This window comes from Medicago sativa, chromosome 3, assembly GCF_051527215.1.
Source record: "Medicago sativa cultivar Bolivia chromosome 3, Bolivia_mono, whole genome shotgun sequence".
Taxonomy (NCBI): domain Eukaryota; kingdom Viridiplantae; phylum Streptophyta; class Magnoliopsida; order Fabales; family Fabaceae; genus Medicago; species Medicago sativa.
In genome coordinates, this window is record NC_140751.1 from 23,507,673 (window position 1) to 23,559,128 (window position 51,456).

The following is a 51,456-nucleotide window of genomic DNA, read 5'->3' on the forward strand; positions in this document are numbered from 1 at the left end:
GGTGTGAGAATAGAAATGGGTTAGGCCCATTAAGGTTTGAGAGATAAGCTCAATTGAATAGAGCACATATATAAACTCTAGTTGTTGGTGAAAATTAGGTTTCACAACATTATTCATTTCATTTCATTTGGGAAGAGAAGAGATAGAGACTAGAGACAACAACAAGAGCAAGGGCTAGAGCTAGAAGAGGGGATTCAACACTTAGGAACTTAGGTGAGGCTTGAATTAAAGATTCTTGGTGTTAGAGGTAAGGGGGTTAGTTTTTAATCATAATTTCATCATTTTTCATTTAAACCCATTTTTATGAAATTGATAAATTGAATCCAATTGCTCTGAATTCGTGCATAATTGTTGCTGTTATAATTGAGAACATGATTTGTATGATAATTGCATGTTAGTATGTGAATTAACATGTTGAAATGTGCATTTGTGGGTATATTGTGTTCTTGAGCAATTTTGATGAAAAATGAGGTTGTGATGTTGAATTGTGCATGAATTTGTGTTCATTAGTTGTTGTTGATGATTGTTGAACTGTTGGAATCAAAATTTTGTAACTGGAATCGTTGTTTGTGGATTCATGAGAAGATTTGTGGTTATGTTGGTGTTTTGAAAGAATTTGGTGAATTGGATGAAATGAGTTATGTTGTTGTTTTTAATGCTTAAATCAAGTTTGTTTAAGTGTATTGAACCTGTTTTGACCCATAAACACTTTCTGGAAGTTGATTTGGGAGTTGGGGGTTTGAAAATTGGGATTTTGGGCAAAAATGGTGTAAAAACCCGAAACTTCTGGGAAATTTCGCAAGAACGGCGCTAATAGCAAAACTGTCTGTACAAGTTTCGCTAATAGCGAAAATTTCGCTAATAGCGAAATTGTCTGGCAATTTCGCTAATAGCGCAGATTTCGCTAATAGCGAAATTGCCCAGAAACAGTTTTCTGTTTTGATTGTTTTGAGCTTTGGGGGACCAATCCAATACTTCTAAAATGTTTCTTTGGACTTAATTAATACCTGTTTACACCTTTAATCCTACTGGAACAAGATTTGAGTGGGTTTGGACTTGAATTTATGAAAATCGTCTAATTTTGTGAAAACGGTCCAAACGTCAATTTTTCCAAGAACTCGTTTTCTCCGGAAATTGAAGTGGGATTAGAGTTGTACGTTGTTTATATGATTTTTAAAAATGGATGTGATTGGTTCTATCAAGTTTGAACTTGCTTTGCTTTGAAAATGAAAGATTTTGTGAAAAGTGAAAAAGTGAGACGAACTTTGAGTTTTTCTTGAATTAGTCGTTTTGGCCGATGAAATGATTATGTATCCTCTACTGCACCCATAAGTGACTTGTGAGAATACATGGCATAGGCAATTGAGCTTGTAGGGTTGGTTTTGATTCATAACTTCTATTATTTTTAAATGGTGACTTTGGAGAACGGACTTAGTAGAAATGAAGCTTGATGAGCTAAAGTCTTATGAATCTTTTGTGAATGGTCACATATGATTAAATAACTGTGTTGAATGATTATGGAAGGTTGAGAATGATGTTCATCGTAAATTGTTGTGCTATTCCATTTTACTTGATTTATGTGATGTAAATGGAAATGAATTATGAATCGATGTTGATGAATGTTGATGAATTTTATGTGAGGTGTAATTGTTGAATGTATGGGCATGATTCTTGATAATGCAATGTTGTTGAGTTGTTGAAATGTAAAGGGAGGTGTACTTTTACATTGTTGTTGATAGTTGTTGGAGTTGTGCATTATCAAGTCATTGCTATATGTCCATGCATCATACCATGTTGTTGTTGTTGTTGAAATGTAAAAGGAGGTGTACTTTTACATAGTAAGAGGAGGTGTACTCTTACTTAGATGTTTTTGTGGCATCTATTGTTGTTGATCTGGTACCACATGCATATATGTGTCAAGTCTAGGCGCATTGCATAAATTGAATTGTCAGATGGTTGTGTTTGAGATTGTTACTGATGGGTGGTAAGTGTGGACTTGTATTGCTTGTATGATTGAATGATTGATGTTGAACATGCATGCAAATACTTATGAATTCTTTATAATTATATCTGATTATGATTAATGTAATACTTACCCCCAGTGGCTTCGACCGCCTACCTATCTGTATGGATGGGTAGACGTTGTGCAGGACTAGATGCTTGGTGAGTTTGCTTGTTGGATGTTTGGACGCCGGGAGTTTTCTCCGTTGTCGTGTCAGTGTTGTAGTATCTAGGCTCTGATTAGGATTAGCGTCTGGTTATTATTTTGGATTTTTTGGCTATGTTGTTGCTATTGCCCACTTGTCGGACTTGGAGTATTTTCATTTGAGGATTTATTGACCATGGCATGTATATGTTGAAGTTATGATTTGAATTCCGCTGTGACCGTTCAAATATTATATATATGCATGATATTATTTGGTTTGTTTTGAGACGTAGCATCTATTTCTAGAATATTTCTGATGTATTCGCGCGTTTTACCGCTTAATAGAAATAGGGTGTTACAAGTTGGTATCAGAGCCGTGGTCAGTCTTGTCTAGACTAGTAGATTAGTGTTTGTTGATTGACCCCGTTAGTATGTGAATGGTAATAAGTTACCTTCGATACTTGTTCTTGTGTTGTTGTGCTGTTGTTCTTATCTGTTGGTTGGTTTTGTGTAGAAGTGAGATGGTTGGTGGTAGAGATGATGGAGCGATTGCTCAGGCTTTGACTTCGGTGGCTCAGGTGTTGCCTATGGTTAATGAGCAAGCGGCAGCTGGTCATCGTGATCCTAGTGAGGCGGAAGAGCGGAGGTTGGATCGTTTCTTGCGAAACAGTTTGCCGACGTTCAAGGGTAGGTATGACCCGGACGGAGCTCAGAAGTGGGTGCAAGACATGGAGAGGATCTTTCGTGCTATGGTGACTAGTGAGGACCAAAAGCTCAGGTTGGCTACTCACATGCTTGCTGAGGAGGCTGAGTATTGGTGGACCAATGCTAAGGGAAGACTTGAGGCTGGTGGAGCTGTGACTTGGGCTAGGTTCAAGACTGAGTTTTTGAGGAAGTACTTTCCTGAGGATTTGAGGACTAAGAAGGAAGTAGAATTCTTGAACTTGAAGCTAGAGAACAGTTCGGTGGCTGAATATGCGGCGAAGTTTGAGGAGCTTTCAAGGTTTTGTCCGTACATCAATGTGGAGGATGCTATGGTTTCCAAGTGTGTAAAGTTCGAGAGCGGTTTGAGGCCCGACATCTACCAGTATATGTGTGTTCAGGAGATCCGTGATTTTGATACTTTGGTGCATAAGTGTCGCATGTTTGATGATGCTGGGAGAGCTCAGGTTAATCACTACAAGGCTCAGAATGAGAAGAAAGGGAAGAGTCATGGATTTGGGAAGCCGTACAACAAAGACAAAGGCAAGAAGAGAGAAGGTGGTGGAGGTTCTAAGGTGAATGTTGCTGAGGTGAGGTGCTTCAAGTGTGGTACTTTGGGTCATTTTGCTAATGATTGCAAGAAAGGTGATAGTTGTTACAAGTGTGGAAAGGCGGGTCACAAGGCTTATGAGTGTACTTATGTGGAGAAGGAGATCACTTGCTACAATTGTGGTGAGAAAGGGCATATCAGTACTAGGTGTACCAAACTGAAGAAGGCTGCGGGCAAGGTGTTTGCATTGAATGCGGAAGAGGTGGAGCATCCGGATAATCTCATCTGAGGTATGTGTTTTATCAATAATACTCCTTTGATTGCAATTATTGATACTGGTGCTACTCATTCTTTTATCGCGGCTAGTTGTGTTGAGCGTTTGGGTTTGGTTGTGACTCTGTTGTCTCGAGGGATGGTTATCGATACCCCAGCTAGTGGTTCAGTGACTACTTCTTTTGTGTGTGCTAAATGTCCTGTTAGTTTTGGAAATATTGATTTTGAGTTGGATCTTGTGTGTCTTCCGTTGAAGCATATGGACGTGATTTTCGGTATGGATTGGATGTTGACTTTTGGTGTTAACATTAATTGTTTGACCAAGAGTGTAACGTTTTCTAAGCCGGTAGCTGAGGAAGGTAGAAGGTTCTTGACCGCGGAGCAAGTGAAGATGTCTTTGGATGGTGAAGCTTGTGTATTCATGATGTTTGCTTCCTTGAAGGAGAGTAGTGAGAAAGGAGTTGGTGATTTGCCGGTAGTGCAAGAGTTTCCCGAAGTTTTTCCGGACGACATTACCGAGTTACCGCCGGAGAGGGAAGTTGAGTTTGCAATTGATTTGGTGCCTGGAACGAGTCCTATTTCGATTGCGCCTTATCGGATGTCTGCATTAGAGCTGGGTGAGTTGAAGAAGCAGTTGGAAGAGTTGCTTGAGAAACAGTTTATCAGGCCAAGTGTTTCGCCGTGGGGAGCTCCTGTGTTGTTGGTTAAGAAGAAAGATGGAAGCATGAGGTTGTGTGTGGATTATCGGCAGTTGAACAAAGTGACAATCAAGAATCGGTATCCACTTCCGAGAATTGATGATTTGATGGATCAGTTGGTTGGTGCGAAAGTGTTCAGCAAGATTGATTTGAGATCAGGATATCATCAGATTAGAGTGAAGGCGGAAGATATATCCAAAACTGCGTTCAGAACGAGGTATGGACACTATGAGTATTCTGTGATGCCAATTGGAGTATCTAATGCGCCAGATGTCTTCATGGAGTACATGAATAGAATATTTCATCCTTTTCTGGATCGTTTTGTGGTGGTGTTTATAGATGATATTTTGGTGTATTCTAAGTCTGAAGAAGAGCATGCCGAGCATTTGAGGATGGCGTTGGGAGTTTTGAAAGAGAAGAAGTTGTTCGCTAAGTTGTCCAAGTGCGAGTTTTGGTTGTGGGAAGTGAGTTTCCTTGGTCATGTGATTTCTAAAGGTGGTATTGCGGTGGATCCGTCGAAGGTTAATGCAGTGTTGCAATGGGAATCACCTAAGTCTGTTTTTGAAGTTAGAAGCTTTCTTGGATTGGCAGGTTATTATCGGAGGTTCATTGAAGGATTCTCTAAGTTGGCGTTACCATTGACGCAATTGACTCGGAAAGGAGAAGCTTATGTTTGGGATGCTAAGTGTGAGAAGAGTTTCCAAGAGTTGAAGAAGAGGTTGACATCGGCTCCAATGTTGATTTTGCCGAATCCGAAGGAATCATTTGTTGTGTATTGTGATGCTTCTAAGATGGGTCTTGGTGGTGTGCTTATGCAGAATCGTCAGGTTGTGGCTTATGCTTCAAGGCAGTTGAAAGTGCATGAGAAGAATTATCCGACTCATGATTTGGAATTAGCGGCCGTTGTGTATGTGTTGAAGATCTGGAGGCATTATCTGTATGGTTCTAAGTTTGAAGTATTCAGTGATCACAAGAGTTTGAAGTATCTGTTTGACCAGAAGGAGTTGAATATGAGGCAGAGGAGATGGTTGGAGTATCTTAAGGATTTTGATTTCCAGTTGAGCTATCATCCTGGAAAGGCTAATGTTGTTGCTGATGCTTTGAGTAGGAAGTCGTTGCACATGTCTTCTTTGATGGTTAAAGAGTTGGAGTTGATTGAGCAGTTTCGAGATTTGATTTTGGTTAGCGAGTTGACGCCGGATGGTGTGCGGTTGGGCATGTTGAAGCTGACAAGTAATATTTTGGAAGAGATCAAGAATGTTCATAAGGAATATTTGGAACTTGTTGATCGTGTTTGTGTGCCAAGTATTCTTGAGCTTAAGAGGCAGATTTTGAAAGAAGGTCACAGAAGTAGTTTGAGTATTCATCTAGGAGCAACTAAGATGTATCAGGATTTGAAGAGGTTGTTTTGGTGGCCTGGAATGAAGAAGGATATTGCAGAGTTTGTGTATGCTTGTTTGGTTTGTCAGAAGTCTAAGATTGAACATCAGAGACCGTCAGGTTTGATGCAACCGTTGTTTGTGCCAGAGTGGAAGTGGGATAGCATATCAATGGACTTTGTTGGAGCGTTGCCAAAGACTGTTAAGGGTTTTGACTCTATTTGGGTGGTTGTGGATCGGTTGACGAAGTCGGCACATTTTGTTCCTATTAAGACCGGTATGTCTGTGGCTATGTTGGCTGAGATCTACATTGAGCAGATTGTTAGATTGCATGGTGTTCCTTCTAGTATTGTGTCGGATCGGGATCCGAGGTTTACTTCTAAGTTTTGGGAGAGTTTGCAAGATGCTTTTGGAACTAAGTTGAGGTTGAGTTCTGCGAATCATCCCCAGACTGATGGTCGGACGGAGAGGACTATTCAGAGTTTGGAAGATTTGTTGAGAGCTTGTGTGTTGGAGCAAGGTGTCAGTTGGATTGAATGTTTACCGTTGATTGAGTTTACTTACAACAACAGTTTTCATTCTAGCATCGGAATGGCACCGTTTGAGGCTTTGTATGGTCGGAGGTGTAGAACTCCTTTGTGTTGGTATGAGTCAGGAGAAAGTGCCTTGTTAGGTCCGGAAGTTGTGCAAGAGACGACCAAGAAGGTTAAGATGATTCAAGAGAAGATGAGAGCGTCTCAGAGTAGGCAGAAGAGTTATCATGATAAGAGGAGGAAAGACATTGAGTTTCAGGTTGGTGATCATGTGTTTTTGAGAGTGAATCCTGTAACTGGTGTTGGACGTGCTTTGACGTGTCGGAAGTTGACTCCTCGTTTTGTTGGACCTTTTGAGATTGTTGAGAAGGTTGGGGTTGTAGCGTATCGGATTGCGTTACCGCCATCTTTGTCGAATCTTCATGATGTGTTCCATGTGTCTCAGTTGAGGAAGTATGTGTATGATGCGTCTCATGTGATTCAAGTGGATGATTTGGAAGTAAGGGATAATTTGACCGTTGAGACTTGGCCGGTTAGGATTGAAGATCGTGAAGTGAAGCGTTTGCATGGCAAGGAGGTCGTTTTAGTTAAAGTGATTTGGGTTGGACCAACCGGTGAGAGTGCCACTTGGGAATCGGAGAGTAGGATGAGGGTTGCGTACCCAGAGTTGTTTCCTTCAGGTAATTTTCGAGGGTGAAAATTCTTTTTAGTGGGGGAGAGTTGTAACAGCCCGATTTTCGCTAGTTTTATTTTGTTATTTAAATTATGTGTGTTGTGTGTGTTATTATGTGATTATTTGCATTTGTGTGTGTGTTACACCCTAATTTTGGACCTAAAAATACTTGTTCAATTCTTCTTTTCTTGCATTATAAGTCATTTGATATGTCTCTGATTAATTGCATCGTTCTCTGCATTTTATTTCAATGTTGTTTGCAAAATTCACATAAAAGGGTATTTTAGTCATTTCCTGCATTCAACTCATTTTAATCCTTGAAAATTGTTTGAGTCTTTTAAATTGTATAAGTCCTTGTTTCAATCTCATGTCAAAATTCATTTCAAAAAAATATCAGTTGAGTCATTTTTTTAGTCAGTTTAGCCCCTAGGGGCATTTTGGTCATTTCCCATGATAAAATCTCTTCCAATCTTTTAGAACTTGTTTGAGTCCTCTCAAATAGTTTGAATAAGTCTTCATTTCAATTCTATGTCAAAATCCATTTTTAATTTGCATTTGAAGTCATTTTGAGTCAGTTTTGCCCCTAGGGGCATTTTAGTCTATTCATGTGTCAAAACTCTGTTTAAACTCTTAAATTTGTCTCTGAGTCTTTTAAGTTGTTTGTATAAGCTCTTGCTTTAATTCCCTGTTAAAAATCCATTTTAAAATTGCATCTGAGTCATTTTTAGTCGTTTTAGTCCCTAGGGGCGTTTTGGTCATTTCACATAATATTTCTGATTCGTTTTAATCTGCTTTGTTGTTTTTAATCGTCTCGTTTTACGTTAATTTTCAATTTACTTTTTCAATTCAATTTTAGTTTAATTTTCATTTTAATCCTCGTACTTTTGTTATTTACATTTTAATCCCTTTTAAGTTTGTTAGAGTCCAAGTGCCATGTGTCCAAATGCTATTGGTCCTTGAGAGTTTGTTACAAGTCTAGTGCCACATGTCTCATTCCAATTGGTCCAAGGCTTACCACATCACCTATATAAGTCAAAGTCAAGGTCAAGATTCAACATTCAATCATTTTTCACAAAAAAATCACAAAAATTCATAACTTATTTTCTCCCAATTTTCCCTCTCCTCTAACTAATTTTCTCTCATCCCTAACAAACTTCCACCACCCTAACTAACTTCTTCCACCACCTTCAACCACCACTCAACCACCCTAACTAACTTTCTCATCCTCTATCTCCACCCTAACAAACTCTAACCACCTCCATCTTCATCTTCAACCTCCATCATCACCACCGAACCTCCATAATCACCACCACAAATCCTCCATAACCAAAACCTTCATCAACAACCTTCAACCTCCATAATCCTCAACGTGATTACCGATTCTCCTTTCACACATCTCCGTTTTTTCGTAATCCCGATCAATGCGAACTGATTTCAAGGGAAATCGGTGCATGTCATCCAAGTTTGGTTCATGTAGCGATTACTCTTGATGTTGAGTATCTTCGTGGTTCAATCGCTGCAGTGCATTCCATTCTTTATCACGCTTCTTGTCCAGAGAACGTTTTTTCTCTTTTCACTTCCTTGTTACAGATACGGATCTGGAAACATTGGTTCGAACAACTTTTCCGCAGTTGAAATTCAAGGTGTATTATTTCGATCGGAACATTGTTAAGAATTTGATTTCAACTTCTGTGAGACAAGCACTTGAACAGCCTTTGAATTACGCAAGAAATTATCGTGCGGATCTCGTAGAAAGTTGTGTGAAAAGAGTGATTTACTTGGATTCAGATCATGTTTTACAAGACGATATTGCAAAGCCGGTGGAATACTGATTTAGGGTCGAATACAATCGGAGCACCGCAATATTGTCATGCTAATTTCACAAAGTTTTTCACGGCGGCGTTTTGGTCGGACCCGGTGTTTTCAACGACGTCTGAGAAGAGGAAAGCTTGTTACTTTAACACTGGGGTGATGGTGATGGATCTAGTGAAGTGAAGGAAGAAAAGAGTGCCGGCAACCCAGAAGAAGGTGCGAGGAAGAAGAAGAAGAAGTGACGGAGAAGAGAAGAAAGGAGTGCCGCAAATCTGCAGAAGGAAAGAGGAAGAAGAAGAAAAGAAGAAGTGTTGTGTGGCTTCAAGAAGAATTGAGTTTGGGCCTGGGCCTCATTCTTGCTCTTTGCTGCATTTTGCTATCCGCATGCTACTTCTTGCCAGGTACACCCCTGTTTGCTCCAAATTAATTGGTAAAATTACTAACTTTTTTTTTCTAGTTGTTCTTCTTAATATTTTTGTTAATTCTTGATGTGTTTTATATGTTAAAATTGCTTAGAAAAATATATGTGTAAGGCGTAATTGATATCGTTAGTTTTTTAGTTCTTGTTGAATGTTTTGTTAAAATGTAGATAAAAATTCTATATGCTTTGATCCTTTTGATTGTCTCTTGATCATTTTCAGATTTGAATCTTGTTCTTGAAAACGTAAAAAATGTGTGTACTATCTTTTGTTAGTTTCAATTTTCTTTGCAAGTTGTTAATAATGGTTCCTTTTTTTTACTTGCACTTTGTTTGATTTTCTTGCCTATAAAAACGCTCCAAAAAAATGGGTGCCATGCCTTGTAAATTTGTTCTATCTTTTACTTGTGATTCAGTTAATTTTTTCTTGCACTCGAAAATGATTCTAAATGTGTGTTATGATAGATTTTTTTTTACCCCATGTCTTGGTACTTTTCTTGCCTAAAAAACGCTTCAAACATGTGTTTAATTGCAATTTTCTTGTTCTATGACTCGGCTGAAATTCTTGCTTCCAAGATGTATGAAATGCCATATGTGAATTTGCCTCTTGTATTTTCTATGTTCCTATACTTTTTACCATTTCAAGTGCTTATAAAAACTTTCCAAAAATTCTATGTGATTGTATATACTTCTAGTGCATTTTGTTAGTTTTTGTTTTCTTGTCTTTTCTACCATTTCTTTTATGCAATATTTCCATCATTTCATGCATTTTTGTCCACTAACCCCTTTATTTCCATCTTGTGTTTTTTTATCTTCATTTTCCTTACCATTTAAAATTCATGCAAGATTTAGAATGTAAAACTTAGGAATTTTTTTGTAATATTTTTTCTTATGCAAATTTAATTTCTTGGCAAAGAGGCCATAGAATGTATCTAGGCCAATGATGTAAAGGACAATGGACTCTAATGATGTACACCGACACAAGCACCGACACATGCACACACATCACTATATAGTTAGAATATGCATGTTTAGATGTATGCTTAGGATTGTATGTTTAGATGAATGCCTAGGGTTTATACTTAGAGAAAAATCAATTTCCCAAAAAAATATGAACAACATCATTCAAACCATTTTCATAATAAACCTTGGGGTCAAAACCCCATTGAATTTTCCTTTTATTTTCTTAATCAAAAATTCAATGAAAATAATCAAACTTTGACTTCTTTTTGCAATTCACTAATCCAACCTCACAATTTCCTAATCTCATGCCCTTGAGGCCTCTTTCTATTCTTCAAACTCCAATTTTCAAACTTAAAATCAACAAACAAAAACAAAAACATTTTTGGAAGAGAACTACGGTGGATTTGATCCCTTAATCGGGTACGTAGGCAAGGAATCAAAATTCCTTCAATTCAACTAAAATAAAAATCCAAAAACATTCTTCTCCCTCCAATTCTTCACTTAGCAAACTTTAGGTTTAATAAATACTTTTCAAAATAGCATTTAAAAATAAAGCGCACGCGTAGAAATTAAAGACGGTTCCTATAGGGTACTATAGTCGTTATGGGTGCCTAACACCTTCCCATAGCGAAAACAACTCCCGGACCTCGATTCTCAAGGGTTTTGCTTACTTTTTCCCTTCCCAAGAAAAAATAAGATATCACCGGTTTAAAAGGTTCAAACGTAATCAATGTTTGACACCCGAAAACCAAGATAAAACAGCTGGCGACTTCACTGGGGAGATTCGAGAGTTACGCCTAGTCTTTATTTCCACGCTTGCGCTTGTATTTTTACTTGTTTCTTTTACTTGCTTTCCCATGTGAATAAATGTTTAATTTCTTGCAAACGTGTGGGGTGAGAATATCAAAAGTCCTGCACCCGGGCTGAGTGAACTTAGGATTTAGGGGGGATATAATCGACAATTCATTCCGGGGGTTGCCTCGTGTTTTGGATTATGCGATCAATCCCACATAGCTGAGGCATTTTGGAGGTGATGTTGTCGGCGCGTGTTGTCGCGTTTAGGCACTTTACTTCTAATTGTTCTATGACGCTATGAACCGTAGGTAACCAAACCCATCCATGGCCATTTTTCTAGGACGTATTGCGGAGGCTAAACCGAGTGTTGTCTCGAGTTTTAGTCGTCACGCGATACTACACTCAAGTTAGACCTTCCACGTATAATCATGGAGCGAGTGTTGTCTCGTGACACCGTGATATACGTCGGAGAGGTTGCAACTTGGGAACTTTTTAGAACCCGGTTACTATTATCCTAAAGCCTTAGTTTCACCGGACACCGTGTCCACCCATGACTCCTCGACTTTGAACTTCAACCCACCATGTTTTCTCCGAACTTGAACATAATCATGCATTCATGCATACATGCATACATGCATAAACTTTTTTCCATGCATTTATCGGAGGACTTAGACAAGTCATCTTTTGAACATCACGGATGTGAACACCAAGTGATACCATCTCAACTAAACTTCTAGTTTTGCTCAAGATCTTCAAATAAAACTGTGTTTCTCCGTGATGTTCACAACCACTTTGACAAAGTCCTCTGACAAAAAAGAGTCTTTTCGCATTTGCATATCATGCATCATTCATCGATCACAAATGGCTTCCCGTGCTCATTGTCTCCTGGTTCTTCTGCCGCAATCTGAAAGGTGGTTCGTGCTCGCAAGATTCACCAACCAGATAGAGTTTATCAAACAAGATTGTACAAGAGAAGAAACATGGATAACCTTGAGGAAGAGAATGCCAGCCCCTCGGGCCAGCCCATTGAAGAATCTAACCTGGACGAAATTCTGAGGCTTATCAAGAAGAGCGATTATAAGATTGTTGACCAGCTGCTGCAAACCCCATCAAAGATATCCATCTTGTCTCTGCTCTTGAGTTCAGAAGCTCACAGGAAAGTGTTAATGAAGGTGCTGGAACAGGCCTATGTTGATCATGAAGTCTCTGTGGATCAGTTCAATGGAATAGTGGGTAACATCATTGCTTGCAATAACTTGGGGTTTGGTGACGATGAACTCCCCGAAGCAGGGAAACACCACAACTTGGCTCTACACATCTCGGTGCACTGTGGGTCTGATATGATATCCAACGTTTTGGTGGACACTGGATCATCGTTGAATGTAATGCCTGAGTCCACACTAAGGCAATTAAGTCATCATGGAATTTCCCTGAGGGGTAGCAGCTATCTGGTTAAGGCTTTTGATGGATCCCGCAAAGATGTTCTCGGGAAAGTGGACTTGCCAACTACCATTGGTCCAGAGACGTTCCAAATCACTTTCCAAGCTATGGACATCAACGCTTCTTACAGTTGTCTCCTTGGAAGGCCGTGGATCCACGACGCTGGAGCGGTAACTTCTACATTGCATCAGAAGCTCAAGTTCATGAGGAATAGTAAGATTGTCACTGTGCATGGTGAAGAGGCATTTCTAGTTAGCCAAGTATCATCCTTCTCTTGTGTTGAAGCAGGGTCCGCTGAAGGGACATCGTTTCAAGGCTTGACTGTCGAGGGCGCAGAGCCCCGGAGGGCTGGTACTAGCATGGCTTCACTGAAAGACGCCCAGAAGGCTGTTCAAGCCGGGCAAGCTGCTGGCTGGGGCAAAGTGATTCAGATTCTGGAAAACAAGCGTAAAGAGGGCCTTGGATTCTCTCCAACATCTGCTGTTTCAAAGGGAACCTTCTACAGTGCTGGGTTCATCAATGCTATTGCTGAAGATGCTGCTGAAAGAGGTCACGTGCCTACATTTGTTATACCAGGAGGCACTGTGAGAAATTGGGAAGCCATTGATGTCCCTTTAGTCATGCATGCTTCCATGTAATGTGTTTTGTTGCTCATGTTTTTTGTTTTCGAAATAACAATCCTTTCGCTCTGCCCAAGGCGAAAGTGATATCATTGTAAGGGCATGTTTGTTTCGGCATTGCCGTTATCAATAAAAGTTGTCGTCTTTCTCACGACTCTTTGTTTTTTACTTTTTAGTGCCTTTTTCTTGGAAATAATGGTAATGCCAGAAAAAACCAAAACATCAGTATTTTTCTTATTAATTTCAAAAATCTGCATGAAAAACTTTTTCTAAAATCATCCCAATCATATTATGCAGATTGAACCATAATAAACCCGTTGAACACAGTGACCCTATGGTTCATCCAAATTTTGAATTCCCTGTATATGAAGCTGAAGATGAGGATGATGATGAAGAGATACCATATGAGATCACTCGACTGCTTGAGCAAGAAAGAAGAGCCATTCAGCCTCACCAGGAAGAGATTGAGCTTATCAACCTGGGTACTGAAGAAAACAAGCGAGAGATCAAGATTGGTGCCGCACTTGAGCCAGAAGTGAAAAGGAAGATTACTCAGCTTCTCCACGACTATCCAGATGTCTTTGCATGGTCTTATGAAGATATGCCGGGTCTAGATCCCAAGATTGTGGAACATCGGATACCGACAAGACCTGAATGTCCTCCTGTCAAACAGAAATTGAGAAGGTCTCGTCCAGACATGGCTCTTAAGATCAAAGCTGAGGTGCAAAAGCAAATTGATGCGGGTTTCCTCATGACAGCTGAATACCCTGAGTGGATTGCCAACGTCGTACCAGTACCAAAGAAAGATGGGAAAGTTCGAATGTGTGTTGATTACAGAGATCTGAACAAAGCCAGTCCAAAAGATAACTTCCCATTGCCTCATATTGATGTGCTTGTTGACAATACTGCTCAATCCAAAGTGTTCTCCTTTATGGATGGTTTCTCTGGTTATAATCAAATACGAATGTCTCCTGAAGATAGAGAAAAGACGTCCTTCATCACTCCATGGGGAACGTTCTGTTATAAAGTAATGTCGTTTGGCTTGATAAATGCTGGTGCTACCTATCAAAGAGGCATGACAACTTTGTTTCATGATATGATTCACAAAGAAATTGAAGTATATGTTGATGATATGATTGTAAAGTCAAGTGATGAAGAGCAACATGTTGTGTATTTGAAAAAGATGTTTGAAAGATTGAGAAAGTACAAGCTGCGATTGAATCCTAATAAATGCACATTTGGTGTAAGATCTGGAAAGTTGCTAGGCTTCATTGTCAGCCAAAGAGGCATCGAAGTTGACCCTGACAAAGTCCGAGCCATCAGAGAGATGCCGGCCCCTCAAACTGAGAAGCAAGTCAGAGGTTTCCTCGGACGTCTGAATTATATTTCAAGATTCATATCTCACATGACTACTACTTGTGGTCCCATTTTCAAATTGCTCAGAAAGAATCAGCCTGTTGTATGGAATGATGAATGCCAGGAAGCTTTTGAGAGCATCAAAGAATACCTGTTGGAACCACCTATCCTTGTCCCGCCAGTGGAAGGAAGGCCTTTGATTATGTATCTGTCAGTGTTGGATGATTCAGTGGGCTGTGTTCTCGGGCAGCAAGATGAGACTGGTAAGAAAGAGCATGCTATCTACTATCTGAGCAAGAAGTTCACTGACTGCGAGACTCGGTATACAATGCTTGAAAAGACCTGTTGTGCTTTAGCCTGGGCTGCCAAACGCCTGCGTCATTATATGGTGAATCATACCACTTGGTTGATATCCCGAATGGATCCAATCAAGTACATCTTTGAAAAGCCTGCTGTTACTGGAAAGATTGCGCGTTGGCAAATGTTGTTGTCTGAATATGATATTGTGTACAAAGCTCAGAAAGCAATCAAAGGAAGTGTCCTTGCTGAGCATCTTGCTTGTCAACCTCTTGATGATTACCAGCCAATTAAATTTGATTTCCCTGATGAAGAAGTTATGTATCTGAAGGCAAAAGACTGTGAAGAGCCACTGATTAATGAAGGGCCAGATCCCAATAGCAAATGGGGATTGGTGTTTGATGGAGCTGTTAATGTTTATGGTAAAGGAATTGGAGCCATCATTGTAACTCCGCAGGGGCACCACATTCCTTTCACCGCTCGAATAACTTTTGAATGCACGAACAATATAGCTGAATACGAAGCATGCATCTTGGGCATTGAAGAAGCCCTTGACCTGAGAATCAAACACCTTGACATCTATGGAGATTCTGCACTTGTTATTAATCAGATAAAGGGTGAATGGGAGACTCATCATGAGAAGCTAATCCCATACCGTGACTATGCAAGACGCCTGTTGACATACTTTGCAAAGGTTGAGCTGCACCACATCCATCGGGATGAAAACCAGATGGCTGATGCTCTCGCTACTTTGTCTTCCATGTTTCGTGTGAATCACTGGAATGATGTGCCTGTGATCAAGGTGCAGCGTCTTGATAGACCCGCCCATGTGTTTACTATTGAAAATATGCCAGATCAAGCTGATAGAGATGTGAATGATAAAAAGCCTTGGTATTACAACATCAAACAATTCTTGCAGAATCGTGAATATCCACCTGGTGCTTCCGACAGGGATAAAAAGACTTTGAGACGATGGGCTAGTAGATTCTTTCTAGACGGAGAAATCCTATACAAGAGGAACTATGACCTGGTTTTGTTAAGATGTGTTGACAAGCAAGAAGCTGAGAAGTTGATGTATGATGTACATGACGGTACTTTTGGGACCCATGCTTCGGGTCACACCATGTCAAGAAAACTGTTAAGAGCCGGCTATTACTGGATAACTATGGAGCGTGACTGCCACAAACATGCTAAGAGATGCCACAAATGTCAAATTTATGCTGACAAAGTCCATGTGCCTCCACACGCTCTCAATGTTATATCTTCCCCATGGCCTTTCTCTATGTGGGGCATTGACATGATCGGAAGAATTGAACCAAAGGCTTCCAATGGACATCGTTTCATTCTAGTGGCAATCGATTATTTCACCAAGTGGGTCGAAGCTGCCTCCTATGCCAATGTGACCAAGCAAGTGGTTGTCAAGTTTATCAAGAATAACATCATCTGTCGATATGGTGTTCCCAACAAGATCATCACTGACAACGGTTCCAATCTGAACAATAGCATGATGCAAGCTTTATGTGAAGAATTCAAAATTGAACATCACAACTCTTCTCCTTATAGACCTCAGATGAATGGTGCAGTTGAGGCCGCTAACAAGAACATCAAGAAAATTGTTCAGAAGATGGTCACTACTTACAAAGACTGGCATGAAATGCTACCTTTTGCCTTGCATGGTTACCGTACTACAGTGCGCAGTTCAACCGGGGCAACCCCTTTCTCTCTAGTATATGGCATGGAAGCAGTTCTCCCTCTGGAAGTGGAGATTCCATCTCTTCGAGTGATCATGGAAGCGAAATTAACTGAGGCTGAATGGTGTCAAAGTCGGTATGACCAGTTGAATCTGATTGACGAGAAACGTATGAATGCTATGACTCATGGACAGTTGTATCAAGTGCGAATGAAGAATGCCTTTGACAAGAAAGTCCGACCTCGAGAATTCAAGGAAGGCGAACTTGTATTGAAAAGAAGGATAAGTCAGCAACCCGACCCAAGGGGCAAGTGGACACCTAACTATGAAGGTCCTTATGTTGTCAAGAAGGCCTTCTCTGGTGGTGCTTTGATTCTTACACACATGGATGGTGTCGAACTCCCAAATCCTGTTAATGCCGATATAGTCAAGAAATACTTTGTCTAAAAAGAAAAGAACAGCGTGGTAGGTCGAAAACCCGAAAGGGCGGCCTAGGCAAAAATGCGCTTCCCGGTGGATCGAAAACCCGAAAGGGCGATCCAGGCAAAAGTTAGGGACAAAAAAAAATGAATATGAAAAAGCTCGCTGAGATTGTACGCAACTCAGGCAAGAATGAGCGCCTCGATGAGCCGAAAACCCGAAAGGGCGGTTCATGCAAAAATGAGGTTGACAATAAAGACAAGTAACTATATCTGGCAAATCATCACCACCCCTTGGGGCATCTGCAACTGTCAATGATCTTCTTCATCAGAGGCTTCTGTACTTGTGGATTCAAAATTTCTATGAAATGTAGCGGTCATCGTGTTCAATGTATCACCAACCAATAAAATTACCATTTTCCAAGCTTTGTAAATCCGTGAAGCCATGCCTTTGGCTGACTTTCACTCTTCTACATCAATTTGAGCCTTTCTATTGTTTGAAACTCTATTTTTCTTTCTACTTTCAATGCTATATGCAAAACATTTTCTGTCTATTTTGATAATGTTAATGTCTGAAACAAACATTTTTGAAAATTGAAAAATCTTTTTCTGTCTATTTTGAAAGCAAACCTGAGCAATAAGGTACATTTCAATGAAACATGCATGAATGAATGAATGTCAATGTCTATTTCAATACATGTTACAAGCAGGTTACTCCCCAAGATGATCTGTGGTCAATAGCAAGAATGAAAAAATAGAATGAAAGTGAAAAAAAAATGGAAAAAAGAAAATAAAAAGCTCGCTAAGTTGAAAACCCGAAAGGGCGGCTTAGGCAAAAATGAGCACCCCGCTGATTGACAACCTATGAAGGCAATTCAGGCAAAAATGGGGCAATGAAAAGAATCTTTACTCCCCGGTGAATCGAAAACCCGAAAGGGCGGTTCAGGCAAAATGGGTTTGAAAATGAAAAATGAAAGAATGAAATATTGAAAAGCATTGACCACAGATGCGAACATCCAATGTTTACCTAGCACTGACACGCCTAGCAACGGCGACCTGTATCCAAGAACCTTCCAAAGGCCCTCCTTTACAAGTCTTATTGCCCTCAGCCATGGTTTCGATACGTCTCTCAACAACGGTCTCTCCAAAGAGGTTTTTCCCCTGTGAATATGTCGCAGCACGAGCCACTACGTGCCCAATCTTCCAATGTCTTGTCTGCCTTTGTGAAATTTCTCTGACAAATTGCCAACCAATCATGCATTTCAAGCATCCATACATGCATAATCATGCATTTTATGTGCTCATACATCCAATAATCTTGCTATATCATACGTACATGTTGCATATCCAACTGTCAGCTGTCAAAATTCAATGTCAATACCCAATGTCAATATCAATGTTAATGTCAATGTCAAATGTCAAATGTTAATGTCAATGTCAAATGTCAAATGTTAATGTCAATGTCAGCTGACAAATGTCAATGTCAAATGTCAATGTTAATGTTAATGTCAAATGTCAATGCCAATGTCAATGTCAATGCCAATGTCAATGTCAATGTCAATGTTAATGTCAAATGTCAATGTCAATGTCAATGTTAATGTCAAATGCCAATGTCAATGTCAATGTCAATGTCAAATGCCAATGTCAAATGCCAATGTCAATGTCAATGCCAATGTCAAATGCCAATGTCAATGTCAATGTTAATGTCAAATGCCAATGTCAATGTCAATGTTAATGTCAATGTCAATGCCAATGTCAATGTCAATGTTAATGTCAATGTCAATGTCAATGTCAATGCCAATGTCAATGTCAATGTCAATGTCAATAGCCAATGTCAAAGTCAATGTCAATGTCAATGTCAATGTCAATATCAAATGTCAATGTCAATGCCAAATGTCAATATCAAATGTCAATGTCAAATGTCAAATGTCAATGTCAATGTCAATGTCAAATGTTAATATCAAATGTCAATGTTAATGTCAAATGCCAATGTCAATGTTAATGTCAAATGCCAATGTCAATGTCAATGTCAATGTTAATGTCAAATGCCAATGTCAATGTCAATGTCAATGCTAATGTCAATTTCAACTGTCAATTCAGTTCAAATCAATGTCAATTTACTTTTGGGCCAACAAAAATGGTCATGTCTATTTTCAAATCAAGTCAATGACAATTTACCCTCAATCGGTATCTTGTTAAACCAGACTTTCAATTTGTATCTTGTTACTGGTCAAGTGCCAGGTTCAATTCAAAAAGAACCACTTGTACCTGCTTATATGTCTATGTCTCCGGTCAAACGGCAAGTTCGATCCAGAGAACAGTTTGTACCCTTTGCGTATGTTTTGTTATCGGTCAAACGGCAAGTTCGATCCAAAGAACAGTTTGCACCAACTTACATGTTGTGATATTAATCAAGTGGCAAGTTCGATCCAAAGAACAGCTTGTATCTACCTTTTGTCTATGCTTCCGGTCAAGTGGCAAGTTCGATCCAAAGAACAGCTTGTACCCGTTTCTTGTTTGTATTTCCTCGGTCAAGTGGCAAGTTCGATCCAAAGAACAGCTTGTACCCGTCTCTTGTTTGTATTTCCTCGGTCAAGTGGCAAGTTCGATCCAAAGAACAGCTTGTACCCGTCTCTTGTTTGTATTTCTCGGTCAAGTGGCAAGTTCGATCCAAAGAACAGCTTGTACCTGTCTATTTGTTGCCCGTTCTTTCTACCTTGATGTCTATAAATCCCTTGGTGGTATGACACAGCCCGTAGATTCCGGTTTGATTGTCTTGCATTCATAAATGAAATGTTGCATGGCATTCATGTTTTTTTGAAAATCTGAAAACGTATTTTTATGTCCAAAAGCAGTGCAAATGTTAATATTTAAGTATCTTCGTCCCGTCAACTCTAAGACTTCGTCTCTTGACTCCCCGGACAAAGAAACTTAAATAGGGGCAGCTGTTACACCCTAATTTTGGACCTAAAAATACTTGTTCAATTCTTCTTTTCTTGCATTATAAGTCATTTGATATGTCTCTGATTAATTGCATCGTTCTCTGCATTTTATTTCAATGTTGTTTGCAAAATTCACATAAAAGGGTATTTTAGTCATTTCCTGCATTCAACTCATTTTAATCCTTGAAAATTGTTTGAGTCTTTTAAATTGTATAAGTCCTTGTTTCAATCTCATGTCAAAATTCATTTCAAAAAAATATCAGTTGAGTCATTTTTTTAGTCAGTTTAGCCCCTAGGGGCATTTTGGTCATTTCCCATGATAAAATCTCTTCCAATCTTTTAGAACTTGTTTGAGTCCTCTCAAATAGTTTGAATAAGTCTTCATTTCAATTCTATGTCAAAATCCATTTTTAATTTGCATTTGAAGTCATTTTGAGTCAGTTTTGCCCCTAGGGGCATTTTAGTCTATTCATGTGTCAAAACTCTGTTTAAACTCTTAAATTTGTCTCTGAGTCTTTTAAGTTGTTTGTATAAGCTCTTGCTTTAATTCCCTGTTAAAAATCCATTTTAAAATTGCATCTGAGTCATTTTTAGTCGTTTTAGTCCCTAGGGGCGTTTTGGTCATTTCACATAATATTTCTGATTCGTTTTAATCTGCTTTGTTGTTTTTAATCGTCTCGTTTTACGTTAATTTTCAATTTACTTTTTCAATTCAATTTTAGTTTAATTTTCATTTTAATCCTCGTACTTTTGTTATTTACATTTTAATCCCTTTTAAGTTTATTAGAGTCCAAGTGCCATGTGTCCAAATGCTATTGGTCCTTGAGAGTAGAGGTGTCAATAGAGCCCCAAAATGCAAAGCCCCACTTAAAAAGCCCACATTAAGCCCCATTTTTGTTGGCCCCCTTCTTAAAATAAATTTGTTTGGCCCCAGCCCACTAAAATTAATTTTTTTGTGGGCTTAGTGACAAAGGCTTCAAGGCCCATTAACTATAAACTTTATCTTTGCAAAAAAAAAAAAACTACTATGATAAAAATATTTATAAAAAAACAAATAATATATATAAAGATTTTATATTTTTTTATTAATTTAAAAATCAACCACCGCCGGAGCTCCGGCAACCACCGCACCGACCACCACCGGAGCTCCGGCAGCCACCGCGCCGGCCGCCGTCAACCACCACTTTTCGCCGGAAAATTTCTGGTGCGCCACCGTGGGTCGCCGGAGCTCCGCCGCCGGAACCACCGCGGTCAGCCGGAGCTCCGGCGTTGACCTCTGTTGTTGACCGAACAGCATTTTCCAAAAAAAAAAAACTGAAAAAAGATGGGGCCTTGTGGGCTGATGTATATTTTTTAGGGCTTAACACTATTGGGGCCTATGTAAAAGGGGGCCAATTTTCTGTTGTTCTTTTTAAACCCCCTTTACATGTGGGCTGGGGCTGAAAATTCCAAGCCATACCAAATTGACAGCTCTACTTGAGAGTTTGTTACAAGTCTAGTGCCACATGTCTCATTCCAATTGGTCCAAGGCTTACAACATCACCTATATAAGTCAAAGTCAAGGTCAAGATTCAACATTCAATCATTTTTCACAAAAAAATCACAAAAATTCATAACTTATTTTCTCCCAATTTTCCCTCTCCTCTAACTAATTTTCTCTCATCCCTAACAAACTTCCACCACCCTAACTAACTTCTTCCACCACCTTCAACCACCACTCAACCACCCTAACTAACTTTCTCATCCTCTATCTCCACCCTAACAAACTCTAACCACCTCCATCTTCATCTTCAACCTCCATCATCACCACCGAACCTCCATAATCACCACCACAAATCCTCCATAACCAAAACCTTCATCAACAACCTTCAACCTCCATAATCCTCAACGTGATTACCGATTCTCCTTTCACACATCTCCGTTTTTTCGTAATGCAGATCAATGCGAACTGATTTCAAGGGAAATCGGTGCATGTCATCCAAGTTTGGTTCATGTAGCGATTACTCTTGATGTTGAGTATCTTCGTGGTTCAATCGCTGCAGTGCATTCCATTCTTTATCACGCTTCTTGTCCAGAGAACGTTTTTTCTCTTTTCACTTCCTTGTTACAGATACGGATCTGGAAACATTGGTTCGAACAACTTTTCCGCAGTTGAAATTCAAGGTGTATTATTTCGATCGGAACATTGTTAAGAATTTGATTTCAACTTCTGTGAGACAAGCACTTGAACAGCCTTTGAATTACGCAAGAAATTATCTTGCGGATCTCGTAGAAAGTTGTGTGAAAAGAGTGATTTACTTGGATTCAGATCATGTTTTACAAGACGATATTGCAAAGCCGGTGGAATACTGATTTAGGGTCGAATACAATCGGAGCACCGCAATATTGTCATGCTAATTTCACAAAGTTTTTCACGGCGGCGTTTTGGTCGGACCCGGTGTTTTCAACGACGTCTGAGAAGAGGAAAGCTTGTTACTTTAACACTGGGGTGATGGTGATGGATCTAGTGAAGTGAAGGAAGAAAAGAGTGCCGGCAACCCAGAAGAAGGTGCGAGGAAGAAGAAGAAGAAGTGACGGAGAAGAGAAGAAAGGAGTGCCGCAAATCTGCAGAAGGAAAGAGGAAGAAGAAGAAAAGAAGAAGTGTTGTGTGGCTTCAAGAAGAATTGAGTTTGGGCCTGGGCCTCATTCTTGCTCTTTGCTGCATTTTGCTATCCGCATGCTACTTCTTGCCAGGTACACCCCTGTTTGCTCCAAATTAATTGGTAAAATTACTAACTTTTTTTTTCTAGTTGTTCTTCTTAATATTTTTGTTAATTCTTGATGTGTTTTATATGTTAAAATTGCTTAGAAAAATATATGTGTAAGGCGTAATTGATATCGTTAGTTTTTTAGTTCTTGTTGAATGTTTTGTTAAAATGTAGATAAAAATTCTATATGCTTTGATCCTTTTGATTGTCTCTTGATCATTTTCAGATTTGAATCTTGTTCTTGAAAACGTAAAAAATGTGTGTACTATCTTTTGTTAGTTTCAATTTTCTTTGCAAGTTGTTAATAATGGTTCCTTTTTTTTACTTGCACTTTGTTTGATTTTCTTGCCTATAAAAACGCTCCAAAAAAATGGGTGCCATGCCTTGTAAATTTGTTCTATCTTTTACTTGTGATTCGGTTAATTTTTTCTTGCACTCGAAAATGATTCTAAATGTGTGTTATGATAGATTTTTTTTTACCCCATGTCTTGGTACTTTTCTTGCCTAAAAAACGCTTCAAACATGTGTTTAATTGCAATTTTCTTGTTCTATGACTCGGCTGAAATTCTTGCTTCCAAGATGTATGAAATGCCATATGTGAATTTGCCTCTTGTATTTTCTATGTTCCTATACTTTTTACCATTTCAAGTGCTTATAAAAACTTTCCAAAAATTCTATGTGATTGTATATACTTCTAGTGCATTTTGTTAGTTTTTGTTTTCTTGTCTTTTCTACCATTTCTTTTATGCAATATTTCCATCATTTCATGCATTTTTGTCCACTAACCCCTTTATTTCCATCTTGTGTTTTTTTATCTTCATTTTCCTTACCATTTAAAATTCATGCAAGATTTAGAATGTAAAACTTAGGAATTTTTTTGTAATATTTTTTCTTATGCAAATTTAATTTCTTGGCAAAGAGGCCATAGAATGTATCTAGGCCAATGATGTAAAGGACAATGGACTCTAATGATGTACACCGACACAAGCACCGACACATGCACACACATCACTATATAGTTAGAATATGCATGTTTAGATGTATGCTTAGGATTGTATGTTTAGATGAATGCCTAGGGTTTATACTTAGAGAAAAATCAATTTCCCAAAAAAATATGAACAACATCATTCAAACCATTTTCATAATAAACCTTGGGGTCAAAACCCCATTGAATTTTCCTTTTATTTTCTTAATCAAAAATTCAATGAAAATAATCAAACTTTGACTTCTTTTTGCAATTCACTAATCCAACCTCACAATTTCCTAATCTCATGCCCTTGAGGCCTCTTTCTATTCTTCAAACTCCAATTTTCAAACTTAAAATCAACAAACAAAAACAAAAACATTTTTGGAAGAGAACTACGGTGGATTTGATCCCTTAATCGGGTACGTAGGCAAGGAATCAAAATTCCTTCAATTCAACTAAAATAAAAATCCAAAAACATTCTTCTCCCTCCAATTCTTCACTTAGCAAACTTTAGGTTTAATAAATACTTTTCAAAATAGCATTTAAAAATAAAGCGCACGCGTAGAAATTAAAGACGGTTCCTATAGGGTACTATAGTCGTTATGGGTGCCTAACACCTTCCCATAGCGAAAACAACTCCCGGACCTCGATTCTCAAGGGTTTTGCTTACTTTTTCCCTTCCCAAGAAAAAATAAGATATCACCGGTTTAAAAGGTTCAAACGTAATCAATGTTTGACACCCGAAAACCAAGATAAAACAGTGTGTTTTTGGTTGGGAATTGTAGAATTCGATGTAGAAGGGTATTTTAGTCATTTTGGACTTAGGGGCATTTTGGTCATTTTGAGAGTAGGGGTAATTTTGTAATTTTGGATGAGGATTATTATTTTGAGTGATAGTAAGAATGTTATTTTACCAAGTTACTAGAGAGCATGTAGTAATTATTTTATTTACCGGTAAGTGACTGTTAGTGTTGTAATTTACCATTAAGTGAGTAGTGACATTTTGGGTGTGAGAATAGAAATGGGTTAGGCCCATTAAGGTTTGAGAGATAAGCCCAATTGAATAGAGCACAAATTTAAACTCTAGTTGTTGGTGAAAATTAGGTTTCACAACATTATTCATTTCATTTCATTTGGGAAGAGAAGAGATAGAGACTAGAGACAACAACAAGAGCAAGGGCTAGAGCTAGAAGAGGGGATTCAACACCTAGGAGCTTAGGTGAGGCTTGAATTAAAGATTCTTGGTGTTAGAGGTAAGGGGGTTAGTTTTTAATCATAATTTCATCATTTTTCATTTAAACCAATTTTTATGAAATTGATAAATTGAATCCAATTGCTCTGAATTCGTGCATAATTGTTGCTGTTATAATTGAGAACATTATTTGTATGATAATTGCATGTTAGTATGTGAATTAACCTGTTGAAATGTGCATTTGTGGGTATATTGTGTTCTTGAGCAATGTTGATGAAAAATGAGGTTGTGATGTTGAATTGTGCATGAATTTGTGTTCATTAGTTGTTGTTGATGATTATTGAACTGTTGGAATCAAAATTTTGTAACTGGAAACATTGTTTGTGGATTCATGAGAAGATTTGTGGTTATGTTGATGTTTTGAAAGAATTTGGTGAATTGGATGAAATGAGTTATGTTGTTGTTTTTAATGCTTAAATCAAGTTTGTTTAAGTGTATTGAACCTGTTTTGACCCATAAACACTTTCTGAAAGTTGATTTGGGAGTTGGGGTTTTGAAAATTGGGATTTTGGGCAAAAATGGTGTAAAAACCCGAAACTTCTGGGAAATTTCGCAAGAACGGCGCTAATAGCGAAACTGTCTGGACAAGTTTTGCTAATAGCGAAGATTTCGCTAATAGCGAAATTGTCTGGCAATTTCGCTAATAGCGCAGATTTCGCTAATAGCGAAATTGCCCAGAAACAGTTTTCTGTTTTGATTGTTTTGAGCTTTGGGGGACCAATCCAATACTTCTAAAATGTTTATTTGGACTTAATTAATACCTGTTTACACCTTTAATCCTACTGGAACAAGATTTTAGTGGGTTTGGACTTGAATTTATGAAAATCGTCTAACTTTTGTGAAAACGGTCCAAACGTCAATTTTTCCAAGAACTCGTTTTCTCCGGAAATTGAAGTGGGATTAGAGTTGTACGTTGTTTATATGATTTTTAAAAATGGATGTGATTGGTTCTATCAAGTTTGAACTTGCTTTGCTTTGAAAATGAAAAGATTTTGTGAAAAGTGAAAAAGTGAGACAAACTTTGAGTTTTTCTTGAATTAGTCGTTTTGGCCGATGAAATGATTATGTATCCTCTACTGCACCCATAAGTGACTTGTGAGAATACATGGCATAGGTAATTGAGCTTGTAGGGTTGGTTTTGATTCATAACTTCTATTATTTTTAAATGGTGACTTTGGAGAACGGACTTAGTAGAAATGAACCTTGATGAGCTAAAGTCTTATGAATCTTTTGTGAATGGTCACATATGATTAAATAACTGTGTTGAATGATTATGGAAGGTTGAGAATGATGTTCATCGTAAATTGTTGTGCTATTCCATTTTACTTGATTTATGTGATGTAAATGGAAATGAATTATGAATCGATGTTGATGAATGTTGATGAATTTTATGTGAGGTGTAATTGTTGAATGTATGGGCATGATTCTTGATAATGCAATGTTGTTGAGTTGTTGAAATGTAAAGGGAGGTGTACTTTTACATTGTTGTTGATAGTTGTTGGAGTTGTGCATTATCGAGTCATTGCTATATGTCCATGCATCATACCATGTTGTGGTTGTTGTTGAAATGTAAAAGGACGTGTACTTTTACATAGTAAGAGGAGGTGTACTCTTACTTAGATGTTTTTGTGGCATCTATTGTTGTTGATCTGGTACCACATGCATATATGTGTCAAGTCTAGGCGCATTGCATAAATTGAATTGTCAGATTGTTGTGTTTGAGATTGTTACTGATGGGTGGTAAGTGTGGACTTGTATTGCTTGTATGATTGAATGATTGATGTTGAACATGCATGCAAATACTTATGAATTCTTTATAATTATATCTGATTATGATTAATGTAATACTTACCCCCAGTGGTTTCGACCGCCTACCTGTCTGTATGGATGGGTAGACGTTGTGCAGGACTAGATGCTTGGTGAGTTTGCTTGTTGGATGTTTGGACGACGGGAGCTTTCTCCGTTGTCGTGTCAGTGTCGTAGTATCTAGGCTCTGATTAGGATTAGTGTCTGGTTGTTATTTTTGATTCTGTGGCTATGTTGTTACTATTGTCCACTTGTCGGACTTGGAGTATTTTCATATGAGGATTTATTGACCATGGCATGTATATGTTGAAGTTATGATTTGAATTCCGCTGTGACCGTTGAAATATTATATATATGCATGATATTATTTGGTTTGTTTTGAGACGTAGCATCTATTTCTAGAATATTTCTGATGTATTCGCGCGTTTTACCGCTTAATAGAAATAGGGTGTTACACTAGCTTTGTTCTAAAAGTGGCCAAGAGCCACAATTGGAACAACCAAATGGGGCCAGGTATGATCAAGCTACTACCAGGTTGGAATTCTTTGATGCTTGTCACTGCTTGATTCAGATTTTCATACAAGGATCCTAAGATAAGTTTGCTTAAACATACATCTCTTCCCTCATGTAACTGTATTGCAAGGGTTGTAAACTTCTTAGGAATTTGTATAGACCTCGAGCAAAAAATGTACATGGATAACCAGTAAGTGTGGAAGGCTACATGTTCCGTGTCCGTCACTTTTTCACTCAAAGTGACACGATGGTCTAGTATGAAAAGACCATAGGCAGGTCTAGCGAAATAAAAAGTGATATCTAAATCCTGGTTGTCTGGATCGAAAGTTTGGCCTACATGTTTTAGACCAGTAAGACCAGCTACATCTAATTAGGGATGGCAATGGGTACCCCATGGGTAGGGTATTATAGTAACCATCCCCATACCCGCGTTTGTAAAAAATACCCGTACCCGAGCCCGTACTCTCACGGGCAACAACTTTAATACCTTTCCACATACCCTATGGCATCTAAGTCCCCATTCCCGCACCCATTACCCGCACTTTAACTATGAAAAGACAATAAAAAACATCACAATTGAAATAAAACTATGATCCAATTTTTTTTTAATACGTTAAGCAGTTTTTTTTAGGCTTAGGTTTAGGCTTAAATAACTAAATAAATTAATCAATTGTACACTAAAAGTAAATAAATTATTTATCATATTATAAAAATACGTATATGAGGGTTGCGGGGATGGGTAGCATAGTACCCTTACCCGTGCCCATACCCATTTAAATTTTTGGGTATTACCCGGACCCGTGCCCGGACCCATGAAAGCGGGGTTTTACCCTACCCATTGTGGGTATTTTTTGCGGGTATCCATCGGGCCTGGGTCCAATTGCCATCCCTACATCTAATAAAGTAGGTGTTAAACATGCCACATAACAAGTGTAAACTATTGGTTGAAGGGTTCCAAAAATGCAAGCGGAAATTATTATTTCACTATGGTACCTGGGCCCTAACCTAGATAGTTGAATAAGGTCAAAAATTCCCATATCTTTCCATAATATACCTTTCTCCTTCTCCATCTTATCTAACCAACATAGGTACTTCTCATTGTTGTCAATTTTTGGTTCAGTCCTAAATTTAGACTTCAGAAAACTATGGTTATAAGGACCTTTGGTAAAGACTAAAGGCAACCGTTCCTCTGAACTTGGGAAAACAGTGCTAAGTTTTTCTAGATCTTCTTTGTCATCTGGAAGTGGCCCTAGAAATGCATGTTGTGAATTAGGGCAAGAAATGATTACCTGGGACTTCCAGATTTTGTCTTCAGGTTCCTTTATGTCTGGTTCCTTGAAAATTTGAGGGTGACCACTTGGAATTTCTTGAGAAAAATTAACAGTTTCGTCGCGTTTTGAAGTTTGAGAAGATGATCCTTCTACATTCGCCATTGATCAGAATTGGTACCGGTGGAAATGGCGAAACGGATGGTGAGGTTTTTTTCTGAAAATGATTCTGGAATTCGTAAGGGTTTACAGAGGAGTGTGACTTATGAAGAAGAAGGGGGAACAGTAAGTTTTGGAAGTAGAAAGGTAAAAGTGAATACCTTTTGATTTATAGCCATCTGATGTGGACAGATGTCAGCATCAGGTGTTGACAATTTTTATATTTACATTTGGTAGTTTCCAATAAAAAGAACATGGACCACTAGTCATAGTGGGGGCATTATAAGGTTTTCTTTGAACTGCTCCTCTGAATATGACATCATTAAACTATATCTCAATTCAATCTAAAAGAAGAGCAAAAATTTCTTTTTCTTCCCATCTGAGACGGATCGAAAATGATGTTTCTGGGGGGCAATTTGTTAGCCAATAATTCTAAATGGCTATTATTAATGCAGTCAAAGCATTTGACTTTATAGCATCGAGGATATTGTCTTTATTTCGATTTGAAGTAGGATTTGCTGGAGGCTCTCGAAGGGTTTCAATTCGACGGATAAGAAGTTGTCAAAGGCGGTTTTTTCGAGTAGAGTCAAGACCCATTCGAAATTCAAATTGAATGGATAAGAATTGGACGTTTATTTCAGTTATAGTTTGGAAATTCAAAATTAGGTAGTTACTTCTATGATTAGTATAAATAGTAGTTTTTCCTTAGGAAAAAGGGTCACAATTCTATCATACAAAAACTTACACTCAAATTATCCGCATGGAAGAGAGAAACGAGTCACAAGTTGCATTGTATGAATATGTGCACCAATTTACGTTCAATCAAGGAAATTTAAGTCTATTGTTCTTAAGTATTTTTGCAATTTACTTGTTTATCTAAGCAATCTTTACAATTTATTTGTTTCTTTTAAAGCAAATCTTTTTCTTTTCTTTACATCGACTTTGAAACAGTGTGGAACTGGGTTGAATTCGATTGTTCTTCGTTTCTAACTTTAAACTTTTCAACTAAAGATATTAAAACTTCTGGAAATAACAAACACGAAAGGTCCTTAAGATTTACTGGTTGATCTTGCAAGTAAACATTTGTAAACCAGCTATTGTTTACCAAAATTCAGTGTAAACACCCTTACATTAATATAATGTTGTAGGTATCAATGAATGAAATATGAAGTTTACGTGTGATGAAAGTGTGCGCGGATCCAAAAATGGCTTTTATAATTGTATTTGTAATTCAAAATAAGTTTTTTAAAAATGTACTATGGATTGTCTTTACCTTTTGATTTTATTTTATTTTCAAGAATTTCGTTTAAGTTCTTTTAGTATAATGCAAAAATTAATATTTTTTATCAAAAGAAATGTAGTAAATATATACTTTTATTAAAATAGTCACCTTTTTTCCAAATAATAAATTTTATTTAAGTAATGTCTTGGATCTAAATTCGGAGCGTTACAACACCCTTGTGTGTTGAAATATTATTTGTATTTATATTAAGATAATATTTATTGGGATTTAGGGTGTTATACCTTACAAGCATACATAGGCTTAATTGTTCCTTGCAAAAATAATACGAGAGAGATTTACAATTCCTCTAAAAAATTACAAGTGTTATACAAGTGCTACTCCATCACCTTCAAGCATAAGGTTTAACCTCGTATAAACTATCTCACTCGATGTTATCTCACTTGTTGAAAAACAACGACTTAAAAGGCTACTATTTTAAACCGCTCGAACAATCTCACTCCAAACCCAATTCATCATTGAATCAGTTATCTAGTAAAGACGTCCTTCCCGCGAGGGGGACACACTTAAAAATAGAGGACACCAATTCATTCACATTCAATTTATAAAGCCTGCATAAGGACAACTGGTGTCCTTATAATAATGTTTTTCTGATTTATTTTTCTTTGGGTTATAAAGTGTAAGATATTCTTTATGTAATTGCCAATGACAATATGCTTCTTTACCTTCAGCACAATCAAAGTCTTCATTGAATGCATCGAAGCCTCTTTGCACGAAGCCACCATCACAAGCTGGATATTTCCAAATGCCTATGCAATACCATGGATCCGTCTCACCAAACCAATCATACGAACCACAAAATGTGTATTCCACAAACGTATCATTTCTTCCAGGGTGCGTGGTTCCATGCTTAGTGTAACAATTAATTTCTGCTGGATCAGGAAAAAGTTTTTCAACGGTAAGTGTATAAACATTTGCTCCTAAACAAGTCCACCAACTCCATGCATACGTGACTTGACCAAATAATATTAATATTAATCTCTATTATAAACATTTGCCTTAATTTTTTTGAAGAGTACATGTGGCATCTTCACATTCTTCATCTCATTTAACGCTTTCTTATCATCCAATCAAATTGAATTATGACTCATTCATTTTTTTATTAGCCAATCAAGATGAACCATGACTCATTTAGTTTTCATCAACCAATCAAAATTTATCATGCGTTGATTTTTTTCTCTATATATAGACAATTTGTTTTTCATTATTTTCATGTGTCTCTTCCCCCATAATTTTTTTTGTTATTGTAATAAAAAGTATTTTATGTGTTTTAAAAGCATAGAAGTTTAATCATTTGGTTGTAGATTATAGGGTTAATTTTCTTTTTTATTTGTATCTAATTGTTGATTGTTGATGCTACTTTCTCAGGGTTCGATTGGAGAGCATGTGTCTACATTCTACGACTTCATCAACAATATAATTTTTAGTCAAGACAATGTTTTGTATTTGATATAGAATCAAGATGTTAGAGTTTAGATACCTTAGGTTGATTGAATATTTTTAATGAATTGATATGTCGAAAAACTAATCTCAATAAATTGATTTAGTTTTTATCTATATTTACTTTTATTAGTGTGTAATTCAAACTAGTGTATGCTTTGCATTATGTTAGGATTAGTTACTTGTTGCTTAAGTAAAAACAGTTTCCCTTATTTTTAGCTAGTGTTAGTTACAGCTTTTGTGGTTACTTGATACTCAAGTAACAAAGAGTTACTCTCTTGTATATAAATATTGTAGCTCTCTTTCAATAATATAGTTTTTTCACAATTCATTATCTTTTCTATTCTTCTCTCTAAAACCCTAACCCTAGATAACTGTTTCTGTTTTTCTGTTTCTTCACCACGAAGAAACCTTCACAAACTTCACATACAACACTGTTATACCCAACAATTAGTATCTAGAGCATAGTTCGGTCCAAGAAGAAGATCAACCATGAATTCCAATGGGAATATTGCTGCGCACTTGCCAGTTCTTGATGGAAAGAAGAATTGGGACAGATGGGTTAAGCAGATGAAAGTGATTTTTGGGTTTCAAGATGTTCTTGAAATTGTTAGCAATGGTTTCGAGCCACTTCCAGAAAATCCCATTGATGTTCAGAGAAACACACACAAAGAAGCCAAGAAGAAAGATTGCAAGGCTCTGTTCTACATTCATCAATGCGTTGACAACAAGGTGTTTGAGAAAATTGTTGATGCAGAAAGTTCAAAGGAGGCATGGGATACACTTGTGAAGTATTTCAGTGGAGATGATAAGGTGAAGAAGATAAAGTTACAGTCTTTGAGAAGACAGTATGAGTTGCTTCAAATGAAGGATGAAGAAAAGATTGAGGATTATTTCTCATCTGTTCTAACAATCACAAATCAGATGAAGCTTTGTGGTGAAACCCTTTCTGATAAGTCAGTTATGGAGAAGATTCTGAGGACTCTCCCATCTCAATTTGATCACTTGGTGATAACGTATTAGGAAACTAAGGATCTGAATGAAGTGAAGATTGAAGAACTTTAAGGAGCATTAGAAGCTCATGAGATGAAGATAACTGGTAGAAAGGTGGAGAAAGATGAGGAACAAGCACTGCTTGCAAGATTCAAGCAAGAAGAATCCAAGAAAGAATTGTGGAAGAAAAGAAAGGGAAAGAATAATCAGAAACAAGGTGATAAACCTGAATCTTCAAAGAATGGAGCTGAATCTTCTTCCAAGAATCAAGGGAAGAAAGATAAAAGAAAGGTATAGTGTTATTGCTGTGAAAAATATAGACATTATGCTTCTGAATGCTGGTTCAATAAAGATAGAAAGGGAAAGAACAAAGAGCAAGAAGCTAATGTGGCTTAAGAAGATTCACATTATGATGCTGATACAGTCATGTTAATGGCTACTACAAGTGATAAAGAGTCAGAAGCAGTATCAGATACTTGGTATCTTGATACTGGATGCTCAAATCACATGACTAGTAAGAAGGAATGGCTGGGTGATTTTGATGATAGCAAGAAAACCAGTGTGAGATTGGCAGATTGCAGAAGTATGAAATCAGAAGGTATGGGAAATGTGACCATACAAGGAAGTGATGGAAAAACAGCAGTGATAGAAGAGGTACTCTATGTTCCTGGAATGAAGTGTAATCTCATGAGTGTAGGTCAGCTCATAGAGAAAGGTTATTTAGTAACTATGGAGGATGAAACCTTAAAGCTGTACAATCCATTGAAGAAGCTCATACTGCAGTCAAGGCTTATAAAGAACAGAACCTTCAAAACCAGCATAGTGAATAAGGAGCAAATCTGATATAAAGCTTCAGTGAAAGATGAAGAATCTGAACTCTGGCATAAAAGGTATGGACACTTGAACTATAGAAGCATATGTTTACTAAAAACAAAGAATATGATCATTGGGGAGTTGAATGTGAAGATCCCTGAAAAATCATCTAGCATTTGTTTAGTAGGAAAGCATTCTAGGTCAGCTTTCAAATCTGATTTGAAGATGAGAGCAAAGCATGTGTTGAATGTGGTGCATTCAGATATATGTTGACCTATAGAAACTTCTACATACAGTGGAAATAGATATTTCATCACATTTGTGGATGAATATTCAAGGATGCTGTGGTTATACTTGATAAAACTCAAGAGTGAAGCTCTGGAAGTTTTTAAGAAGTTCAAGGTGTTAGTTGAAAATCAGAGTGGCATGAAGCTGAAGATTTTAAGAACAGATGGGGGTGGTGAATATACCTCTAGAGATTTTGAATCCTATTGCTCAAATTAGGGCATCATTCATGAAGTCACAGCTCCTTACACTCCTCAACATAATGGACTTGCTGAAAGGAGAAACAGAAGTCTGCTTGATATGGCCAGAAGTATGCTGAAGGAGAAGAAGTTGCCTCATGAATTCTGGGGTGAAGCAGTCAACACTGCATCCTATATTCTTAACAAATGCCCTACTAAGAAGATGAAGGACAAGGTCCCTGAAGAAATCTGGTATGGAAGGAAACCATCAATCAGTCATTTGAAGGTTTGTGGCTCAATCTGCTATAAGCATGTTCCTGACTCCAGAAGAAAGAAGCTGGAGGACAAAAGTGAAGCAATGATACTGGTTGGATATCATAATACTGGAGCATACAGATTACTTGATCCACACTCAAAGAAAATTGCAATAAGTAGAGATGTGAAAGTGCTTGAAGATGAATTCTGGGACTGGAATTCAGACAAGTGCAGTGTATCTGAGAAGCAGGTTATCATTGAAGGTAACAAAGAGCCTGATGAGCTCATTACAGATGAAGAAGCTATAATTGAAGCAGTAGCTGATGAGGACCCAACCACTACAGCTAGACCACAGAGAAACAGACAGATCCCAAGAAGACTGCAGGACTGTGAAGTAACTGGTGATGATGAAGTGAATCCAGATGGTGAACTGGTACACTTTGCAATGTTTGCAGACACTGAACCTGTAGATTATAAGGCTGCTTTGAGTGATGAAAACTGGAAAGAAGCTATGAAGGATGAACTGAGTTCTATTGAGAAGAATCAGACATGGGATTTGGTCAAGCTGCCTGATGGAAATAAGGCAATAGATGTTAAATGGGTTTTCAAGTTGAAGTTGAACCCTGAAGGGAAATTAGTAAAACAAAAGGCCAGACTTGTAGCTAGAGGTTTTCTACAGAAGGAGGGTTTTGATTACACTGAAGTGTTCTCACTAGTTGCCAGGCATGAAACTATCAGGTTAGTGATAGCAGTAGCAACCAGTAAATCTTGGCCTCTATATCACCTGGATGTGAAATAAGCTTTTCTGAATGGTACATTAGAAGAGACAGTGTATGTTGCACAACCTCCAGGATTCATAATCAAAGGGAAAGAAGATAGGGTGTTCAAACTAAACAACGCTTTATATGGTTTGAAGCAGGCACCCAGAGCCTGGAACAAAAGGATTGACAAGTTCTTTGTTGATCAAGGCTTTAAGAAATGCATAGCTGCACATGGAGTTTATGTAAAAGGAAGCTCAGAAACAAGGTTACTGATCATATGTCTATTTGTGGATGACCTTTTGGTAACTGGAAGCAACATGAAAGACATTGAAGAGTTCAAATATGTCATGAAGTCTGAGCTTGAAATGACAGATTTGGGAAAGCTTGCTTACTTTTTGGGAATGGAGTTTCTGAGAACTTCAAAAGGATTGATACTTCATCAAGCAAAGTATGCTACAGAGATATTGAAGAAATTCAATATGTTAGACTGCAATTCATCAATTACTCCTGCAGATTCTAACATTAGAAATGAAGTCATAGAAGAGGATGAAGATGTGGATCCAACTATGTTCAGAAGTCTTATTGGTTCACTGAGATACTTATGTCAAAGCAGGCCAGACATAAGCTATGCAGTTGGAATTGTCTGTAGGTTCATGAGTAACCCTAGTAAAACTCATTTCTTAGCAGCTAAGAAGATTTTGAGATACATAAATGGTACTTTACAGTATGGAATCTTGTTTCCTAAAGCTCAAGAAACTGAGCAGCTCAGCATGATAGGCTACTCTGATGCAGACTGGTGTGGAGATAAGATAGACAGGAGGAGCACTACAGGCTTTGCATTCATGCTGCAGGGAGTACCTGTGTCATGGACTTCAAAGAAACAGTCAATTGTGGCTCTCTCTAGCTGTGAGGCGGAATATGTTGTAGGCTCAGCAGCAGCTTGTCAAGCAAATTGGTTGAGAAATGTTCTGGAGGATCTGATGATCAACATTCAGCAACCTATCAAGCTTCTGATTGACAATAAGTCTGCAATAAATCTAGATAAAAATCCTGTTGCACATGGTAAAAGCAAACACATAGAGACCAGGTTCCACTACTTGAGGGACCAAGTGAATAGATGCAAGATCAATGTTGAATATTGCTCAACACTTAATCAAGTTGCTGACATCTTCACTAAACCTGTGAAAAGGGCCCAGTTTCTGAAGCTTAGAAGAGAGCTGGGTGTGTTTTGCTTTGATGGTTTGAATTAAGGAGGAGTATTAGTGTGTAATTCAAACTAGTGTATGCTTTGCATTATGTTAGGGTTAGTTACTTGTTGCTTAAGTAAAAACAGTTTCCCTTATTTTTAGTTAGTGTTAGTTACAGCTTTTGTGGTTACTTGATACTCAAGTAACAAAGAGTTACTCTCTTGTATATAAATATTGTAACTCTCTTTGAATAATATAGTTTTTTCACAATTCATCATCTTTTCTATTCTTCTCTCTAAAACCCTAACCCTAGATAACTGTTTATGTTTTTCTGTTTCTTCACCACGAAGAAACCTTCACAAACTTCACATACAACACTGTTATACCCCAACAATTTTATGAACTTTTGTCTTGCACAAATGACATATTACACATGAACTCTTATTTGATGAATCATAATTTATGATTTTAAACACATCTCCGGACATGTTAAACATCATCTTAAAGGTTGCATACAATTGGTTCACATCATCTAATTTGGACAAACCTTTTCTTATAAGAAGACATCTTAACTTCATCATGTTTTACTATGACGGATTTTCACTTAACATAGTTTCTTCAATAGAATGTATCAAAAGTTTCAATCAACCATTGATCAATAATCATGGTTTATTTTTTATTTTTTTGACAATATAGGACATAATCCTTTAAGTGTCATTTCATCTCATTTATTTGACAATCAATATATGACTTTTTTTCTCCTTTGATTTTGTCAATTAGATAGTTACTATTAAATAATTTTTCAGGGACTATTAAAAATATTGTTAATTTTGCTATCTACATTGTATTATAAATAACATCCATTTGCAAGCAATTCCACGCACAATTTCAATAAAAAAATTGTATTCTTTTCAATCTTTTGTCTCAATGTCGTGTCTGTTTTTCTTTTTTTCTTTCTAAGTTTCACGTATTTGGTATTATTAACAAGGCAAAATGAATTATATTAACACGAAAGTTTCATATATTTGTATACTTAATAATTTTATATAGTTCACAAATATTCTTTTTTCCTTTATTAAGGATAATAATGATAAAACTATTTAAGAGTAATTAATATGTCATTTAATTTAAATTAGAATGATTTCATAAAGGTTAAAATATCTCTTTTAATTATTTAGAATGGAAAGATCTCATTTGATGGATGAGAAGGAAAAAGAAAACAAATTAAATAATAGCGTTAATTATTACCCTTAATTAAAGGAAACAACTAAACTAAAAAAAGATGGAAACAAACAAACTTCAATATCTTTTTCCCTTCAAAAAAATATTGAAGTATATTATATCAAATAAATGAAAGATATTTAAAATCCAAAAAGTTCAATTTTTCTATCCGTATAAAAAAACTGAATTGTTTGAATCTTTTAACTTTTTTTTATTAATTTTTTTCCTTCATTTCTTTTGAGGTACTATTTAATTTACAAACAAAAAAATTTGTCATTAATTTTGAAATATTATATTTTTATAATTTATAATAATTATATTTTATGCGTCATTTTAATTGGGTTGATCCTATAAATAATAAATTGTGTTGCTTAATAGGCCAGACTTTTTTTTAAAGAGGTCAACCAAAAAATTAAAATGTTCTTTAAATAATATCCTTAATTGTAGTCATTAATTAAACGAAATAAAAAATTTAAATTACATTGCAAAGAAAGAATGATGTGCTATTGAAATTCAAATAATTGAGATTACTTATAAAAAATTATTGAATATTTTAAGTTATTTTAAATAAAAAAACAATTATTATTTTTTTTGGGAATATTTCATGTATTTGAAAAAATTATCGTTAAATTTTCAAAAAAAAAAAAAAACAAATCTCTAAATTTCAAATACTTTAATTTGAATAATTTAACATATTTAATATTTTCTTTTTTTGTGTGATTTTTTTCATTTTAAATTAATGTGATCATTTAAATTAAAATGATTCTATTAAATGTCTCATTTATTGGGTTAGATGAAAAGAAATCTGATTTAAATGATATCATTATATGGTAACATCTTTTGATTCACTATTTTTGCTATTAATACTAATAATAACATTCCTAATCAAGGTTGGCTCAACTAATAATGAGTTGACTCAATCTTATGGGCGTGGATTCAATCCCCGCTACTAGCGTGATAATCTCTTTGACAAAGGATCTCTAGGTAACATTGTAAGTGTTCATTGAGTCATGATACATGTCATGACCTTGATGTGTTCTCCAGAGTCTAACTCACCTAAATATTTTATAAAAAAAAAAACACAATTTTGTTTAAATTGTAGATTCTGATAGTAGTCGTTGAAAAACCTCAATCTTTTTACGAAAAATTAAAGTCTATTCGGCGTATTCTACATGATTTTTTTTAAAGAAATAACAATAACAAAGACAATATAAAAGGAGAATTGAATGATATCCAAAATTAAATTTTAGCGATAATTCAGTGATCTTTCAAATTTAATTTTTTTTTCTTTTTGGCAAGGGAGCATGATGAGTCATAGAATAGTCTATTTTATTGCTTTATTTAGTTTAGATTTACTTAAGATTTAGTTTTATTTTATTGCATTTTATTTCCTTTTAGAATATTTTACTTTAAATTGCTTTTTATTTTATTTTAGGAACGAATATATGGTGGAAGGTGCCTTGGAGCAAAAGAAAGAGGACTGGAACAAAAACAGTGCAAGAATACGAAGATACGGGGCAAAAATATGATTCCCCCTTACCAGAAGCTTGGCACGACCCGTGCCAACATGTGGCACGGCCGTGCCCGTCCCAGAATCCTGTTTTGCTGCTTTTTCTTCCGGCCCAAGTTACCCTGTTGCAGCTTTACTGTTTTATCCTTTTAGTTGCTTAGTTTCTAAGTCGATTGTAAAGCTATAAATAGATTAGCTCTCCACCATAAACATTCACCTTTACTTTGCATATTTTCAGTATTATTTCAATAAAAGTCTTAATTTCCTTTTACTTTCTTTTCTCGCAATTTACTTTATCGCATTCTCTCTTCTTCCCCCATGTCTACGATGAACATGAGTGAGTTGACTTCTTTGTCTTGGGATCGTTGGATAAGTCTAATGACGTAATCCGGATCATGCCAAGCCTTAAACCCTAATTATTTGTTACCTTAATTCCTAATCTAAATTCACCGTTTTAACATGAATTAATTATTATCAAACTGTGGAAGCGAACGCGGAGGGTTTGATAATGGTTAATTCATCATCACAGATATCAATTCATAAAGCGAACGCGGAGCTTTGATATCCGAACAAGTGAATTTAGACAAGGTATGCGAAACATGAGAATAGTCTAGCAAACCTTGGGACACATAAAGTTTCGATCTTCAAGGGTCCCAAAGGCAATCACCCATGAGAATAGGTGTGGTTGTTGGAGGGATACACTCACTGACTTCGAGAGGAGCTGTGATATGCTAAAGAGAAACTTGTCCTTAGTAATTAAGATTAACGCATAATTATAAGTTTAAGGCTTGCTTGTGAAAAGATTCGTTATTATGATGAACCAATGATCCCAAGGCTTTTTATTAATATTGTTATTTACCTTCAGCAAACAAACCTCCCTTTTACTAAACTTTCCTCTCCTTTAATCATTTTCTAAAAGTTAATTAGATTGACCAACTCCCTAGTGGAACGATACTCTTACTTACTACTATTACTTCGATAGGCCGTGCACTTGCGGTTTGGCCCTATCAAGTTTTTGGCGCCGTTGCCGAGGAGTTAACTAATTTAATTAGCTTTTCTTTAGTGATTAGAATTCTCTCTTCTTCTTTCTCTTTTCTTTTTATTTTTATTTTTAACTTTTTATTTTTCTGTTATCACTAACTTCTTGGGTTCTCAATTTTTTATGCGAAAAACCAGAAATCGAGTTGTAATAATCAACGAAATCGAAAGGTATTTGCATAAACGAAAGAGAGACGCACGAAATAATAGCATCATGGCCAATCGCACTCTCAAAGAGTATGCAACGCCGTCTACAGCTGAGCCACAAGCTGTTATTGTGTACCCAACGGTCGAGGATGACAACTTTGAAATAAAGCCTGCCCTACTTAACTTGGTGCAGCAAAACCAATTCTCGGGATCCCCCACTGAGGATCCCAATCTTCACATATCTGTTTTTCTACGAATTACTGGAACCATGAAGGAGAACCAAGAGGTCGTAAGACTTCATCTCTTTCCCTATTCCTTAAGGGATAGAGCTAGCGCTTGGTTCCATTCCCTCGAAGTCGGTTCCATTACTTCATGGGATCAGATGAGGCAAGCATTCCTTGCCCGATTCTTTCCACCATCTAAAACCGCTAAACTTAGAGACCAAATCACTCGGTTCAACCAAAAAGATGGGGAATCTCTCTATGAGGCGTGGGAGCGTTTCAAAGAAATGCTAAGACTTTGTCCCCACCATGGCCTAGAGAAGTGGCTTATAGTCCACACTTTTTATAATGGCTTGTCTTATACCACTAATCCCTATGGACAAGTAGCACCACCCGGTTATGCAAACAACCAGAGATTCACTCAAAAATCCAATTTGGAAATTTTGTTGGAAAATTCTATTGCCAACCAAAACAAACAACTTCAAGAACTTAAAAACCAAACTGGATTTCTGAATGATTCTCTTTACAAGCTCAATACCAAGGTTGATTCTATTGCTACACACTCTAAAATGCTTGAAACTCAAATCGCTCAAATAGCCCAACAAGTGGCTACCTCTTCCCAAACACCGGGAGTCTTTCCTGGTCAAACCGAAGCCAATCCCAAAGCCCAAGTTAATGTCATATCTTTTGGGGGTAGTAAGTTAGGCGAAACTTTTGCTAAGGTTAAAAACATTGGGAAAGAAAGTGTCAAGCCTTTAGGTGATAAAGTTGTGATAGAAGAAGCAAAACCACTTGAAGAAAACAAAACTCCATCCCCCTTAAATCTTCAAAAGCTTAAACTAGAGGGTAAGTTTGAAAAATTTGTCAACATACTTAGGAATATTTGCATTAAACTTCCCTTTGCTGAAGCTCTGTCTAGGATGCCTCTATATGCCAAGTTTTTAAAGGAAATTTTTTCAAAGACCTTTCCTCGCAACTGCAGGAGCTCTCATTGATGTTAAATTTGGTAGGATAGTTTTCCAAGTGAGTGATAAGATGGTAGGATTTGAGTTGGAAAATGTTATGAAAGGTCCCGCTCTTTACTCTTGTTGCATGCTTAACGATCATGTTGTGAAAGAACGTTTTATAGCGTCATCTACACAACATGATATCTTTGATCCATTCTAAGGTCTCTTTCTAACCGTCAAGCTAATGACATTAAAAGAGCACTTCGTGGGAGGCAACCCACGCATTTAATTGCTTTTGTTTTGTTTTTCTTTGTTTTCAGTTGTTTTGTAGGTAATTGTCCAAGTGTGATTCGAAAAAATCACGAAATTGAAAAAAAAAAATTGAAGTCTCCTTACCAGAGTGTTGGCACGGCCCGTGCTGAAGCTGGCACGGTCGTGCCAGGTTTTGAAACACAAAATTGCCCATGAGCCACAGAGTGTTGGCACGGCCCGTGCCAAGGGTGGCACGGCCGTGCCCGATGTCTGCACCCCTATAAACTTCAAAATTTTCTTCCTTCTTCCTCATTCACAAACCACAACCCTCTTTCATCTTTTAAACTCCTCTATAAACCTCCATAACCACAAAACCTCAAACCTTCATATCTCCATCAAATCTTCACCAATTCACTCAATTCTTTCACCAATCATTCCTAAACTTCATCCAAAACAAAACCCTCCAATCAAAAACAACTTTCATCCACCCAAAACCATAATTCACTAAAACCCTAATCTTTCAAAACCTAACCCAAACACCATAAAACCTTAACCAATCTCCATCAACAAACTCATAAACCTCACTTAAACATCAACCCCAACCCTAAACCAACCATTTCCACAAAAAAAAAAAATCTCTCCAAACACTAAACCTTCATACAAACCCACAACCAAGGTCAATGGCTTCAAGAAGAAGTGGCAAGGAACCAGCAAGCTCTTCCGGTCCTCCCGCAAAGATGCAAGCAAAAGTCAAGAATCATGGCATCTCCTTCAAGGATGACACCCAAAAGGCCAGGTATAGAAATCTTACTTCTAAAACCTTACATCCCTCTAGATATCCTGATTCTTATGACTTGAGTGTGCTAGGACTTAGAGATGATGTTTTTAGGTTGATAGGAAGACTAGGTTGGACTGATATGTTAGAACCTATGGTGGGTTATGAAAATTTCACTTATGAATTTTTAAGCTCAATTGTTTTCACCAAAGATAAGTTGAATTTTGATAACCCTAATCATAGAGTTGTTTTCCGGTTAATGAATGTTGATTATAATATGTCTCTTCAGCACTTTTGTGAAGCCTTAGGTTTTGCCAATGAGGGGTATATTCATGATCATTGGGATGATAGTCTAAAACCGGATAACTATGACCCAACTGCCTTTTGGTACCGTATAACCGGCCTTGGCACCTAAGTCCCAAGAGCCAACAAAGCTAGTAACATTCACAACCCCGTACTTAGGTACCTTCAGAGGGTCATGGCTTGCACTATTTAGGGTAGAACCGAGCTGGGAAACACTAGAACCGATGAGATGTTCATATTGTGGGCAATGCTCTACAACCACCTGGTTAACACTTGTTTTTATTTGATTAACTACCTAAACTCCATAGGTTCTAAACCATCCGATAAGGGTGACATAATGGTGGGTGGCATCATTACATACATATCTAGGTGTTTTGGTGTGAGTGAGGATGAGGGGATCAAACCAATTGAGGGAAACAATAAGCTCAATAGGGAAACCCTCATTGCTATTAATTTCATTAAACGACGTCCACCACTCCATTACCGACTCAAGCTGAATGTGCCAATCATGTTTTTATTGCCTAACCCATCTCGGACTACCACCGAGGTGGAAGAAAATTGGTTGTATGTTGATGATGTGCAGGTTCTTGAGGAGCAAGAGGATGATGCGGGAGAAGGTGCTAACTTGCACCATGATGAAGGAGAAGGTGCTAACTTGCACCAAGAGGGAGAATACCATGGCCATGAAGCCGGTGAACTTAATAAAGACCAAAGATGGACATGGATTCATAATGAGATCGAGAGGATGAGCACCGAGCAACAAAGGCAAGGTGTTGAAATCTCCGGCCTTCGCAATGAAGTTCAAAGGGGCAACCGTGTTAATGATGAAAATAATGAGATGCTCCGTCGGATGATGCAACACCTCCAACTTCAAGGTCCTCCTTACGGACCTCAATAGACAAATGTGAGCTTTCCTCTTCCTCTCTTCTCTTCTTCTCCTTCTTCTCTCCCAAATTCTTCTTCTACTCTTTCTTTCTTTCTTCCTCTTCTACTTCTTCTTCTCTTTTAAATTCTTTTCTTTTTGAATCATTGAGGACAATGCTTCCCCTAAGTGTGGGGGGGGCCTAATAAAGTGTCTAGAGTCGTAGTGTCCAAACTCCCTTAAACTTTATTCTTTGTTTTGTTTTTATAGCAAGAGGCATGACTAAGTAGCTTGTTTTTAATGTAAAATATGGCATGAAATTTTTTTGTTCTTCAAAGGTTGTTTCTTGTACATAAAAGTAGTTTCTTGTGTTTCTTGTGTTCCTGCTATACCCATATCATGTTTTATTGTGAAATTCTCTAATGAGAAAAGCACCCGGTTGCAATCCATGAGCAAGTGTATGAATATGTATTTTAAGGAACACGTTCTATCTTTAGTGTTAACTTAGACCCTTTAAAGTCTTAAGAGTAAAAGTAGTATAAGTTTGTGTGGGAAATTAATCAAATTGTTCTTAATTGTTATATTCTTAATTTTTAAAGTTAAAATGGGGCGGGAGAATGGCACCAACATGTGGGGGAAAGGACAATCCCTAACTTCCTAATTGTGGTGGTGACTCCTTAATTTGAACTTAATGTGAAACAAATTCATCAATGCTAGGGGGAAAGGACAATTACATCCGAGAAGACTTCCTACGCGGAGATGTGATAGGGCCAAACCGCAAGTGCACGGCCTTATCAAAGTAATAGTAGTAAGAAGAGTATCGTTCCGCTAGGGAGTTGTTTAATTCAATTAACTTTTAAAGAATGATTAGAGAGGAGAAAGTTTGTAAAAAGGAGTTTCGATTGCTGAAGGTAAAAACAATAATAATAAAGAAGCCTTGGGATTATTGGTTCATCATAATGACAAATCCTTCAATAGACAAGACTTAAACATCTAATTTCATGGTTTACACCTTAATTTCTAAAGACCGGTTTCCCTTAGCCCCTCACCTTTCCGATGAAAGCCCGGTGAGAGTTTACTTCTAGTAACCAAGCCTATTTCGTTGACTTGATTGCTAGAAGATGCGTATGAGGATTGAAACTACCTATGTCTCAATAATTGCAAGGACTATTTCACTGTCTTGCAATTATTGTCTAGATTCACTTGTTCCAACATCAAAGCTCCGCTCTCGCTTTATGAATTGATGTTTGGGATAATGGATTAACGATTATTAAACCCTCCGCTTTCGCTTCCACAGTTTGATAATTGTTAATCCACGTTAAAACGGTGAATCTAAATTAGAAATTAGGGTTACATAAAATTAGGGTTTAAGCTTCGTTTGTTTAGGATTATGTCATTAGACTTCCCAACAATCCCAAGACAAAGAAGTCTACTCACTCATGTTCATCGTAGACATGGGGGAAGAAGAGAGAAAACGATAAAGTAAATTGCAAAGAAAAGTAAATAGAATAAAAGACTTTATTGAAATAATACTTGAAAATATTCTAAACAAAAGTAAAGTAAAGGTGAATGTTTATGGTGGAGAGCTACTCTATTTATAGCTTTACAATCGACTTAGAAACTAAGCAACTAAAAGGGTAAGACAGTAAAGCTGCAACAGGGTAACTTGGGCTTGAAGAAAAGCAACAAAAGTGGATTCTGTATCGAGCACGGCCATGCCACATGTTGGCACGGGCCGTGCCAAGCTTCTGACCATGTGGGATTATATTTTTGTCCCATATCTTCGTATTCTTGAACTGTATTTGCTCCAGTCCTCTTTCTTTTGCTCCAAGACACCTTCCACCATATATTCGTTCCTAAAATAAAATAAAAAGCAATTTGTAGTAAATTATTCAAAAAGGAAATAAAATGCAATAAAATAAAATCAAATCAAATCTTAAATAAAACTAAACTAAATGATGCATTAAATTAGACTAATTATTGACTCATCAAACTCCCCCACACTTGAATCTTTGCTTGTCCTCAAGCAAAAGGCAATAGACATAGCAGCAACAAAAGATTAATCATGGCAATATTAAGAACACATGTCTCAAAAGAAAGGTTTTGTTCCAAGTACACTAATCAAAATTTCAAACATTCCTAGTGAACCTATTCAACCCAACATCAAGTCTTAAGTGAGTGTGTGTGTGCAGTCCAACCTTTTTCTTGCTCCTGTATAAGACAGATATTATGAGGAACAAGTTCTATTCTTAATGCTAAAGTAACCGAGAAAAGTCCTTTCGTCATTTCATATAAGAGTGATAGGAATTTAAGTTAAGATTAGATTAATTTAACAATTAAGCACAAGGGGCTGCAGATGCTTAGGGGCTATCTATCCTCATAGGAAGTCTTCTCGGATGTAATTGTTAGGGATGGCAATTGGACCCAAGCTCAATGGGCACCCGCAAAAAATACCCACAATGGGTAGGGTAAAACCCCGCTTTTATGGGTATGGGCTTGGGTCCGGGTAATTACCCGCAAATTTAGATGGGTATGGGTGCGGGTAAGGGCACTATACTACCCAGCCCCGCAACCCGCATATACATATTTATATAATATAATAAATATTTATTTATTTTTGATGTACAATTATTTAATTTATTTAACTATTTAAGCATAAACCTAAACCTAAAAACTAATACGGTAATCGTTTCATCCTTACCTTCATAAGCTCACGAGCTACAAATTTATGATTTAAATCAATTTGATGTTTATTTTAGCATGCACTTTTTTATATGTATTTTGAATTTTTTTTATTTTAATTTTCGAGGAATATTTTGGATTTTTTTTATTTGACTAAATACTACAATTTCTACTATTTTATGAGTTGCTTTAAAAAAAAATTGGATCATAGTTTTATTTCAATTATGATATTTTTTTATTGTTTTTTTATAATTAAGGTGCGGGTAATGGGTACGGATATGGGCACTTAGGTGCCCATAGGGTATGGGGAAGGGCACTAAAGTTGTTACCCATGAGGGTACGGGCTCGGGTACGGGCATTTTTTACAAACGCGGGTATGGGGAAGGGTACTATAGTACCCTACCCATTGGGTACCCATTGCCATCCCTAGTAATTGTCCTTTCCTCCTAGATTCAAAATCACCCTAAGCAGTGCTGCAAAATTATTTATTTATTTCATCTCCGCGTAGGAAGTCTTTTTGGATGTAATTGTCCTTTCCCCCTAGCATTGATGAATTTGTTTCACTTTAAGTTCAAATTAGGGAGTCACCACCACAATTAGGAATTTAGGGATTGTCCTTTCCCCCACATGTTGGTGCCATTCTCCCGCCCCATTTTAACTTTATCAATTAAGAATATAACAATAAGGCACAATTTGATTAATTTCCCACACAAACTTATACTACTTTTACTTTTAAGACTTTAAAGGGTCTAAATTAACACTAAAGATAGAACGTGCTCCTTAAAATACCTATTCATACATTTACTCAAGGATTGCAACCGGGTGCTTTTCTCATTGGAGATTTTCACAATAAAACAAGATGTGGGTATAGCAAGAACACAAGAAACACAAGAAACTACTCTCATGTACAAGAAACAACCTTTAAAGAAGAGACAAAACAAAAAAATTTATGCCATATTTTACATTAAAAACAAGCTACTAATCATGCCTCTTGCTATAAAAACAAAACAAAAGAATAAAGTTCAAGGGAGTTTGGGAACACTACGACTCTAGAAACTTTATTAGCCCCCCCCCCCCCCCCCCCCCCCCCCCACCCCACACACACACACACTTAGGGGAAGCATTGTCCTCAATGATTCAAAGAAAAAGAAATTAAAAGAGAAGGAGAAGTAGAAGAAGAAGAAAGAAGGAGTAGAAGAGAGAGTGTAGGAGAAAGAGGGAAGAGATAAGGAAAGAGAGGAAGAGGAAAGCTCACATGTTCTCATTGAGGTCCATAAGGAGGACCTTGGAGATTAAATTGGTGCATCATCCTTCGGAGCGTTTCATTGTTTTCTTCCTACAAGCGGTTGCCCCTTTGGACTTCATTTCTTAGCCCCATAAGTTCTACACCTTGCCTTTGTTGCTCGGTGCTTATGCTTTCGACCTCGGTTCTCATCCATGCCCATCTTTGATTGTCATTTAGCTCTCCGGCTTCATGGTCATGGTGCTCTCCCTCATGGTGCAAGTTTGCACCTTCTCCTTCATCATGATGCTCATGTACCTGTTCAATGTCAACATATAGCAAATTTTCTTCCACCTCGGTGTTAGTCCGAGATGGGTTAGGAAGCAAACATTCAATAGGTACATTGAGTGCAAGGGCATATTGCAAAGGTGGATGGTGCTTAATGAATTTCATAGAGATTAGGGTCTCTATGTTAAGCCTATTGTTGCCCTCAATTTTATTTATCCCCTCCTCCTCACTAACTCCAAACTTCCCAGCAATGAATGTAATATCACCACCTACCTACCATTATATCAGCTACAAGATTAGGCTTAGTTCCTATTGAGGAAAGGTAGTCAAGCATGTAAAAACAAGTATTTATGGGATAATTATTAAGCATATCCCAAAGCATAAAGAGTTCATCCGTCCTACATGTTCCTACTTCCTTCCTACCCCAAATGGTACAAGCCATTACTCTTTGAAGGTACCTAAGCACTGGGTTATGAATGTTACTAGCCTTGTGAAACATATTGATTTAAACCTGTGATGCGTGTCCAAAAGCTAGCAGGGTTATAGTCTTCCGACTTTAAAGCTTGATTCCAAGAGTCATGGATGAACCCCGCATTTACGAAGCCCATTTCATTGCAAAAGTTTTCAAGTGACGTCTCGTAATCAATATAAAAAGCCGGAAGGAAACTCTATGATCGGGGTCATCGAAACTCAACTTATCTTTCTTAAAATTGATAGAACTTAAAAACTCGTAAGTGAAGTTCTCGTACCCCCTCATAGGTTTAAGCATCTCACCCCATCCTAACCTATTCAGCAAATCAAGAACATTGTCCCTAATCCTTAATACATGCATAAAATGAGAATCAGGATACCTACAAGGATGCATAGGTTTAGAGATAAGTGCTTTATACCTGGCCTTTTGGTTGTCATCCTTGAAGACGATGCCATGGTTCTTTGTTGGTGCTCTTTTCTTTTGTGGAGGTCATCCGGAAGAGGTTGCTGGTTCCTTGCCACTTCTTCTTGAAGCCATTAGACCTTTGACATTGGGTTGATTTTAGAATTTTGGTGAAGGTTAGGGTTTGGGAAGAATTTTGTGGAAAATGGTGGTTTAGGGTTGGGGTTGATGTTTTAGTGAGGTTTATTGGTTTAGATGTGGAGATTGATTAGGATTTTGTGGTTTTTAGGTTAGGGTTTATGGATATAAGGGTTTGGTAAATTATGGGTTTGGGTGGATGAGAGATGTTTTTGATTGGTGGTTTGTGTTTGGAATGAAGTTTGTGATTGATTGGTAAAAGAATTGAGAAGATTGATGAAGTTTTGGGGGAGATATGAAGGTTTGAAGGTTGGTGGTTATGGAGGTTTAGAGAGAAGTTTGAAAGATGAAAGAGGGTTGTGGTTTGTGAATGAGGAAGAAAGAAAGAAATTTTGAAGGTTATAGGAAGGGAGAGATCGGGCACGGCCGTGCCACCCTTGGCACGGGCCGTGCCAACATTCTGTGGCGCAGGTCCTTTTTTGCTTTAAAACACTGGCACGGCCGTGCCAACCTTAGCACGGGCCGTGCCAACCTTCTGGTAAGGGGCTTCAAAAAATTTCAGCTTTTCTTGAATCAAACTCGGACAATTACCTAAAAAACACTTAAAACAAAGAAAAACAAACAAAATGAAAACAATTAAATGCGTGGGTTGCCTCCCACGAAGCGCTTGTTTAGAGTCACTAGCTTGACGGTTAGAAAGTGGTTTTAACTATCCTATACCCAATCTCTCACTAAGGGATAATGGCAACAAACTAACATTCTCTCCCAAATCACACATGGCTTTCTCAAATGTTTTATATCCTATGACACAAGGTATGGAAAATCTCTCTGGATCCTTAAGTTTAGGTGGCAATTTGTTTGGAAGTATTTCAATAAAATTTCTAAACTGCTCATCTAACTTGGATTTACCAAACTCTTGTGTTAAAGGAATTTTAGGCTCATGAGATGGTGAAACAAATGGCTTGTCATTCTCTCCTATAGCTTTCTCACTTTGAGGCTTATCACTTCCTATGTCTCCTTCATTGTTCTGAATTTTCACAACGGGGTCCTCTAATTGGTTACCACCCCTAAAAATAATAGCACTTATATAGTCTTTGGGGTTGGTTTCGGTTTGGCCTAGAAGGACTTCGGAGGTTTGAGAGGGAGTAGCCACCTGTTGGTGTACTTGAGAAGTCTGAGTCTCTATCATCTTACTGTGAGTAACTATGAAGTCTACGTTCGATGTATGTTTGGCAAGAGAGTCCTTCAAAAGTTCAGATTGATTTTTAAGCTCTTGGAGCTGCTTGGATTGATCAATAACACATTTTTCTAGTAAAATTTCCAAGCTGGATTTTTGAGGAACTCCTTGGTTGTTTGCATAACCGGGTGGTGTTGTTTGTTGTCCAAAAAGATTTTGAGGGGTTTGAAAAAAAATTTGATTGTTTTTAAACCCTTGATTATATTGAGCATAGTTTACTTGCTCAGGACTTCTAACAACACTACCTAGTTGGCAATCAATGCCAATATGGCCAAATATACCACAAACTTCACAAAGAGGTGATACAGGGGCAGGTGTGACAGCACTAGTATTTATTTTATCAAATTTTTGTGTGAGTGCGTCAACCTTAGCAGCTAGATGATCAAGGGAAGAATTTTCATACATACCTACCTCTTTCTGAGAGGGAGAAGGAGCAACATTAGTGGTGTCCCTTCCGTAGGTCCACTGATAGTGGTTTTGTGCCATGTCCTTGATCAAAGCATATGCTTCTGTGTATGTTTTGTTCATCAAAGCTCCACCTGCAGCTGCATCAACATAAATTTTTGTGGGATACAAAAGACCATTATAAAAAATGTGAATAATAAGCCAGTTCTTTAAACCATGATGGGGACAAAGTCTAAGCATTTCTTTGAAACGCTCCCACACATCGTAAAGAGATTCTCCATCTTTTTGAGTGAATTGTGTGATTCGATTCCTTAATTGAACTGTTTTAGAATAGGGGAAGAATTGGGCAAGAAAAGTTTGCTTCATTTGATGCCATGAAGTGATAGAACCAAGTTCCAATGAATTAAACCAAGCACTAGCTCTCCCCCCTAAGGAAAAAGGAAAGTAGTGCAGCCTTACGACCTCTTGGTTTGCATTCACGGTTCCACTGAGTCTTAAAAAAGTTGAAATATGAAAATTCGGATTCTCAGTGGGTGATCCGAAAAATTGATTTTGCTGCACTAACTCAATAAGTGTAGGTTCTATTTCAAAATTGTCATCAACTGTTGGGTACACAATAGCATCGTATGACTCATTTGAAGATGGGATTGCATACTCTATGAGAGTACATTCCTTAGCCATATCGTTATTATCTTCCCAAGAAATTAAAGGCAAAAGAAGAAATAGAAAAAGAAAGAATAAAGAAAAAGATTTTTTTTTATATAAAATAAAGAGAAAGATTTTTTTTTATTATATGAAGTAAAATAAAATAAAGAAAAAGATATATTTTTTTTATTTTTTCAGTCTAATCACTATTAAAAAGTTAATCAAATTACAACAACTCCCTGGCAACGGCGCCAAAAACTTGATAGGGCCAAACCGCAAGTGCACGGCCTTATCGAAGTAATAGTAGTAAGAAGAGTATCGTTCCGCTAGAGAGTTGTTTAATTCAATTAACTTTTAAAGAATGATTAGAGAGGAGAAAGTTTGTAAAAAGGAGTTTTGATTGCTGAAGGTAAAAACAATATTAATAAAGAAGCCTTGGGATTATTGGTTCATCATAATGACAAATCCTTCACTAGACAAGACTTAAACATCTAATTTCATGGTTTACACCTTAATTTCTAAAGACCGGTTTCCCTTAGCCCCTCACCTTTCCGATGAAAGTCCGGTGAGAGTTTACTTCTAGTAACCAAGCCTATTTCGCTGACTTGATTGCTAGAAGATGCGTATAAGGATTGAAACTACCTATGTCTCAATAATTGCAAGGACAATTTCACTGTCTTGCAATTATTGTCTAGATTCACTTGTTCCAACATCAAAGCTCCGCTCTCGCTTTATGAATTGATGTTTGGGATAATGGATTAACGATTATCAAACCCTCCGCTTTTGCTTCCACAGTTTGATAATTGTTAATCCACGTTAAAACGGTGAATCTAAATTAGAAATTAGGGTTACATAAAATTAGGGTTTAAGCTTGGTTTGTTTAGGATTATGTCATTAGATTTCCCAACAATCCCAAGACAAAGAAGTCTACTCACTCATGTTCATCGTAGACATGGGGGAAGAAGAGAGAAAACGATAAAGTAAATTGCAAAGAAAAGTAAATAGAATAAAAGACTTTATTGAAATAATACTTGAAAATATTCTAAACAAAAGTAAAG

The 51,456-nt window shown here is 37.3% G+C and overlaps 2 protein-coding genes, 2 non-coding genes and 2 pseudogenes across 5 annotated transcripts; 5 read left to right on the forward strand and 1 right to left on the reverse strand.

The window, feature by feature from the left end:
• Nucleotides 1–2,667: 2,667 nt before the first annotated feature.
• Nucleotides 2,668–9,005, forward strand: LOC146936486 (putative galacturonosyltransferase-like 7 pseudogene; annotated as a pseudogene).
• A 12,580-nt stretch (nt 9,006–21,585) lies between these two features.
• On the forward strand, nt 21,586–23,895 carry LOC146936487 (putative galacturonosyltransferase-like 7 pseudogene; annotated as a pseudogene). Its single transcript, XR_015029973.1, has one exon. The product of XR_015029973.1 is annotated as a putative galacturonosyltransferase-like 7 pseudogene (transcript).
• Nucleotides 23,896–31,650: 7,755 nt separating this feature from the next.
• On the forward strand, nt 31,651–32,181 carry LOC146936488 (uncharacterized). Its single transcript, XM_085749222.1, has one exon. The coding sequence runs from the start codon at nt 31,651–31,653 to the stop codon at nt 32,179–32,181; it is 531 nt and encodes a 176-aa protein (XP_085605348.1).
• Nucleotides 32,182–32,577: 396 nt separating this feature from the next.
• LOC146936489 (uncharacterized) lies at nt 32,578–32,994 on the forward strand. The gene has a single exon (XM_085749223.1). It carries the CDS (start codon nt 32,578–32,580, stop codon nt 32,992–32,994), a length of 417 nt encoding a protein of 138 aa, XP_085605349.1.
• A 6,983-nt stretch (nt 32,995–39,977) lies between these two features.
• Nucleotides 39,978–40,084, reverse strand: LOC146936490 (small nucleolar RNA R71). Its single transcript, XR_015033602.1, has one exon. It is a non-coding gene; the product is annotated as a small nucleolar RNA R71 (small nucleolar RNA).
• A 9,880-nt stretch (nt 40,085–49,964) lies between these two features.
• On the forward strand, nt 49,965–50,071 carry LOC146936491 (small nucleolar RNA R71). The gene has a single exon (XR_015033718.1). It is a non-coding gene; the product is annotated as a small nucleolar RNA R71 (small nucleolar RNA).
• The last annotated feature ends 1,385 nt before the right edge of the window (nt 50,072–51,456 follow it).

What these genes read in the sequence shown, in the direction of transcription:
- LOC146936489 (XM_085749223.1), top strand. Translation starts at nt 32,578, where the DNA reads ATGTTAATGGCTACTACAAGTGATAAAGAGTCAGAAGCAGTATCAGAT.
- LOC146936488 (XM_085749222.1), top strand. Translation starts at nt 31,651, where the DNA reads ATGAATTCCAATGGGAATATTGCTGCGCACTTGCCAGTTCTTGATGGA.